At 35.1% G+C, this 72,089-nt stretch overlaps 1 protein-coding gene across 1 annotated transcript; it reads right to left on the bottom strand.

Moving 5' to 3' along the window:
• Nucleotides 1-12,082: 12,082 nt before the first annotated feature.
• PPP1R3A (protein phosphatase 1 regulatory subunit 3A) lies at nt 12,083-51,102 on the bottom strand. Its single transcript, XM_068972301.1, has 4 exons — nt 50,315-51,102; nt 16,594-16,652; nt 16,373-16,497; nt 12,083-14,461 (listed from the first exon to the last, which is right to left on the bottom strand). Exons 1-4 carry the CDS (start codon nt 51,100-51,102, stop codon nt 12,083-12,085), a joined length of 3,351 nt encoding a protein of 1,116 aa, XP_068828402.1.
• Between the last annotated feature and the right edge of the window lie 20,987 nt (nt 51,103-72,089).

The following is a 72,089-nucleotide window of genomic DNA, read 5'->3' as shown; positions in this document are numbered from 1 at the left end:
TAGGCTTACTTGTACCATTTGTCTGGATTCCACATGTAAGGTATATTGTATGATATTTGTCTTTCTCTGTCTGACTTACTTCACTCGGTATGACAATCTCTAGGTGCATCCATATCATTGCAAATGACATCATTTTGTTCTCTAATAGCTATGTTCCGTTGTGTATATGTACCACACATTCTTTTTTTTTAAATAATTTTTATGTATTTATTTGTGGCTGTGCTGGGTCTTTGTTGTTGTGTAGGCTTTTCTCTAGCTGCAGCAAGCAGGGGCTGCTCTCTGCTTGTGGTGCATGGGCTTCTCACTGTGATGCCTTCTCTGGTTGCAGAACATGAGCTCTAGGACACGTAGGCTTCAGTAGTTGCAGCACGTGGTCTCAGTAGCTGTGGCTCCTGGACTAGAGCTCAGGCTCCGTAGATGTGGCTCATGAGCTTAGTTGCTCTGCAGCACGTGGGATCTTCCCAGAGGGTTCAATCCTGCGTCTCCTGCATTTGGCAGGTGGATTCTTTACTGCTGAGCCACTAGGGAAGCCCCCACATCTTCTTTCATTCCTCTGTTGATAGACATTTAGATAGCTTCATTGTCCTAGCTATGGTAAATAGAGTTGCAATGAGCATGTATCTTTTCGAATTATGGCTTTCTTCAGATATATGCCCAGGAGTGGAATTACTGGATCAAATGGTAGCTCTGCTTTTATTTTTTAAAGGAACCTCCATACTGTTCTCTATACTGACTGTACCGATTTATATTTCCACCAACAGTGTAGGAGGGTTCCCTTTTCTGTACTCCCTCTCCAGTATTTATTGTTTGTAGATATTTTGATGATGTTTGCTGACTGGTATGAGGTAATATCTCATTGTTTTTCTGACTTGCATTTCTCTAATAATTAGCGATGCTGAGCATCTTTCAATTGTCTCAGCCATCTGTATGTCTATTTTGGAAGATGTCTATGCATACATACTGTAGTGTTAGTCACTCAGTCACATCCAACTCTTTGTGACCTCATGGACTGTTGCCTGCAAAGCTTCTCTGTCCCTGGAATTCTCCAGGCTAGAATACTAGACTGGGTTGCCATTTCCTTCTCCAAGGGATCTTCTTGACCCAGGGATCAACCCAGGCCTCCTGCACTGCAGGCAGATTGTTTACTGGCCAAGCCACTAGGAATGCTCAAATATAATGTAGTGCTATGTAAATAGTTGAAGATGGGTGGCAAATTCGAGTTTTGTTTTCTGGAATTTCATGGAATTTTTTTCAATTATTTTCCATCCTTTGGTTGAATCCATGGATATGCAGATACAAAGGGCTGACTGTATTTTCTTCTTTCCAAATATCAAATTTCTAGCAAGTAGAGAATACCATGTACAGTTTTAAATTAAAGTAAGTCACAGGTTTTTTTGGTTGTTGCTTGATTTGCTTTAACCTGTCACGTATATATAGATATCTGTTTAGATCTTCCACCCTTTTTTTTTTATTGGGTTGCTTGTATTTCTGATGTTGAGCTGCATGATCTGTTTGTATATATTGGAGATTAATCCCTTGTCAGTCACTTTCTTTGCAAATATTTTCTCTTTCTGTGGGTTGTCTTTTCATTTTGCTTATGGTTTTCTTGGCTGTGCAAAAGCATTTAATTTTAATTAAATCCTATTTGTTTATTTTTGTTTTTATTTTCATTACTCTAGGAGATGGGTCAAAAAAGATCTTGTTGCCATGTATGTCACAGTGTTCTGTTTTCCTATAAGAGTTTTATAGTGTCCCATCTTGCATTTAGGTCCTTAATCTATTTTGAGTTTATTTTTCTGTATAGTGTCAGAGAATGTTCTGATTTCATTCTTTTGCTGGTAGCTGTCCAATTTACCCAGCACCACTTATTGAAGAGACTGTCTTTTTCTTATGGTATATTCTTGCCTCCTCTGCCATAAATTAGTTGACAATAGGTGCATGAGGTATTTTCTAGACTTTGAATATATTTTGAGCAACAGATTTATGAAACATGACCTAATAAATACATAGAGAACTCTACCCAAAAAAGAGTGTGTACGTAGACTAATTACACAGTAGATCACAAAGAAAATATCACTTCAAACAATGGCTGTCAACCACGTTCTATGACAGTGGTGTAATGTAATTTGTACCAATTATAAAATATCATAAAAAATTAAATGTCTTGTTAAATAACTAAGGTGTTAAATTACACTGGAAATTATGGGAAACAGGAAATAAAGGGAATTAAAATGTTTAAATATTGCATATATGTATACACACACACATATATGTTTTTAAGATATAGGTTGTTATCTCAAAATCAACTGAACATGGTTAAAAATATTTGGTTTATATGAACTTTTTTTAAGAGAAAGGATTAAAAATAAATAGGATATGCATTTATCTCAAGAAGACAAGAAAAAGAAAATAGAAGTGAATTAAACATAACACAAACTAGTTGTACTAATGATAGAATTTGGCAAGAGGCATAACATAAAAGGACATATAAAACTCAATAGTGTTTTATGCATTGTTGCCATAATAATCAAAATATTAAACTAATAACTAGTAGAACTAGTGAGAAACTTTGGCAAAGTAGTTGAATAAGTGACAAATAAAAATCAAGCATTACAAAATATCAATAATTTCCCCAAGGAAGATATTATAGGGAAAATGGTTCATTCAAAATAATAATAAAAAAATCCATAAGGCATTTATGGAGTGTGGTGACCCTATGGACTGTAGCCCTCCAGACTTCTCTCTCCATGGGATTTTCTGGACAAGAATACTGAAATGGGTCACCATTTCTTCCTCCAAGATTTAGGAGTATATCTAATAGTAAACATGCAATGTATTTATGGAGAATATTTTGGAATCATAATTGAAGGAACAGAAATGAATAAGAAATATATTATTCTTTTGGATGGAAAAACAATATTTTAATTTAAAAAATATTTTTAATGTCAATTCTCCTCAAATTAATGTATGTGCTGTGCTTAGTTGCTCAGTCATGTCCAACTCTTTGTGACCCCATGGACTGTAGTCCACCAGGCTCCTCTGTCCCTGGGGAGTCTCCAGGCAAGAATACTGGAGTGGGTTGCTATGCCCTCCTCCAGAGGATCTTCCCAATCCAGGGTTCGAACCCAGGTATCCCACATGGTAGGCGGATTCTTTACCATCTGAGTCACCAGGGAAGCCCAAATTAATATGTACATTCAGTAAAATTCCATTAAAAATTAATCTTTTCATGAAACTTTGATAAGCTGATCCTATAATTTATGTGGAAGCACAGCAAAAGACAAGCGTTACAGAGTTTTAAAGAACAATGTGTAGGAATTTGCCTTACCTCGTATCAATATCTACTATAAATCTATAGAAATTTGGGCCATATAAATCTACAAAATGAAAAAGAGAGGCAGAAATATATCTATAAAATATAAAAATCAGCACTTTAGAAACACACATTACAAATTCCATATTCCTACCTACCCTTCAAGAACCTACAGACACTTCCCTTACAGAGTCCATCACCCTCTGCCTCCAGTTACTGGGAAACAATGGATTGCATCTAGAATGAACATCTGAATAAATTTCTCTCTTCTAGGAGTTAAGAACTGAGATCCAGGGAACTCTAACAGTTAACTTGTGGATATATATATTCAGGATGCAAGACTACCTTTGGAGAATTCTATTTTAGGGACTATGCATCTTGCTAGCTGTCTTGGTGATAAAGAATCCACCTACCAATGCAAGGGACATAGTAGATGTGGGTTCAATCCCTGGGTCAGGAAGATCCCCTGAAGGAGAAAATGACAATCCACCTCAGTATTCTTGCCTGGGAAATCTCATGAACAGAGAATGTGGTGGGCTCCAGTCCATGGGATTGCAAAGAGTTGGACACAACTTAGTGACTAAATAACAATAAGGACAACTATGCTAGCTTTTTGCCATTCATTCATTATGAATATATTTTGCAGTCTTAAATTATGATAGTTGTTCTTTGGATAAGGTTCCAATGCACACCCTTTAAGCAGAAGTGAAAGAAATGCTGATCCAATATCATTCACTATGTTAGCACAGCGCACCTGTGTGAAGTGAGGCCGAAAGTGAAGGTTATTGTAAAGGCCAAAACTAGGTGGAGTGACACTCATTCTGCCTTAAAATGTCTTTGTCTCTTATTGGTTATTTGTGATTATTTGTTTATATTTTAATTATTTTGCTGTTAAAATACTACTGTCTTGCCTCATGATTATTAAATATCAGTACAGGGAGGCCTGGCATGCTGCGATTCATGGGGTCGCAGAGTCAGACATGACTGAGCGACTGAACTGAACTGAACTGAACTGAATATGTAGTTTATGTACAAAAATTTTGTTCCTCTTACAAATTATGAACAACACATATACTCATAATAAAGTTTCCAGCAACATATGCCATTATAATTTTGAGTAACATGCAATGGCTTCCACAACTTGGGCATAAGTCTCTTTCTTCTTGTTCTACTTTTACTATACTGAATGATGGAATTATCATATTCTGAGCCGTCTCAGTAGGCTTTAGGCTATAGTATCAGATTCCAAAGTGTTGTGATTATCCAGTGTCAGTAATGTAAATGACTTCTCTCTAATGGATTTTGACCAGCACATTCTTTACAAAACATCCCTACTTTTTTTTTAAATTGCCCTCTGCAATACTGAATCTGCAGAAACGTTGTTCTTCTTTACCTAGGCTGACCAGGGAATAGTATATCTGAATTATACTATACAAACCTAAGGACAGGAATTCTGCCAGTAGGTTATAGATGACATTCATATGGGAAGTTCCCCCTTTATTCTTGGACACAGAGTGAAATACACCTATTAGCAGGATATTTTCTTGGACTTTTAGGCTGACTTTCTCATTTTTCATCCAAATCACATTGCTTTTGAAAGTGAAAGGAATGCTGGTAATAATTACACTGAGACATCAATCATAAATAAGCACTATACCAGTCACATCAACATGTATCTTCATTGTAGTTGTTATGTAGTACACCAGTTACAATGGGACATTTGGAAGGTTTTATTGTGATTTCCTTGATACCAAAAATTATAGTGGTGTAAAGATAATACATTTATGAAATACTGAATATAAGAAGCAGAGTCCGCACAGGACCAAATAGTCCTTCCTTTGTTCCACTTCTGTTCCTAGATCTTAACTCTACTGTTGAACTGGCAACAAGCTATTGCAGTTAATTATTGAACTCTATCTTCACTATATTCAAACTAGGCAAGATTTGGGACCAGCACAAAGCTTGTGGCTTGGAAGGAGGTCAGTGTGTATTTTTTTAGGTCATTTGAATAAATTGATGAGAACTGAATATTTTTAGGAACTTTACAAGAGCGTTACAAAGATATGATCATCTGTGGGAGAGATATCTCGCAGTATGTAATATACTTATATACTAGTATGGCACCATGCAGCATGGTAACATATAAGTACAGTTTCTAAGATAACTTGGTATATCTAAATTGAAGGAACAACATGGTATAATGTTCAAGAGGATCAACTCTGGGGAAAGACTGTTGGAGTCTTAATCTGTGCCAGCATATGACCTTGGGAAAACTAGCCTTTTTGCATTTATTTCTGTCTATAAAATGGAAAAGTAACAGTAACTTCTCTCATGAAGTTGTAAAACATGAATGAGTTTTTCACATAAAGAACTTAAATCAGTGGCCAATTATATTTAACACTCAAGAGGTGGCTATTATAGTGTAATAATAATAGTCATTATAACTATTACTACCTATTATCATTAAAAGTTGAACCTCACATGCATAGATCAATAAAGATACAGATATAGATGTTATACTCAAAGATTCAGGCTACAACTGATTTGTTTACTTATTCATGTAATAAAACATTAACATGCTGCACTTAAATACTAATTTCAACATGGGAGTAAGATCATGTAGGCCAAAGAATTCAAATGGGAGGAAAAAAAGCTTAAAATATGCCTGATCTCAAACACCAAAGACTATGAAATAAATATGAATGACGTTTATAATCTCTTTTTTTTAATTTTTTTTTAATTTTAAAATCTTTAATTCTTACATGTGATTATCTTATTTTTCTTTCCAATTTTCAAAGAGTAAAGATGTATTTAAAATATACCTGCCCATATCTGTGAAGATAGGAAATAAATTATCTTTTCTTTAGCTTTTATTCTCTTTCTTAGGTAGGGCTTAGAATTGTTTCATTAAACACAGAAAGTTCAGGTGCATAATGAAAAATGACAACTGAATTCCCAAAGATTTATGGATAAACTGTGAAGAATTACTTAATATGTAGTAGCAAATATCATTTGTAGACTGTATGTGTAAAAATGGTTTAGATGTATTATATATTCATAAATACTCTACGCTAAAAATTTTTATTAACTGTACATAAAAGCTACCTACATAGAATTATTAAAAGTGGGTTATGGGTTAAGTGTTTACAAAGAGAATTTCTAACCTTGTATAGTGATTTTTTTAAACCCTCTGTCTCGGTTGTTTGAAATTATGTTTTCTAGAGTGTATCTTTAGGGAATTTTAAATCTGCTTCCAATCAAAATGAAGTCAACTGATATATAATATTGATGAATTCTACAATAGACTAGACATGTATCTGGCTTTTTTTTTAAATCTTGAGCTTAAAGAATGGTCTACTGGTCTTAAACTGCTAAATGCCTTGCTACTACATTTCTAGGCCATATACTGCTTTCCTTTAGACTCTACCTGCTAAACAGGCTTAGCTTTGTGTTATTTTAATTTCATATTTAGGAACTTCCCTGATGGTCTAGTGCTAAGACTCCACACTTCAATACAAGGGGTCCAGATTCAATCCCTGGTTGGGAAACTAAGATTTTATATACTATGGCCAAAAATCAATCAATCAATCAATAAAAATTAACTTCATGTCTAAATATAATAGAATGAGCCTGTTCAAAGAAAAGATAAACCTTTTATATATTATATTATATTCACTACTATATCACTCCATATGCTATTAGTAGACTGTTTACTAGTTTACTATCATTACTGTCATTTATTAGATCTTAGAATACACGTATTTATGTGTGTGTGTGTGCATGCATATGTGTGCATGTTTGAGTTATATATAGATAATCTCATGTGCTAATCAGGCAAATATTTCCATTTATAAAAATCTACTTACTATCTTTGCTAGTTGTTCTGTTTGTGCATCCTAAAAGTTGACATGCAGAACAGGTGTGAAATTGAGAGATCAGCCATTTTTGAAGGGCATGGCAGCAGTTGGGAAGATTGAGTTTCTTACACTTTATACCTTGTGATGTCTGTTGGTTTTTAATCTACTAAGCTTCTTTATTTGAAGACATGCCTTTTTCTATTAGTTTTCATATTAGCCAGCGAGTTAAGGTATTCATTATTATTCTTTTAACAAATAATCAATATAATATTTCCCATGAAATAGAATGAAGGGAATGTTTCCTGTGCCAGGAAGAATTAATATAAAACACAATTTAATTGCGAAGAGGTATGAGAGAAAAGATTTTTTTTTCCTCTTTCCCACATCCCAAATCCACTGCACTACTCTGTCTTGTAGATGCATTTTCTTTGCCTTTTTCTATATTGTGTTTGGTAGCTTATTAATACAAAAACATTTTAGCCTTGCTAATCAGATCTCAGAATATCCTGTCTGCATTTCAGGGATAGGATAAGAAAAAGATATTGCTACAATTCTATTCTATCCACAAGTATTGACTATGGATTCCTACAAACTAGACCTTGTGAAGTGATAGGATGGAAGATTTCATGTTCCTCTCCTAAATAAACAGGCAGTCCAGTTAGGATAATTAGTCAAATTACTGGTGCCTGCACAACAGTTAGTGTCATAAGAGACCTGAAAATGAAGAGACACCACCAACTGAAATAGTAGAAGACTTCACAAGGATTAAAGTGGTCCATAGAAAAATGTACAGAGTTGGGAATGAGGAGAGGAGGAAAGGTAACGGAAATCTTCCAGACAAAGACGTGTACATGAGCAGACACAGAGGAACAGATGAACATGGCATGTTCTTGGGACAGTGTGAGCTACTTAGCTGACAGAAGACTTGAAGCAAAGAGCGATGGAAATTAGGGGTGCATGGTTCAGATGAGGTGATAAGGACAATGCACTGATTCCAACTAAGACCAGTAACTTAATTAGACATTGAAGTATGCTGCAAAATCGAGTCTTGGCGTCGTCTCAGCAAAACAAAAATGATTTCTCTGTAATCCACTTTTGACTTACCCACACTACTCTTTACTATCTTGAATAAAAGAATTGAATATATTAGGGAAAGACTTAGCTCATTTTTTCTTAAATTTTCATATAATACATTGATTCATATCTGACAAATGAAGGTAGTATGTAGGTATCTAACAAATATAGAATTGACACAAAATAAAAATACTGAACTTTTTAAAGAGTTTGTTTGCTTAATAAGGTTTTAGCACAGTATAGTAATGACATTCCTTATAAAACATGTTCAAAGCTAGTAAAAATTTGATTAGCTCTTTAAAGAGGTTTGGGTAAAATTATGGAAATATATTTTATTAGTGACTGAATCCATTTTTAAAAGATGAAAAGTAACTTACATTTCTGTGTTTTATTATGAATTATTTCTGAAATAGAAAAAAATTAAGCAAATTAAATAAATAAAAGTAACTTTTTAAGCTGTTCTCTTCATGTAGGAGTACAACTGCGTAGATGTTGGAAGAGCATGTCCTTCCCTATTCTTTTCTTACCTTGTTGCAGAATCACAGTAGATCCTATTCCTCAGTTCCACAGAATCAGCTAAGACAGAACTTAATTAGCAACCACAATCTTTATTGCCTAGTTCAATTTCTGCATTCACTCTGAAAAGTTTAAAGGTTTCAGAGTTCAGTAGATGAACTGACTCTGGGGGTGGCTGCTCTCTTGCCTGCATCTTCACTAGTTCCCCTGCTCATTTTTTGTTTTGTTTTGTTTGCTTTTTTCGCCAAAATTTATATGGAAAAATTGAGCCTAATAAAGATAGCAGGTCTGGCAATATAAAATAATATTCCACGACTAAAAAATTACTAAGAAAGTATCATGAGTGTTATCTGGGAAAAAATTTACTTATTTCTGGATATTTTTAAGTTTTCCATTTAACCAGAAGATTGGCTTATGATGACATATAAAATATGATCCTATCTCTCTTACAAAATGATGATAGTATATATATATAGCATTAAGTCAATATTCTTGAAGGTTGAGAGATGAATGTCATCTCATTGGCTCATTTATTCTTACATTGAAAAATTTGTTGAGATGTTGGTGGCTTATGTAGATGTGATTTGTAAAAGATATTTGATTGTACTACCTACACCTGCTTGACTCATCAATTAATTTTTAGAACTTTGTTTCTAATAGTCAGAAGCCCAGCAAGATAAAAGGTGATGGTTATTACATCACATTTCTTACCCACTATAGAAACAGATGTGCAATAATACACTTCTTTTTGTTTATTCTCATGCCACATCCTCTTTTGGCTCTTAACCAATACTTGAGGGGACATGATGAAGGCAGCTAAGCTTATAAAGGTGACCCTTGTTATGATGGTTCAGAGTAAAATCTTTATTAACCAGGGGCTGCCAGTTCTTCCTGAGATCCACTTTTCTTGTTCAACATAGTGATCTGACCAAAATGGGTTGCAAAAATCTACCTCCCCTCCACCTAGCAATAGTTTCATAAGTCTTATGATTTTATTTCCAATTCTTCACAAGTGGTCATTGCAAAATCAGTTAAACCACTGATTATTTCTTTTTTGCCTGCACTGAAGTACACATGACGTATTTTAAGCCCTTTGAAACTTCTTTGTAGTATTGCAAGTATGCATGAGAAGGTTTAGTAAGTTAATGTTAAAGTCAAATAAAAGAGATTAAAGTCATTACATTCTTTTATGTATAAGAAAATAGTTACAGTTCAGACACCTGTGTTCATAAGTAATATAGTGTTCTTTGCGTTAATAAGACATTGCATATTGACTGAAACTCTTAAAGGTAGAATGCAAAAACCAAGTCATTCAGAACTGAAGAATGCTAACTTTATCTTTGTTGTAATATAGACCTGTCAACAAAATTATCAAGATAGCAATTTTAGAGATAATATTCTAAGTACAGCCTACAGTATCCCACTTGTATTTAATGAAAATATGCTTTCTCAAACAATCAAATATTTGCTCTTAGTTCTACTTCAGGATGTTTGTATTTGTTCAACTAAGAAGTTAAAGTCAAGCATTCAGTTTCAGTGGGACTTGAGTCAAGCATGCAATTAAGGGATTTGGAAATAGTTGTGTACCTAATTAAGAAATTAAGAAAATTATCTTAAACCTAAGAAAATTAAGGAAATTATCTACTACCACATGAAAGTCAGTTTGAATGCTTCATTCTCATGTTGTCTTCCCATACATGCGTGTTTCTTAGGAGTATAGGATGGTATATACAAGTGTTAGTCATTGAATTTACCTTTATATGTTAATAAACAGATTACCTTTTCTCTCTGAAGATCAGTGTTACCTTCTCTATGAAAGAAGTTCCTGTTAAAAAGAAATCACTCAAATGGGCTCCCTCAGTGTGACTCTGTCCCATATTTCTAACCAAGCCAAAAGCATCAAATTATTTATTGATGCCTCCTCCCTGAGGATTAGCTGTTTGGGGTATCAAAGGAAGTGGTCTGCTGGAGAACAAAGCACAAGATTTTGCATACTTTGAAGTGAAGTCGCTCAGTCGTGTCCGACTCTTTGTGACCCCATGAACTATAGCCTACCAGCCTCCTCCCTCCATGGGATTCTCCAGGCAAGAGTCACTTAATAAATAGTTGTTGAAATTAATTGTATAGTAATATTTTCATTACACCTGTGTGACTAAAATGATTATTCCATTATTTCACATACTTAGCCATAGCTAATAGCAGCAACCAGTCACTGGTATATTGGATATTCATTTCTCTATCAGAAGATCTCCTTGTCTGCCTATTTGACTTTTTAAAATTTGAGTTATCATTTAACAACTTGGTAACTGTATAATGACTATCACCAACGATTAGTTGTTTATTCTCTTAAAGCACCTTGGGGAATAATTTATTATTTTATAGTGAGGAAAGTTAAAAATTTACTTGAAGACAAAAAAAAACCGAGTAGTTCGTTTGTAAATCTTTTTTTTAATTATTATCATTTAATGCTTTATAGGTACAAATTCATTCTGAAGCAATGCTTGTGGAACTTTTCATTTAAATTTCCAGCTCTGAATAATAGTTGACGTCAAAGTTGTTCAACTGTCTTATACAATCTTCCTTTAAAAGAGAAAAAATATTGCTTAAAGAAAGGCCATCCCCCAAATTTTGTAAAACTGAAAGATCATCTCTTAATTGCTTCGGTCTTTGTCAAATTTGGCTTACAAATGCCCTGACTTTGTAGGTATGCAGGAGATAAAACGTATATATGTGTATTGTTATTCAGGTACACAATGTGTTTCTTCAACTTAAATCTACGCTTGGATGTTGTTCTTAAAAATATGAACTTAAAGTTGAAAGATTTGATTTATCAGAATGTGCTGATAAGTGATACAGTGGTAAATGCAAATTTCATAGTCAATATTCAAAGACCAAAAAGAGTCCTCTGTCATTGTCCATGTTTTATCTATTTTTAAAAACCACAGAGGGAAAAATACGCTCAGGGAAAAAAATGAAGCTTTACTGCAAAAGAAATGAATGCAAGAAATGGCACTTTAAGTAGTGAAGAGACATGAAGCATTGAAACTTCATAGCCTGCTAAGGAGCAACAGCTGTACCTAATTTCAACTTGACGTGCTTCAGATCTCATATTCATATAGGTATTTAATGATCCAAATATAATGGTCCTATATAGAATAATTACTTATATGAAGGAGCAAACTTCATACGCATTCCTTTTTAAATGATCCTTCAAGAGAAAAACTGCACTGGCTCTTTGAACAATGAATAGTCTCTTTCACCAATCCAAATGTTTGGGGCTAAATAGCTTATCTTTTAAGAGAGAGTAATGATAGTGCTGAGGTTACTTCTTTTTGACAGACTCTTTTTGTCTTCCCCCTTCCCAGGATAGCCAGTACAATGAAAAAAGGTAGAATGCCAGGCCAATCATTAAGTCATACTGATAGATGGTTACAAGAAATATCAGAAACAAAAGGAAGTAAGGTACTTTAGAGTTGATGTATTTTGAAAGCAGAGATTCACTTTGAGATTGACTTTCCTGGGCAGGGAGACTATCAGAAGCAGGGCTGTCAGATTCCTTGTTGCCTGAAGAGTACGGTGATTGTCCAGAGTTTATTAATCCTTCATTTTCATGCCTTACCCCTTCTATGTTCTCAGAAGCTTCACTGATTAAAATCGTTGGCCCTAGAGGTTTCTCCACACTGTGTTCCCCTTGTTTGACAATCTGGCCTATACATCTTTCCTTTGTACTATCTGATGTCACTATTCCTGAACTTTTGGAAACTTCTTCCAGTGGAGATGCAGGATGAGAGTGCTTTTCAGTACCCTGGATTTCACTTGTTGGATTACAATTAAATTCTGATTTAGAAGAAATAGATTGGAGAGGCATGGTGGTAACTGCATGCTCTATAGTAGAGGCCTGTTCATGAGAGGACACTGAACTTTTAGCACGGTGATTGGAAACCTGAGAGCCATTCTGAGAAGTTCTATTAGTGTCTGAGTTTAAAGAAGAATGAATAGTGACATCTGTAATTGTTTTCTTTGATAATTCTTGGACCTGCTCGGGATCTCTATTTTCTGGAAATATTTTTTTGTCTGTTGGTAACATTCCCAAATGTAAACCTAGTTTTGAGGCTGCTTTTTGATTGTCTGTAATGACCTGTGAGGATTCTTCTACAGATGTTGTATTCCCAGTGACACATTTCTTCCTGTCATGTGTCTTCCCAGGGTTGTACATAGCTATGGTTTCTTCCTTCTCCTTTTCATCTACGTGTACATTACAAATACCTGAACATGACTCCTTTTCAAAATCGTTGTCATAGATTACACCTACTGTATCTCGTTGACAAAGGGTATCATGTGAATCATCATTTCTCCCTTCATGTGGATCAAACGCTGTTTCCTTTACTTCGATGGGCCTGTCACTTTGTGCTGTCTCTTGAGGTAGCTCAGCAATTATTGCTTTTTCTCTAGCAGACATGCATTCTAGAGTACTTTCCGATGTTGTCTTAATTATATAAGCTGTACCTGCTTCTGCTTTCTTAGTAATACCATGATCAGCTAGAGAAGACAGTTCACAGCTTGCTGTTTCTTGGCAGGTAAACAATTCTTCTGTAAGATTAGCTTTCAAGCTCCTTGTATCATCTCTTTTCCCCCACATGTCTTCACAATCTGCTTTTTCTATGGACTGGTCTGTTATAGTTGTCTTACTCCCTCTTGCTCTTTCCTGACTTTCCAGAACATTCCAACTTTGTTTATGCTGTGTGTTCTTATTCTGATCTTCAGGATTAATCCAAACTGGTTTTTCTTCTTCAGCTTGGAAAAGGTACTTATTCCTCAAAATATTTCCATTTCTTGGTGAACCAGCTTGACCAGGCATCCCTCCTAGAGTCGTGACTTTGCTAGCCAAGAGATCACAGTCTGAGGTTGCTGACACAGTTTCCTCCAGGCTTAGATTTGTCCTTGGTGAATGAAACGTATCTGCTCTGACTGACTGGTCATGAGTTGCAGTGTCTTTACTCAGCAGAGCAGTTAGGTCTCTGTTACTGGCTCCCATCCCTTCCTCACTTATTTCAGAGTGGCTCGTCTTTCTTTCTTGGTCATGTAAGACTGATTGAAAACGTTTGCTTTGTTTTTCATTAACACCTAAGGATATTCTTTGCTCCTCCTCCTCATTCTTACCATTGCCATAATCTTTCTTGGAAGATCCTTTTTCTGTCAATTTTTCTGAATGGAAATCCAAGTGAAAGTCACCTCTTAAACATTCCCAATCTTTTACTGCAGTTTCTTTAGCTTCTCCTTCAGGTTTTTTGTTAAGGTTGTCTGCCATTAGTTGGTCTGCAGAGGGACAAGACATTTGCACTCTGCCTCTCACTTTGGCTGGATTAGCATTATCATCCAGTTCTTTGCTGCCACTATATAACTGTACTACTTCATCACTGCTAGTATTTCCCAGCGACAGCTTGACTTCTCCTGTGTCTGAAGTAAATTCTTCTGAAGGTGGGTAAGTGTGCTCATTTCCTGAGAAATATTTTTCCTTGTGGTAAAAATCTCCCTTTAAGGATCTTTCTGCCGATGAACTTGAAGACAAAGGCCTTTTAAACAAGTCAGTGTACACATCATCATGGACTTGCCTCTTCTCTAATCTCTCAGCGTTATTTGGAAAATTGACTGTATTCTTTTCATCTCCAGAAGCAGAACTTCTTAGCAAGTGTTGGTTTATCTTAAGGGGTAAAAACAACAAAAATAATGATTTTTATTGTTTTTAAATTGACAAAGCAAGTTAGATAGGATTCATTAACTTGGGTAGTGATTATCTGGTAGATTTCCTCGATTCATTTCATTTGTAGATTTTGCACAAATTCTGAAAGATGAATGTTTGGGGGAGATTCTTGTAGGCTATGACTTAGGAATGAGATTAATAAGAAAAGGGGCCAAAATTAATAACTCTCCTTCCCAGCTTCCAAATATCACATTGTATTATTCAACTATTCTTGCTTGTCATTGCACTTTCTCCTCACTTAGGATATACACATTGATAGCTCCATGCTAATCAATTAGAGAGCAGCTTCCTAGATGCCCCTTGCTGCATTTACACTTGCTGTAGGTGCCCCTATTATAGTTTCTCTTATTAATATGTTTTCTGCAAAGCCTCTGCAAACTATTAATAGCAAAACGTCACTCAAAGAAAAGTGAGGGAGTTAATGTCTCTGCAAATTCTGTTTTAATGACCCTCTGCCAACTGGTACTCAAATGTATTTGAGCTCTTCAGTGATGCCAACTGTCAGGATTTAACAGTGAGATGCCTGTGTTTTTTTTTCTCCTCATAACTGACATTTGCATGATCTCAATAATTATATGCAAATCTTACGTTTTCCCCTTCTTCTCACATAAGGCTCATGTTACTTGTCAACTGCACAGCTGTCTTGTAAGCCAATGCCTGTGGGTTCCACAGATTTGGTTGTATTTCCATCTATTATAGAGCTTCATTGTTTTATGCATTAACGTCAGCATGGAGCAAATTAGCATCTAAATTACAGCTCCCTGTTCATTTATTGGACGTACAATCTCAGTAACTTCTAAACAAACTTTATATTTGTGCCTGCTCATTGTAATGAGGTGTATTGGTGAAGTATGTGATTTTTCAGAGTCCTTTCATTATATTCTGTGGTTTGAAAAAAATGGCTGTGTTAACTTTCAGCTGGTGAGAATTCACACAGTGGGTGACAACTTTGTAGTTTCTTAAAGTTGGAGCAAAGTAAATTGCATACTTTAGTGATGCAGCTTCCATATCGCTATAGAAAGGGTAGAATGTGTGGGGAAAGAGATGAGCTCTATTTCTTTTCTGTTTCAGCACTGACACTTGAAGAGGCAAATGTCATTTTAATCTTCGATGATTATGAATCCATGTATCCTAATGATATGAGCTCCAACCAAATACAGTAAAGGATAAATTGCATTATGTGACTCATTTACTCCTATTTCTTCCTTTGTGATAAAAATGCTATCTAAACCATCCCCCTAAAAGTCCCAAATAGATTGAATGTTCACAAAGTGTGAAATTTATGATAACAAATTTAATACTAAATTGTACAGTTCTAAATTTGTTTCCTGTTTTAAAATTATGACACAAGCTATTTTATCCTCATTTGGTAATTTAATACTTTCCAATGATATAAAACTTAGAGATTCTCACAAAGATGGAAGTAAGTTAAAAAAAAAGCTGCTAAATGCAAGAATCAGATTTGTAGAGCTGGACAGAACCCTAACAATCATCCAGTCCAGCCCTCTCATTTTACAGACGAGTTTATAAGTGTACACTTGTCACAAAGATTAGAAATGCACATCAGGATAGCGCTACCTCTTCTGTAATTCCTACAAACTGTTACTCAGAGCCGCTGGTAAAGAGATAAGAAATGAATGTCATTAATTTGCCACTGCAGAGACCTGAAGTAACATACTGAAATCAAATCACTAGCCTTGTTGATGAAGCCAGAGACGCAAAGACAGAATAGGCTATGCTTTCACATTTGCAAATTATATTAGTTGAAGCTGTTGAAAAGCAGACATTGCAGCGTCTTTGAAGCGTAAATGGATTCATCTTCTCTAATACCTTGGCAGCCAGAATACTTACCATCGGCTCTAATTCTTTTTCATTACGTTCATCCTGTTCCCTGTTTACATCTTTTACGTTTTGATTACTGGTTTCCAAATCTTCCTTGTCCTCATGAGAACAAACAATTGTTGGGACATAGATATCTGAAAAGTTAAGATAATTGTACCTATGTAAGATTGTTCCAGTTGTAGGCTTTAACAAAAGAAATATATTCTGTTTAAAAATTAAGGAAATATTACCTGTAACCTTTGAATTCTCAAAGTTATTCTCATCTGATGGTACCGATGATTCTTCTTTACTGTTAAATTTACAACAAAATGTTATGCTTTTTCAGGGACTATAAATGTATAGCATTTTTATTATAGGAAATTCAAATGAGTTACAAGTTAAAAAAATATTATTTAACTTTTCACGTTTTCTTGCATTACTTTGTATGTTTTTTCATTAAAACGATTTCTTAGAATGATGCGATAATGTATATTAGTTGTAGAAAAATGTAAAAATTATTTACAAAATACCATAATTCTAAATAAAATTATTTTACTCATAGTAAAACATACAGCCAAAGGAAAAATATATATAAATCTAGATTATCCCATAATTTTCACTTTGAAAGTCCAAATATTTCTCTCTTGTTTTAAATGATGAAGTTTTATGAACTGACAGTCTGTTGTGGTCATTGAAATTACTTTCTAATGTTCCAATTATTAATTTTTTGTGTTCCTTTTTACTCAAAATTCTTCCAGTTGAACTGACATAATATTAACTCTCTCTCTCCAGAAAAGGAGAAAACAAATAAATTTAATAGAAACTAAAATGCAGCTAAATTTATACACAGTTTAAAGACTTCATGTGTGTATTGCCAAAGGCCAGTTTTACAGCCAAGACTTTGGCCATTCATATGGAAGCATTTTTTTTTTCTTTAAAATAATTCAGATTATATTTGCTTTTCTCTCATATTCTGCATACTTTTTGAGAAAGCTAAATACTTTTTCCTTTCAAATGTATTCTGTTTATAGGTGTATTTGTGGAATTATAAGAATTTAGATTTCCCCACGACAATAGCAAGAAAATAGTTAGTGAAAAGCTCACTATGTATATAGTTATGTCACAAATCAGTCTGTCAGAAATGATTGGACCAATATTCACATTTTCTTGTACTGTCTCAGCTGAATTTTCTCCTACTGATTTTCTCAATGATTTTTCTGCAATGAAAGAAATCCAGAGAGTTCACAATGACTGATGAATTTGTATAATAGAACCTAGTTTTCATTGCATGGACAGTGTTGATCCAAATCCCCAGAGGGCTAATCTTGTTTTGACAAATCACAAGAAAATTACAAATTCTTCCATCTTGACCATGTAAGAAGTAATTCAGCTTTGTATACATTTATGATGCTCAATTTTAGCTTTGCCAAAACTATTTGCTACCTTGCAGTGGGCCCAGAAATGAAAATAATGTTTTTACATAGACAATTTCATTAGAAAATATTATACTACCATAAGTGATACTGTTTTAATATATAATCTATATTGTTTATCAGGCCTATAATTATACAAAGATTCATTTTTGTGAACTCCAACTGCAAGTTAACACATTTTTCTTTCTCTATGTCCAGAAAATCTATGTACTCTTAAAAATATATAACCCATTAAACAGCATTTAAGTATTCTTTCTTTATCTTTCATCTGATAACAATATTGAAAATCTCCTTTGTAGAGGAAAATATCATTAAAGTTTTATTTTTTGCCTAAACAAAACGTTATTAATCATTTTTCTTATTAAATTCTTTAGAATGCTTAAATTTTTTAAATAATTTCATCAAAAGGAAAGGAACTTGCTTTTAACTCACTGTGAGGACAAATAGGTATCAAACTGGGTATTACTATTTTGATATCTTACAAAACCATTTGATATCTTACAAAAACATTACATACAGACAGAAATATAGGAGGGAAATCTTAGATTTATAGGTTAAAAACAAGAAAAAGAATCCAAAATAGATGAAATTTAAGTATTATATCAAATATTTGTTTAAAAGACTAATAGAAAATGTGTTAAACTCCTACAGGGAAAAGAATATAATTGCATCAATAAGTATTAAAGACCTAGAAAATATTGAGAGATATACCATGTTCATAGATAGGAAAATTATGAAGATAGTATCTCCAAATTCACCTCTAATCAACATTTCAAAACATGTTTTCACAAAATTTGAAGATATGATTCTAAAGAGAAGAATAAAGGACTAAAAATAGCTGTTCTACTTCTGAGAAATAGTAGAGGAAGCACCTCTATGTAGTTTCAGTACTTCTTATGAGGATATAGTCATTAAAACAATTATATTGGCACTGAGACAGGAAAGTATTGAGAGCTTAGAAACAGATCCACACATATCTAGAACTTTGGTATTTGATAAAAGTAGCATGTCAGACATCAGTGAAATAAGGGACTTCTCAGTAAAAGGAGATAGGGAAAATGACTGCCCTCAGGGGAAAAAAGTGAAATTAGCACAACAAATATTCAATAATCAATTCCAGATGGATTAAGATTTTATATGTCAAAAACCTTGAAATTCTTAGTAGAATATATGAATATTTTTCAGACCTCAGAGTAGAAAATGTTTTCTTAAAGAAGGAAAAAAACACTATAAAAAAAAGATTATCAGTTTAGCTCTATTAAAATTTAAAACTTCTATTCATTGAAAGACCTCCTTATAACAGAAAAATATAACTAAACTGGGATAAGATCCTTACATTATACAGCATCAACACAAAATAAATGTCAAGAAATATAAAGAACTTCTACAATTCAATAAGAAACCACAAACATTTCAATAGAATCAGGGGAGAGGGGCAGACATTTCACAGGAGAGAAAATGCTCATAGTCAATAAGCATATAAAGGATGATCAGCATTATTAAAAACCAGAGAAATGCAAATCAAGACCACAAGGAGATGCTATTTTATACTTATTCAATTGATAAAACTGACCATCAATTTTATCAGTTGATAGTTGATCATCATCAACTACATAAAACTGAACCAATCCAAATGTTTATCAATGGAAGATTGGATGCAAAACTTGGTATACCACAAGAGAAATATATATAGCACTCAAAATTGATTCAAAATACACAGAGACACACAATAATATGGATAAATCTTAGCAACATATAATATTAAATGAACAGTGCTAAAACATTGCATCAGAGTAGGTTCTTTTTTATTGCGCTAAAAGCTATTGAAATAATCTAAATATATTTATTAAGGAATACATAGGATATAATTCATGTAAACAAGAAAGCTTGATTTTCAAGATTATGATTACATTAAAGTGGGGTGAGTCAGAGGAAAGGAATGAGGAAATGATAAGTTGTTTTGTTTTACAGGTGTTTATTGTATCATTTAAAATATCATTTAAATTGTTAAATTCTAGTTTCAGGTAATATATTCAGATAAATGGATTGCTCTCTGGTCTAAATTACAGGGTGTGTATAGATAAAATCCCACTCCAAAACCCAAAGTATCTGTTATATGACCAATTACATTTAAAGGGTTTAATTAAAATAACTTTAGAAAATTTGAAAATAAAGGCAAAGAACTTTATGGTTGATGATGATAGGCTCCAGAACTATATACAGTCATGGTAGAAATGAAATATGTTAGAGAAAATTTCTAGTCTCCCCTTTATATTCTGAGTCTGTTTTTAAAAAAATAATTTATTTATTTTAATTGGAGGATAATTACTTTACAATATTTTGGTGGTTTTTGCCATACATCACCTTGAATCAGCCACAGGCGTACACGTGTCCCCCTATCCTGGACACCTCTTCTACCTCCCTCCCCAGCCCATCCCTCTGGGTTGTCCCAGAGCACCGGCTTTGAGTGCCCTACTTCATGCATTGAACTTACACTGGTTTTCTGTTTTACATATGGTAACATATATGTTTTAATGCTATTCTCTCAAATTATCTCACCCTCACCTTCTCCCACATAATCCAAAAGTCTGTTCTTTAATCAGTGTCTCTTTTGCTGCCTTACATATAGGATCGTCACTACCATCTTTCTAAATTCCATATATATGCATTAATATACTATATTGATGTTTCTCTTTCTGTTTAATAGACTCCAGTTTCATCCCCCTCATTAGAACAGACTCAAAAGTGTTCCTTTTTATAGCTGGCTAATATTCCATTGTGTATATGTGCCACAACTTCCTTATCCATTTGTCTACTAATGGACATCTAGATTGCTTCCATGTCCTAGCTATTGTAAACAGTGGTGTGGTGAACACTGGGGTACATGTGTCTCTTTCAGCTCTAGTTTCTTTGGTGTATATGCCCAGCAGTGGGATTGCTGAAACATATGGCAGTTCTATTTCATTTTTTAAGGAATCTCTGCACTGTTCTCCAAGTGGCTGTACCAGATTGCATTCTGACAAACAGTGTAAGAGGGTTCCCTTTTCTGCACACCCTCTCCAGCATTTATTGTTTGTAGACTTTTTGACGGCAGCCATTCTGACCAGCGTGAGATGATACCTCATTGTGGTTTTGATTTGCACTTCTCTAATAATGAGAGGGGTTGAGCATCTTTTCATGTGTTTGTTAGCCATCTGTATGTCTTCTTTGGAGAAATGTCTTTTAGTTCTTTGACCTACTTTTGGTTGGGTTGTTCATTGAACTGCATGAGCTGCTTGTATATTTTGGAGAATTAATTCTTCGTCAGTAGTCTCATTTGCTAGTTTCCTTCATTGTGCAAGAGATTTTACATTTAATTAGGTCCCGTTTGTTTATTGTTTTCATTTTCATTACTCTGGGAAATGGGTCATAGAGGTTCTTGCTGTGATTTATGTCAGAGAGTGTTCTGCCTATGTTTTCCTACAAGAGTTTTATAGTTTCTGGTCTTACATTTAGATCTTTAATCCATTTTGAGTTTATTCTTGTGTATGGTGCTAGAAAGAGTTCTAGTTTCAATCTTTTACACATGGTGGACCAGTTTTCCCAGCACCACTTGTTAAAGAGATTTTCTTTTCCCTGAGTCCTTTTTGAGCAGGGGAGTTTCTTACTGGTCTTCCTAGTGGTTAACAGTGTCTGACATTGTGCTGAATAAATGCACAGTGTCTTTTCTACTCTTCCTTTCTGTCTACCTCTTATCAGCATTATCGTAACATTGTTCTTCTTTTCTTTCCTCATTAAAAGTTAGTGTCATAAGCAAAGCATGCATATTTTTGTGTCTTATAATGTTTGAAGTACCTCTCCCTCCAAAGTTAAAAGGCAAAGTTTTTAACTATGGGCTTAAATAATTAAAAATTTTTAAATCTAGTATAAATTTAGAAATTAAAAAGTCAAAAAGATATGTCATTTGTGGAGGGATACTTCATTGCTAGTGTACCTTAAATATATACTGTAGTCAGTCATTAGTATCATTTAATCATAAGACAAGTCATTGTTGAGAACCCACTCTATGCCCTAAGTTCTAATAAACACTGGGAAATCTATATGTCATACATTTTAATAAACACTGAGAAATCCAAGATGAATTATATATGCATATATACAATTACCTCAAGGAAGCTCTAATGTAATGATAGAAATAGATATATCAGCAAGCAATTATGATAATGTGATAAATTTTATAATAAATAATGGGATACGATATTTTCCAGAGAACAAAGAACAGAAATGAGGAGAGCACTCAGTTGGAGGAATCAGGGAATTTTTCACAAAGGAAAATTTATGTTTATGGGAAACAGGACTTCCTCAACTAGAGAAAAAAGATAAAGTCATTCCAGGCAGAAAAAATAAGAAGTGGTCAAATAATTAAAGGTAAGAAAGCACAAAAAGATGAGAACCATCCAGAAACAAAGAGATGTTCAGAGGGTTTGGGCTGTTTTGTGTTTTTTTCTTTAATGCCAAGAATAGTACTGGGGTTAGTTTAAGTCAGCTTTAAAGGACTTAGCATGCCAGGAAAAGTGGGACTGAATGTCTGAATTCTTTATTTACTTTTAAATCAATGCTTGAGAAGGGGTGGCAGTGACAAGGGGGCAATGGAGGAGTTAAATGGGGAGAGACAGGGTAGGTTTTACATTTAGGGACCAATCGCTGGAAGTACACTTAAGGATCTCTCTTTAGGAGAGCCTGAATAGGATAAGCCATAGTGAAGCAGGAAGGTAAGTCATGAGACTCCTGCAGTATTTCAGGCACAAATGATGATAAAGGTGATGGCAATTAGGAGGGTGAAGAGGAATCAAATTTGTAGCATCAGTGTGATTTGTTGATTGATTCCTTGGATATGGGGTCTCCCTGGTATCACAGAGGGTGAAAAATCTGCCTTCAGTGTGGGAGACCCATGTTCGATCCCTGAGCCAGCAGATCCCCTGGAGAAGGGAATGGCTACCCACTCCAGTATTCTTGCCTGGAGAATTCCTTGGACAGAGGAGCCTGACAGGTTACAGTTCATAGGATTGCCAAGTCGGCCACGTTAAGCAACTAATACACACATACTTGCCTGGATGTAGATTTTAAAGATGCCTTCTTTCTGCCTAACCTTGGTTGTATTCATGAGATTTAGAAATCAAGTATTGCCCTTTCCAAGATCTAAGCAAGGGAGAATTAAGCCAGTGGTCATCTGCGGCTCCTGTCCTATAAATCAGCAGTCTTGAATTAGTCTGCTGGCTGATTTCTGATGTCTTCCAGGCTGGGTAATCTGCTTCTCGAGTGCTCATGTCGACACTCTCCAGCCTTCCTTTCTACTCTCGGGTATGTGTGCCTGAACAGTGCATCAGTAGGTTATGCCTAGTCTCCTGGCTTTTATTTTAGTCAGTTCATAGCAAAAAAGAGCAGAAAGACCTGGATTCAAATCTGTCTTTCCTGTTACTTACAAGTTACTAAGTCACTTACTAGCCATGCAACCTCCAGCAAGCCTTAACCTCAACACAACACTTAACCTCTCTGTGTATCATTTTTCTCCAATTATTGCCTAGTCCTTATACACAGGGCAATTATTTAACATAATTCTCAATATGCGGAAATGTTTAATAAATGCATTATTATTATTATCACTATTGTTATTATCATTATTAGTGACATGTAGTAAATACCGTGCTGATTACTAGTTCTCCACTGCTGCAGTAACCAATTCCCGTGCTTCTCCTTTTACTTGCAATTATCTATATATTTTTTAAGGTTTACTTCATTCTCTCATGTCTTTAATCCACAAGTTACCTTTTTTCCCACAAGTTACTTTCAAGTGTAAAACTGGCAGCCCATGATAACATACTTGCTTAGTTTTTTTTAAAAAAATAGACCTTTACTATCAGAAGGCCACCCTCCAAAGAAAGATCACTAGATCATCAGTGAAAGTACCTTTCTATTTAAAAATGTCTTCACCAAATACAGTTTGCATGGGAATGCTAATTCACACTCTCTATTATTACCCAACTGATTTATTCAGTGTCAGAATCTATGCACCCTGTTAATATTCCTGCAGTTTCTAGGTATGTGGCACTTAGGCTTTTAGAGTTATGGTTAATTTTAACACTGCCAAAATGTAATAGTTTTAGTATAAGTAGTAATATCATTTTTCCTGAGTTTCTGTAATGCTATTGTGCTAAAAGCTCATATATCTCTTAAAATATGAGTGAAACCTGTTCCACACAATCTGTCTAATGTGATGGAATTACCCAGCCAGTCAGGGTAAATGTCAGGATTAGGTTGTAGTTAGTAGAAGTGTAACTCTGTTCCAAGAGGAATCAAAGAGTTGGCATAAAAAAAGGATCACTTCCAAAATGAGTCATGAATGTTGCATTTGTGTCTCTTTAACAACTCTGCTTGAAAGTACTCAGCATTGACTAAAGATAACCAACTTGGAATTCTTAGGCATCACCTCTTTTTCTGATAAGCAGATAAAAAGTCAATATTGAACTCCTCAAAAAGTATGTTAAGTCTGCCCTCTTTGTTCAAAGCTGGTGCTCTCATTTGATTTCCTTTACCTTCCTTCCCTAAAGGAAGAAAGGAAAATGAATGAATGGAGAGCTTGTGAGTTAGAAATAATATGTGCCTCATTTAAGAGTTTTTAAAAGACACTTAAGAAGAATTATTTAATATTAGAATTGGTGTTGCTAAGTAGATACTTATACTGAAAAGGCTTCCCTGAAATAAATAATTATGTATTATATGTTGTTTATTTTCATAGTCTTATTGTGATATTTCTCTAAAAATGGACTTTCTTATGTTCTAACATTTTACAGCCATTTATGATTTGGAGGAGGGAGGAGAGCAGAAACTTGTACTTAATGAGAAGTGAAGTTCATAATACATTAACCAGCTACAAGGGCTCAGTATTTAATCCTTTGGTGTTAAAACACTAGTAGTCTTCTTTTGATCAGGAATAAAACTGAAAACAGAAAAGAAATATTTGATCAAAAGAAAGACAATTAGAGCAATAAATGTCTAACTGTGAACAAAAGTACACCCGTGGTGGATTCATGTCAATGTATGGCAAAACCAATACAGTATTGTAAAGTAAAATAAAGTAAAAATAAAAAAATTTTTTTAAAAAAGCTTCTAAGGAAAAAAATTTTAAAGGCACAATGCCAGAAGGAGTTCAGGATGAAAACATGCATTAAAATTCAGTTCCAGGAACTGAGAAGGAAAACAAAATGGAAAGGAAAACAAAATGAAGACACTTCTGCATCAATAAAGGATTGAATGAAGGAAAAATAATCTCAAAGAGAAAACATAAACATTTTTAAATGACTTTGTATTTCCTTAAGATGCTGAATCTGGGGACTAATAATTAATATGCTGAAGAACATGGTTTTTGTGGGCATCACATTGCTTATCTTCAAAGTGAAAGCTCCGGATTAGATTAGGGATATCAAATACAATACTCTCACGCTGGCCTCCCTCTCTAGCATCCATGGCAAGCACTGATAACAGATCAAGGGGTTTCCTTGCTGAGTCCACATTGAGCCTGGTGACCGTTCTCTATGCAGCCTGGCAGCCACTACCTATCAACTCCTTTATTGTTCAAAATAGAAAAAATTTGCCTTTCTCAGTTTTGATATTAAATACCATGCCTTCTGCTTTAAGATTACATATTTATATAACTAATAGCATCCCATAAATATAATTTTGAAATATGATTTGGAATTTTTTTAAATGTATTGTCAAAAGACATATAAATGCTAGAAGGATCAATAGAAATAACTATTAACATTGCAATACAAAGATAAATTCTCAATTAAATCTTATAGTTAGCATTTCAAATTTAATACCTACAGAAATCCTACCACTACAATTTGTCAACTAGTCTTGTAGTACTTATAATGCAGATCATACAATAATTTGTTCCCCCATTATTTTACTATGTCCAGATAAAACTTCTCAAATAATGAAAAAACATTACCAATATCTACAAGTGATTGGGATGAGCAAATATATTGTGTAACATATATGATATAAGTTAATTTATTACTTTTAAAATATAAGCATAAGCCATTGCAAACCATAAGACCCTTGAGTAAACTCTAGTGAATTGCTTAAGTATTGGTAACTAAGTATATACTACCACATTAGTGACCAGATGGTTTTATTGAGTCACTTTCCTGTTTCCCATAAAGCTGAATTGCTATGTTCGCCTAAATCTTCTGTATTTCTTCTACTAAATTTAGCACATTGCCTATTGCTTCAGTCCCTGATCTTGAAAACATACTGACAATAATGGTGTCATGCCTTTTTGATGCAAGAAATTTCAATAGCAGAGAAAGAAGCAGCTGAAAAACATAACCTGTTGAAGAATACTTTGGTAAGTTTCTTTTCCAAAGTTGCTTTATTTCCTAATTCTGTTTTCTCCCAAGGATTGCTATTTTCAAATCTGCTTTGTCATGTCAAAGTGGTGGGTACTATTTTTTTCTTGCTCACCCCATCCCATAGGAATTAGAGTGAAAATACTATTTGGATTTAAATCTGTGATGAAATCTGGGCATCATGTGCAATTTTGTAGAGATGAGATCTCCTTAGAGTGTCTTCTAAAGGAATACAAAAATGTGAGAATCTAGTCTGTAATTAAGTCAAATCTTGGAAGTGCAGATGTGAACAACAAAAATATTGTAGGTTGCTTTGGGAGCAATATAATTACAACCAGAATCCATGAATTTTAAATGGGAAAAAACAAAAAACAAAAAACCTGGCCCGAAGGACTATTCTGCCACAATCTGCCAATTATATTCTAGCAAGAGAGAAATTTAAATGTTTTTAAGTGATGGAGGAAAAACCAGAGAATGTATATCAGAGAGATACCGGAAAAAATTCTTAAATTTATTGGGTCTAAGGTCCTTATTTTACCTCAGCTCTTAATGGAAGTAATTATCATCCACAGATGACAAAAAATTAATGATTGCCCAGCTGAGACTCTTACTACTTTAGAATTCTGACATTCTGATTTTCCCTGTTCCCCTACAAAGTGATTTCTAAGAACTTTATACTTCGTCTACCTTTCAAATATTATCAGAGAATTATTAATATCTGTTTTTTCCTAAGGATACTAATTCTCAGGCTTTATTTATTACTGATTTGTTTGTGGTTGTGTAAAATGTCATCACAGGGCCATGACTGTGAGCCAACTAATTGCAATTAAGGAACTCCTGATTAAACCTGTTTTCTCTGTGAAATCTACATATAAGTATCACTAAGATACTTGGTTTGTTCAATACTGAGCTTTGACATCCAAGCTGTACAGAACTTGTGTTACTTATTGCTTTGAAAACTGTCTTAAGAAAAAGGCAATTTAAAATGTAAATTGACATTCCCAGTGTGTATGTGGAAAGGTTGTATTTGGAAGGGCTCAGAGCAGGAAGGAAAACGAAGGAGCAGGAGACTTCCAGTGACACCTCACCTCCCAAAAGGATCTGCTGCCCAACTTAGGGTGGCAGCCACTTCCCTGAGCATCTGTGCCCTGTATTGTTTCCCAAGATAGTATAGTTTGCATGTGATTGTTCTTTTCTTTTTAATGGGGGGCAAAGTGGCAAGCTTCTACAACTCTTCCCCAAGCCTTTGTCCCATTCCTGTCTCTTGAGAGTTTCAAGCATATATCAATACTTTTCCCTTTATCTGTAGAGTAAATCAGGGGAAATGATGTGTAATTCAATATAAGTACCAATAGAGCAGTTCTACAGTATTTCATATAGGAGATTATATCTTTTATGTTTGTAAAAAAATCACCAGATATCTTAAATATAATAATTCAGTTCAGTTCAGTCACTCAGTCATGTATGACTCTTTGCGACCTCATAGACTACAGCATCCCAGTCTTCCCTGTCCATCACCAACTACCAGAGCATGCTGAAACTCATGTCCATTGAGTGGGTGATGCCATCCAACCATGTCATCTTCTTTCATCCCCTTCTCCTCCTGCCTTCAATCTTTCCCAGCATTAGGGTCTTTTCCAATGAGTCAGTTCTTCACATCAGGCCAAAGTATTGGAGCTTCAGCTTTGGTATCAATCCTTCCAATGAATATTCAGGACTGATTTCCTGTAGGATTGACTGGTTTGATCTCCTTGCAGTCCAAGGGATTTTCGAGAGTCTTCTCCAACACCACAGTTCAAAAGCATCAATTCTTCAGCACTCAGCTTTATTTATGGTCCAACTCTCGCATCCATACATGACCACCGGAAAAAACATAGCTTTCACTAGACAGACTTTTGTCAGCAAAGTAATGTCTCTGTTTTTTTAATATACTGTCTAGGTTGGTCATAGCTTTTCTTCCAAGGAGCAAGTGCCTTTTAATTTCATGGCTGCAATCACCATCTGCAGTGACTTTGGAGCCCAAGAAAGTAAATTCTGTCACTGTTTCCATTTGTTTCTCCATCTGTTTGCCATGAAGTGATGGGACCGGATGCCATGATCTTAATTTTTTGAATGTTGAGTTTTACTTTTTCACTCTCCTCTTTCACTTCATCAAGAGGCCCTTAGTTCCTCTTCACTTTCTGCCATAAGAGTGGTGTCATCTGCATGTATGAGGTTATTGATATTTCTCCTGGCAATCTTGATTCCAGCTTGTGCTTCATCCGGCCCGGCATTTCATATATAATAATATAATAATTAGGACCAACAAAAGTCAGAGCAAGCCAAATCAAGTTAGAAATATTAAAGTACTGCCTTCCTGTGATTACTTTTAACTAAATGTTAAATTTATAAGTTATGAAATTTTTTTTTAGATCCTAGGACCATTTATTTATTGTCTTGTTTTTTCTCAATTTAAAATTCATTTTTATTTTAAAATTCTATGTCTTAGCAGTTTCTTCTTTTTAGTTTTATAGTTTTAGTAAGTGTTTAGTAATCTTTATGATATGAAATCCATTGAAATTCATTTCCATTTTCAAGAAATTCAGTTTCACAAACATTTTTAAACTAGCTATTCTACTTATGCTAATCATAGCATTAATTGATATATCAGTGAAAAGAGAAATATGATAAATTAGATTGGATGGTTTCTGTTAAAATCCAAATAATAATGCTATTATCAAACTGGATTTGTATGTAATTGCTTTTGAAAAGTTTTGTAGGCAGACTCAGAAAGTCTTAAGGTATTATTTCTAAATTTAATGCTTTTGTGAACTTACATCACATTAAAATCATCTTAATGCACCTTTTTGTCAATTCTTCACAATAGATTACAAAAGGAAGGGAGAAGAAGGTACATTTAAAAAGCAAATGAAAAAGAACTCAATGGAAGTCTATGAGGCTACCTGTTGATGAGCCTGTAAGGGAGTCATTAATATGCGGATCATTGACATGATGGGCCATAATGACTCCTCCAGGGACTCTCAGTCTATTGTGTCAGAGACTAGTTAGGGATTCATTAACATGAAGACTCGTGACTTCTTAATATGCAAATTATTAACACAATGCACTGAGGCATACTCACAAATGTCCACATCTTCTGTTATAGGTTTGCTTTGCCAGTCCTTCACCCACACCTTTTGTGAACTAGTATTTTCTTTCTTTTGTCCTCTGTTGCAGATTTTTTCACAAAAGATTCTACTCTCCCGTGGAATCTACCACTTCACTTTCAAAGACCTCCTCCCCTTCAAGCCCACCTTTCTTTGATTTAAGGCAGGTTTATATAAACAAACCAGTTGCACATTTTGACTAAATCAATCAAAATTCAGCACAAAATCTGATCTGATATTTTTTTGTAATATCAAATTGGTCTTTGGCCAAAGGCAGAACAATGTGAACAAAACACTTGCTTTTAAAAAGTGAAACTCTGAAACAAATAGTGTAGCCAACAGTTGAATAATTTGCTCTAAAGGTGGATGGGGAAAGAGTAGCAGAGTAGAAACAAGAAAAAGAGAGCAGAGAAAGGCCATGAAAGAGGACACAAGAAAAACAGTGCAATTAAGTAAGCGGAGTAAGTGTTTGTGCCAATGTAACACATGAGTGAAGAAATGGATTTGAATTGCTCAGTGTCTGGCATACAGCAAGCAATCAATAAGTATTAGCTATTATTATTACATCAACACTTTACACTTTGCAAAAAAGATGAAATTAATATCTGCATTCCCTGTTGAAACAATAAGAAAAATGTTATAGAGTGAAAGCTGTTCAGTTCTTGAATTAACATACTATGAAGAAGGAAATCAAACTTATATTCCTATTCCCACAACAGAATTAGCTATAGAAGTCATGGAAAGGTATTCAAGTATCTTTTAAAGCTTATACACATACCATGTATGGGAAATACAGTTTTTCTTCTGGGACTTTATATGCTAACCTATATTCATTTTCTTCTCATTTTATTCTAGCTTTATCTAAAAAACAAAACAAGCTTTTACTACTGTTTCTCTACTAAATTTTAGAAAAAACAGACCCTTATTTCTAAACTTGTAAACCCTAAATTCTGCAGTGCAGCTTAGAAATCAAGATCTGTTTATCACAAAATATTTGTATCTCTACACAAAATTAGTAATATATTTTTTAAGGTAACAGCTTTATTGAACTAAAATCTACATATCACAAAATCTACCCATTTTAAATGTTTAATTCAGATTTGTTCAATTTACAGAATTGTGCAGTTACCACCCAAATCTAATTTTAGAACATTTCCAGAACCCCTCAAAAAGATGTGACTGTTAGAATCACTCTTTACTCCTCTCCCCAGTCCTAGGCAACCACTAATCTTATTTCTGTCTTAATATATTTGCCTGTTCTGCACTTTTCATTCTAAAGAGAATCATGCAATACGTGTTTTTTGCTTCTTCCCTGTTTTATGGAGGAAAATGTTTTTGAGGTTCATCAGTGTTGTAAGATGTATCAATACTTCATTTTTTATTGGTGAATAGAATTCCATTGTATAGATACACTGACTTTATTTATGCATTCACCAGTTGATAGGTATTTGAGTTGTTTCCACCTTTTGGCTCTTGTAGACAGTGCTTCTGTGAACAATTTACATAGTGTTTGGATGGACATGTGTCTTCATTTCCCCTGGTTAGATACCTAGAGGTGAAATGGCTGGGTTTATGGTAATCCTATAATTTCAGTTTCTCCACATTCTCACCAACACTTATTATTATCTCTTTTATTGATTGTTGTCATTATAGTGGGCATAAAGTGGCATCTCGTTATGGTTTTAATTTGCATTTCATAGTAACTGGGTTTCCCCTGTGGCTCAGCTGGTAGAATCCACCTACAATGTGGGAGACCTGGGTTTGATCCCTGGGTTGGGAAGATTCCCTGGAGAAGGGAAAGGTTACCCATTCCAGTATTCTGGCCTGGAAAATTCCATGGAGTACAGTCCATAGGGTTGCAAAGAGCTGGACATGACTGAGTGACTTTCACTTCACTTACTTCATAGTAGCTAATGATGTTGAGTTCTTCATGCTCTTTGTTATTCAATTGCTAAGTTGTGTTCAACTCTTTTGCTACCCCACAGACTGCAGCTTATTGATCATTACTGTATCTTCTCCAAAGAAATGTCTATTTAAATCCTTTGCTCATTTCAGATTAGGCTGTCTTTTATTATTGATCTGTAAGAGTTCTTCTGGGTAAGACATTTATTAGATAGATGATTTGTAAGTTTTTTCTCCCATTTTCACTGTCCTGACTGTGTCTTTTGGAGTGCAGAGTGCTTAACTTTGATAATGTCCAAGCAGTAGAATTTTTAAATTAGCTTTAAGATCGTTGCTAACTTGCTGATACACTACATAGAATCTATTTGATTAAAATTCTTTAAATAGTAAGCAATATTATTTTTAAAATAAATAGTCTCTATAAGTGTAGTTATCACATGCAATTATCTACATCTCATATTCTTATTCATGTTAATTTCAATACTGTGATGCTAGAAAACATACACTAGTTATTGGTCCTAGCTAATTTCTAGACTGGAGTAGATGTAAGCAGATTCAGAAATGATGCAAACAAATCTGCAGGTTCAAGAAAAGAAATCCAGCTGATTTAAGAGGCTTAGAGTACAAACACCATATTATTCCTCTGGTGCCTTTCACTGGAGGAGATGGAGTAGGCAGGAGGAGCTCATCTGTGCCGAGATGACTCTCTCAGCTGAAAGCTTTTGGATCCCTGATTAAGTAAAGTGATATACATTACCAGGGAATCTGAGAAGATGAAGTGTGAAGGGTTCACTAAGATAGACTATGATTAGAAGAGCAGTATGATGTTTAGGAAGGACAAGATGAGAACCAATATGAACTAAAAGACAAAGAACGGATGACTGAAGAAGTTGGGACACAGGCTGGAATTGCTGAAAGTGTCAGACACAAGAGCTAAATCCTGCAGGGATGCAATTATGCTGCCAAAGATGGGGATCTCTGCCACACTTTTCACATGATGGCACAGGGCTTTACACTTAACGTTCTGAAGAATACAGCTATCGAGTGGCTTGAAAAGGATTCTGTCCTTCTACATTATTATAAATTAGATTGGAAATCAGGCTAAGTCAGAATAATGTTGGACAAAATTTAATGTTTATCCATTCAACAAATAGTTAACTTGTGCTAGGCATCATGCTAGATCATGCTAGAAATTAAACCACTAGCACAAGCTGTGATTGAATCAACTCTGCCTTCATAGAGCTTACAGTCTGAAGAATGATAAATGAAAACTGGCCATTTAAAATCACAGCCATACCTTTCAGGATTGGGGAAATATGGAATCTATAGAATAAAATACATTTAACCATTGAACAACACAGGCTTGAACTGCATGAGTCCATTTATATGCCAATTTTTTTTTTCAATAGTAAATACTATAGTACTGCCTGAACTGCAGTTGGTTAACTCTGATGATGCAGAACTATGGATACAGAGGAACTGAGTGTATGTAAGGCCAACTATAAGTTATACTTAGATTTTTCAGCTACAAAGAGGGTCAGCACCCCTGGTATCCTCATTGTGTTAAGATCCATAACAGGGTTCATACAGGATCCATACAGGGTCAACTGTAATAAGATCCATAACTCAAACTCAGGAAGATAATAGCAACTGTGCATGTGCACGGGTTTGCAAAGAGATCAGACTGAAAGAAGATCATATCCTTTAATAAGATTACACACCATATTTAAAAGTTTGATTTTTCTGAATTGTAAAATATGTACTTTTCAAAAAGTAAATACTTTCTGAAAGCTTATTTCATTCTAAATGGAAAACTTTACCATGCTATTTAATGAGTCTTTTCTCTTTCCCAAGTCATCACGAATGATAGGACAAAATTTCTTTAATAAATGCCCTGTTTGTAAAGCTTACATTTGGTATCTTAATTCCCACAGTCCTTAATGTTGCTGTTAATGCTTAAAAATCCCTCATGCCACATTTGCAACAGAATTATTTTATTTGCTAATTTTTTCTTTGTTTAATAGTGTTATTCTTTTGATGGATATTGAGACTAAGTGATCTTCAAAAAATTTTTTAAAGTTACAGCTCAAAATATCTGTGTTTCATCTTTTGTTTATACTGTTCACAACTCATTGCATATCAGAATCAGCTGAGGAGATTTTAAAAATCTGTGCCTGCAACCCAACCCCGACCAATGAAAGTGTGGTCTTATAGGAGGATCTGGGCAAGAGTGCCTCAGTTTTCCCCTTCCGATGTGCACCCAAGCTTAAGAATCACTGCTTTACACTACTGTTCTACACTGGCTTTTACTTTATCAAAGTATGGATAGTGAGAAAATATATCCTTCAGTAACAATACTCTGCTATTAAGATGGACAGGGAGGCCTGGAGTGCTGCAGTGCATGGGATCACAAAGAGTCAGACACGACTGAGAAACAGAACTGAACTGAACTGAAGATTTTCTGTGGAGTGGGAGGAGGAAAGGGTATTCATAATCAAGTAGGTTAGCATTTATGTAAATTTTATAAAGATTTTACTTCTGCTCCTGTTAAGTCTATAAAACAATTAATTTGTATTCATCACGGATATTACCAATTCATACATCAATGAATTTAAATTTACTGATTTTTTTTAAACTGAAAGGAAATCTAGATGCTATTTAGGGTAAGAGACATTAATCTTCTCTACCTTAACAACTGTATTCTTAATTATAAAACTGATGGTGTTTATTAAGACTTAAACCTGGGATGGTAAAATGTTTTCCAATTGCACTATGTGGCAAACTGCCCCAACAATTATTGTAAATGCAAGAACAATAAACTGCATTGCCAAGGACACTAGTTGGTTAGATCCCATAAAAGAGACAATTAGGCTTGAGATGAAAATGGTAGTGATGAGTTGACAGTTATGGAAAAAAACAGAATATGCAATGTAATAACTTAAATATATCTGTGGATAATACTGATAGTTTAATGCGTTTGGAGTTTATAATATGTAAAATAATGTTTTATAAAGAAAGATCAAAACTGCCTACATTCAGGTCTTCTTTTTTCCTTATTTGCTACAAAAGTGAAGTAACCTGCAAGATTACATTTACTGTCTTTCCAAATCATCAATGTACAATGGTTTGCTTAATTTATATGTATATGGCATTGATTTTATGAAGAATATTTTCTTCTTACAGATATCAATTTACATAAACTTATTCAATATTACAATACTCATAATCTATTGTTGGGGTTCCCTGGTAGCTCAGCTGGTAAAGAATCCGCCTGCAATGCAGGAGACGCTGGTTCAGTTCTTGGGTCAGGAAGTTTCCCTGGAGAAGGGATAGCCTACCCACTCCAGTATTCTTGGGCTTCCCTGGTGGCTCAGGAGCTAAAAAATCTGCCTGCAATGTGGAAAACCTGGGTTCGATCCCTAGGTTGGGAAGATCCCCTGGAGGAGGGCATGGCAACCCACTCCAGTATTCTTGGTTAGAGAAGCCTGGAGGGCTACAGTCCGGGGGTTGCAAAGAGTTGGACATGACTGAGTGATTAAGCACAGCACAGCACAGTCAATTGTTAGGATAATTGGAACATTTTGAAAATAAAATCATGATCGATACAATAACACAACTGCACGTTCACCAAGACAAAATTGCAACTCAGTCCTTCAGTAGAAAAGATGGATCTAAAAGATAGGATACAGAGATTTGGACAGCCAGAGGACGCAGAAAAGGGACCCTAAAAGAGCTGATGCCAAAGATAAACTGCCAGTGATGTGTTTTCATCTGTACCTATGCTGTACTCCCTCCTTCTCTCAGAGACTTTGTGAGTAGTGATGGATCCTGAGGGAAATAAGCCCAAGAATGTATTGGAGACCTGAAAAGCAAGAAAACCTAATGCAAACAGAAGGGGAGATCTTGAATTTCCTTAGAATATTTGCAATGGTTGCTTTGTTCAGCATGGAGCTCTCTCCCCCCAGATTTCTTCATGACTGACTCTCATCAAATCTTTGATCACTTGTCATCTTCTCAATGAAGTAGTCTTTATTTCTTATTCTTCTTGTTCTGCTCTGCTCTTTATATTCTCAATAGCATATATCATCTTTCAAGATAATTTGCTTAATATTCATGTTTATTGCCTATTAGTTTTCCTTCCATTAGAATGTAAGCTACATGAGGACAGGGATTGTCTTTTTTTTTTTCCATTGATGTATCTCTAGTACTCAGAACAGTACCTGGCACATAGTAGGTGTTCAATAAATATTTGTTGAATGTATGAAGATCATTTATTCTAGTTACTAATCTTTTTTTACTCCCTTTTAATATGCAAGCTGAAAAGCAAAGTTAGAACTTTGCTAGTAACACTTTGATCATTTTTTTTTTTCATCTGAACCAAGATCAATACCCTCTCAATCTTGGTATTATAGAAAAATCATACTGGTGTAATTTCCATGTAGCCATCCAAGAGGATAAAGACTGAAATATCTGGACTAACATTTTTCACGAAATCAAAACATACACATTAGATTTTGAAGGGAGAATTTGGGTGAAAAAACAACTATAGCAGTAAATTTTCCCTAAGTATCACCAGAATAGTACAATAAATCAGCCAGGAAATAGTGTAGAAATGCCTAAATAAAAAATAATTAGTAGCATAATATATATATATATATATATATATATATGTTTATTTACATTAAAGATGACCTATAGCAGAATTCAATTATTGGTATTAAAAATGAGAAAGGATAAAATCTATGTTTTAAACATTCTATACATATAAAACAGTAATAAACAGTTATGAATGTAGAAAATCTATGGCCCTTCTTATGGACAGTGACCTAGTTCATGCTTTTCTCTCCACTTTTCTCTGATTTATTCTGCATGCACTTTCTGAATTGATATAGCTAAAATAATACTTTGTCCCTGAGCATAGGAACTAAATTCAAAATCCTTGGTCTAACAAGACTGTGCAGTTCTTTCTCAACATTGTTCTTCAAGTTTGACTCTCACAATTCTTGCCATTCCAGGCAGTCAAACTGACTAACAAAACCACCTACCTATCTATTTGCTGCTGTGTCCACAAGTATATTTTATTCTGTATAAACAGTCGCTTAACTCTTCTATCTACCCATTTCAAGATCAAGTTCAATTCCTCTGTGATACTGTTTCTAATCAGGGCAGCCTGCAGTATATCATTTCTCTAATGCCTATGTTCATATCTCCTATGATCTCCTCTGTTTCATTCCATTTGGCACATACGGTGTTGATAGCTAACTTCTCGTGTTCATAAATATTATCTGTTAACCAAATTAATACTTGAAAATAGAAGCTAACTAGAAGAAAACAAGGGCTCCATAATTTCTTTATGATTAATTGGCTTAATGGAGCACAGGGAATTAGAAACCTTAATCACAAAATAACTTAAATCACAAAACAACTTTTCATCTTATGTATTTCCTGAACTTGATCAAACAAATCCCTTGTTGCTTAAATTTCTTCTTATGTAAATGGAGCGGGCCTTATTGATTACAATGTATAAAAGTGTTCTAGTGGGAGATAATTTTATATCACTTAAGAAATAATAGGAGAGACATTTAAAACATGCATTCCTTAAGTTTATATAATTAGATATTTCTGAATAAAAGCACAAGCTAACATGTTAAAGTAGTAAAATACCATAAATTTAAAGCCGTTGATGGGCTACAGTCCATGAATAAGATGAGAGTCCCACTTGGTTTTGTAGACAGGTTCTAATAAATGTTATAGATGCTCAGATAAAAACTGAAAGAATGAAAGCAAATTGGTCCAAAATTACCATAAGTGGTCAAGAGATTCTCCAGAAATTGAAGAATAACACAGAAAAAAAAAGACTCATAATCACACCAACATAATTTTGAGGGTTTTTGAAAAATTAATTTCCTCAGAGGATACAATTAGTCACAGACAAGTATATTCTGTTGTACTAAGAAAGAATACCCCTCCAGACTGCTCAGTCAATAGCTAAGCTATCCCCCAGAATTCTTCAATTTAGTCTCACAAATGTCATTTTCAGTAGGAACCCATCCACACTTGCATACTGAAAGTTAATTGGACAACAAATGTAAATAATAAAACTTTAATTTTCAGCATTTCATTAAAACACTTCTTATGAGATAATGAAATATAACTACTTACAAATGCCATGCATTACCTACTTCAATAATACATTTATACTTTGGATGGAAACTTCATGTTTAATACAGTAAAGCTCTTTAGAATATTAGGAAAATTATAGTAAGACTTAGGAAAACTATGAGATGACAGTTGAGGATAGTGATGTCAGAGATTATTAATATATCATTATACATGGGGTTTATTATTATTTTGCCATATAAAATATGTAATTATTTATGCTAATTTCCTAAAAATATGTTTCCTAATTCTTACATCATAAAGAGAAAAATACTATAATTAAAAATTGAAAGCATTATAATATAGTGATAACTACTATTTCCATCTGAGTTTGTTGTTTTCACAAAAAATTTTAAATGTACTTTATATTGTGCAAAAATCAGTAATTAGCTACACATCAGAAAGTTACCATTGCTTATGGTTTTCAATGCTAAATGCTTTTACCTACAAGAATCAATGCAACTGGACTATTATATAGCTTACAAGAATATGGGATATCTTCATATTATTCCTATAACTTTTCTTCAAGTGTAAAATATATAAAGTAATTGTTTAAAGTACTCAACAGAATGTAGCAGATTCATTATTCTATCTTTAGGTAGGTTTTAAGGTTAACCATTTACATACACTGCATTATTTCTCTTTAATTGCTTTTGTTTTTATGGTTTCATACAAACAAAGACGGAGAATCTGCAGTCTCAAGACAGGGAGGACATGGTTTAAGTGTTTAGGTTTAGGTACACAGGAGGAATCTGGTAGAGGCAAAAGGCCCATTCAAAAGAAGTCATTCAGGTAAAGAAAAGGAGACAGAACAACAGCCAGATCGGAATCCACAGGTGTCAGAATCAGTGAGTGCAGCAAGCAGCAGCAGTAGAACTAACATGAATAATCAGTATTGGCCATGGTCCTGGCAAAAAGAAAGAATGAATGACTCAGTTCTGATCAGTGGACATACAGTATCTGTTTTTGGTCTTTTGTTACTCAACCTGTTGGATTTTTCTATTTTTCCACTGGTCTGGATTGTGGCATGTGTGTGTGTGTTTTAAGTTGCTTCCATCATGTCTGAGTTTTTGCAACCCTTTTGGTCTGAAGGAAGCCAAAAGCTGACCAATGGATATTTATTTGGGATATTAAGATTACATGACATTACAGAATAGTAACATTGTAGTGACTCAGTGGGCTTCCTCAATGACTCAGTGGGTAAAGAATCTGCCTGCATTGCAGGAGGCACGGGACACAGGTTTGATCCTTGGGTGGGGAAGATCCCTTAGAGGAAGGAGGGCATAGCAACCCACTCCAGCGATCATGCCTGGAGAATCCCATAAACTGAGGGTCCAGGCAGACTACAGTCTAAAGTGTCCCAAAGAAAATGAGTCAGCTCTTTAGAAGACAAGAAAGGGAAGACTGAATGATCCTTTAGTATCCGATGCTGCCTAAGAAATAATAAGTCACTTCAGTCGTGTCCGACTTTGTGCTACCCCATAGACAGCAGCCCACCAGGCTCCCCAATCCCTGGGATTCTCCAGGCAAGAATACTGGAGTGGGTTGCCATTTCCTTCTCCAATGCTAGAAAGTAGAAAGTGAAAGTGAAGTCGCTCAGTCGTGTCCAACTCTTAGCGACCCCATGGACCTCAGCCTACCAGGCTCCTCTGTCAGATTTTCCAGGCAAGAATACTGGAGTGGGGTGCCACTGACTATATTAACTTATTTTTCAATTTGATCTTTCTTTGATATCCTGGTACCTGAAAGTAAATTTAGACTGACTACAAGATGTTAATATTTGTGATATGCTCAATTCTAAATTAAATTTTGAGTCAATTTAGGCAACAAATATGCAAACATTCAGGGATAAATTACCCTCTTATCTGTTGTTTTTATATGTAACTATGGTTTTTGTATACTTTATTCTTTATTTTAAAAATAATGTTTATTTTTAATCAAATGCACAATCATCACTTCTGTGGCAATGAAATAGAATATGAGTGCAGAATTAATATGAGTTGGCAAAAGAGAAATCACGTCATCATTTCTTATGTTGACAATTCTTATTTGCATGACTGGAATGATGTTTATGATTTTAAACAAAATATAGAATAAAGAAAGAGGGACTAGGATTGAAGGGGAAATGTAACTTTGGTTTTGGACATAAGGAAGTTAATTTCCCACCTGGGTATCCAGATGGAGATGACCAGAAGGCCCCTGAGTTTTAAAGATTGTGAAACCAATAAAACCACTCTTCATTAATGTTATAATAAGCATAATTCATTCCTTAATTATTCAGAATGAATACTTTAGGATTTTACCAGACTTTATGGTTAACAGCTTTAATCAATATTTTTCTTAGAGCTTTTCTACATGACAGTCACAGTGGGGAATAATGCTTAAACTAATATATCATCACTGACCTCAAGGACCTTGCAGTCCAATCGGGAAGATGGTACACACATAAAAGTTTCTGAAACTTTTGAAAGTGCAGGGAAAGGCCACTGTTGTAAAGGTAGTATTGACAACACTGTGACTAAACATATGTAAAGGGGTATATGACAACAGTCTTCTTCCTTAAAATAAAGATATCTGATAAACAGTAAAGTTTCACTGAATGTTAATTTCTTTGCCTATAAGTTGCATCAGATGCAAACATGGCAAACATCAACCCTTTTATTTAAGGAGTTGTTTTATTTTGCATCATGGGAGTAGCTACTCTATGGGAAAATGTTGCCAGAAATGCAGGTAGTTTTAAGGAAGCTTGTCAAAGCCATGAAAGGGCAAAAGCAAGTTGCCTAACATGAATAAATTGGCCATAGGAGTAGCCCTGAACTGCATGAGTTTTATGATATTTGTAAATAAATGCCTTGAATATTTGTATAACTGCCATGGTCTCAAACTTAACTTGATTTACCAAAGTTAGCTTTGAATGAGGTATTATTACTAATACAAACAGTATAAAATACTGGAAAATTACTATCTTTGTGAAAAGTGAGAAGCTTATATGTACATATATGTGTACTTTCCACCAAAAAAAAATGCATCAAGGATGACTTGCATGCAGGTGGGCACAATTACTTATTCTTTCTCCCATGTTAGAAGTTCAGCACAGATATTGAATGTATTGACAAATATGGAGGAAGCTCAAGAATTTCATGCTGAAGTGATTATTTTTATTCATTCACTTTATGTATATATTGACATGTTTAGAATTTTTGAAACCCAGGTAGTGTTAGTGGTAAAGAATCCTCCCGCCAATGCAGGAGACATGAGAGATGTAGATTAGATCCTTGGCTCGGGAAGATCCCCTGGAGGAGGGCATGACAACCCACTCCAGTATTCTTGCCTGGAGAATCCCATGGACAGCGGAGCCTGAGGGGTTACAGTCCATAGAGTCACAAAGAGTCTGACATGACTGAAACGACTTAGCACACACATGTTTAATTTAATAAATGCATTATCAACTAGGTTGACTATACCAATACTCTGTACATATTAATTCCTTCAAACAATACCTTTTAGTTAAAATTGTGACACTCTTGGAGTGAGTAGTGTGGAAACATATACACTGCCATATGTAAAACAGGTAACCAGTGGGAATTTGCTGTATGACTCAGGGAACTCAAACTGGAGCTCTGTGACAACCTAGAGGGGTGGAATGTGGTGGGAGCTAAGAGGGAAGTTCAAGACGGAGGGGACATACGTATACCTATAGCTGATTCATGCTGATGTATGGCAGAAACCAACACAACATTGCAAAGCAATTATCCTTCAATTAAAAATCATATATGGGAAAAAATGTAAACATGCATAGACACAGAATCAATAATTTTAACATATATTCAAATGACTTCTGTTTGTAGACACAGTATTAACCTTTCTACAAAATGATACTTAAATTTAATCATTGAAATTTAAGATAGCTTAAATTTCGGTTGGTCAGTATTATATTTGATTTTTATAAATCTATTCAAAATTTATTTTCAATGTACTCATAAAATTATATTATTGAATGAAATTGTATTAAAGATTAGATTTCTAGAAAATAGTAACAATTATTCAAAATTATTCATTATTTGTCTAAGAGAGCTTCAACAAATCTAATACAGCTAACTTTATATGTAGGATTGAGGAAGAAATGTAATGATCTTCTGAAGTACTTTTAATGCTGTAATTTAGTAAGATAAAGTCTATTCCCTTCTCTGACTTCAACAGGAATTCAATAATCAGGACTCAAAGGTAAAGAAGGTAGGATTGGGAGCGCTTCTTAGCTAGCCTACGAATCCATTCAGCTTTCCCTGATAACCGTGGTTCTGGCAGAGCACAGCCCTTATAACAGTGCTATCATTCACTGCTTGGTGGTGATCTTTCTCTTCTCTGACTTTTGTGTTGAAATACTACAGACTAGCTTATTAGTTTAATAGTCAGGAACTCGAGGGGAGATCTAAGTTTATTGAGCTTATTTGACATAGCAAATAGAAATCAGTCACATAAACAGTGTAATTCTAACTTTAAGTATAAGGATAGGAATGCCAACATTTATTTCAATTGAGAATCAGCATTAAAAAGGACAAGATTAAAGACATAGAACAACAGGAATGACTACGTGAAAGATATAGAATTTCCTGATAGACTACTTTACTAAAGAATACAATCTCTCCAGGAGATGTTTAAGAAAAGAATATTATAAGCATTTGGTTTAGGTAGTTTTCAGAGTAATTTTGTCTGAAAGCAAAGGATAGAATTAGATGGCCTCTCCTACAATACAATTCAAGGAAGACTGTTCAGATCAAGTGCATTGGAAAAAACGATTATAATTTCATTTACACTAAAACACAATAGTCTTATATACATACTCAAGATTACATCTGAGGATCTTTTTTTTTTTTTTCTGCTTGTGCCTGAATGTAATTTTAAAATTTGGTGAGATTTTTCTATTGGTAAAATACTCAGGATATTTAAGTAGTAATAATATATTATTTTAAGATTAATCACCAGGAGGAGACTTATTAAAATGAAAAAATACTGCTTTATTTCCTATATGGTTTATGAAGCTGAAAGTTACCCAAGCAGTTTTATGTACTTTGTAATTGTGTGAAGACACCTATAATAATGTTTAAAAGTGAAAACCAGTTTGGGGTTTTTCTTATAATTTCATCATCAATAGGATAGCTTTGTATCATGGTTTAATTCTGTAAAATAAGCGGAGTACCATCAGTGTTAAACGGGCTATAAAATCTGTTTCACATAATTAGTAAAAGCATCTACAGTTTGGCATGCTTTATAGATTTAAACCTTGGGGGTATTTTGATCTTTTTTACTTCACAAATTTCAAAAGGGGTGAATGAAATTCAAATCCACAGCTGCACACAGGACAAATCATTGTCTTAGGATGTTTGAATCCCATTTCTAGTTGTAATTTGAATAGCACTGGTATGCAACACAGACAGACAGTTTTCAGAGTAACTATAAGGGGAGGGAACAATGAAATTTCCTAGGACAGGTTTTTTTAGTGAACAGTTGGTCTCTGTTACAGTGCTGTGTAACAGTCCAGTCGGCAATTTATTTCTATTTGTCATAAAATCTTTAAACAGCAGGATGGTCTGATTAAGGTTTCAAAACCAGTTATTATTTATATGAGAGTGAAAGTGTTAGTTGCTCAGTCATGTCTGACTCTTTGTGACCCCATAAACCATAGCCTTTCAGACCCCTCCATTCATGGAATTCTCCAGGGAAGAATACTGGAGTGGGTGGCCATGTCCTTCTCCACGGGATCTTCCCAACCCAGGGATTGAACCTGAGTTTCCCAATTGCAGGCAGGCTCTTAACTGTCTGAGCCACCAGGGAAGCCCAGAAGGTTTCCACTGCTTTCCCATTGGGGAATTGAACCCTGGTCTCCAGAGTGACAGGTGGGGATACTCACCACTATACTAACAGGAAATTGCAGTATTATTTAAATAATAGACAATAATACTACCGTGCCAGTTACCCAAGAAAAGTTACTAGAGAAGCAGAATAAAAACCTCAAAAGATTTGAGAGTTATGTCCTGAGGACCCTTTTCTTTTTATACAGTGGTGGGGTACAGAAAATGCTTTAAAAGCAGAGGAATGATTAAAATTCAAAGGGGCATAATATATCTTCTTAAAGGAAAAAATGATATCAAATTAAATTTCACTCTCTATTCATGTATTTATACAGAGATGATAAGATGAAACTGTGTATAGCCGACTCAGTTTTTAGTCCAAAAGAACCATCTTAAGAACTACCTTAAGGAAAACACATGTTGTATTTCATTTAAAAAAATACCTAGTTTCTGACTGATGTTCCAAAAATTTTTTGTAGCCCAGAAGTTTCTGGAATTTGAGAATCATTCTCCCCCCCATAGTAGCAATGTTATAAAATATTAGTTTCCCTAGTTAGTGCCCCCAAACTTACTGAAAAATCTATAATTCTAAAACATGTGTGTGTGTTAGTCACTCTGTCGTGCCTGACGCTTGTGACCCCATGAACTGTAGCCCACCAGGCTCCTCTGTCGGTGAGGTCCTCCTGGCAAGATTACTGGAATGGGTAGCCATTTCCTTCTCCAGGGGAACTTTCCCACCGAGGGACTGAACCTGAGTCTCCTGCATTGCAGGCAGATTCTTTACCAACTGAGCTACAAAACTATGGATTTGTACTAACCTGGGTCTAGGTAGCAGAAATGATATTGAAGGAAAGAACATTTCTCCATTAATTTTGGTCATAGGGCTAGCCATATACAAGATTTTAAAATATGGAATATATCACCAACGCCATTTTGAGTATCTACAAAGTGTCAGCAACTGGGATAAATGTTTATATATGTTAGCTAATGAATTTCTCATAGCAACTCTGCCAAGTACAAATTATATCCCTATTTTACATCTAAATAAAATGGATACAAAGTGTAATTTATCCAAGTTCATACAGCTACTAATTAGTAAGAATGAAAGCCCAAATGTGCCCTACTTTACTGCTTACACTGTTTCCAGTATGCCTTATTGTTTTTGGAATCCTCCTTCCCTCCCAAATATAAACACATACTCCAGATCTCCTGGGCCCTCCTGCTTCTGTACAGCTCTTAAGACAACTCTGTACTCAAATCTGCCTTGTAGCCCATAGTGCTCTCTGCTCTAAAATTATCCATTTCCGTTGTCTCAATCCAAACTCAAAGCCCATTTGTGCAGTTGACTTTCATTGGGTATAAGGTAGATATAGTCCCTTCCATCCTGGAGGTGTCTGCATTTAAGAAGAGGAGTTTTGTGTGTGTGTATTGTGTAAATGTGTGCATACGCATATAAACACACATATACCTATATCTGTATGATCTTTTAAGTCTGACAACATAGTGGGCAATCAGGCCCACTTCAGGTGTCTGCCCTGGAGGTAACTTCCCTTACACTATTCCTGTTGGCCTGTTGGGGTGAAACCTTGGAACAAGGACAGGAGTCACAGTCAGCAGAACTGGAAGAAGGTGAAAAACTTGTGTCCCACTTCACAATCATCTTTTGCCTGGAGCTTTATTGGCTCCATGTCCTCGGCCCCCGCTCCATTTTTACAGGCTGCAGATGGGCTTCAGGTGGGAAATCAGGCTCGTAGAGATCCCAGAGGACCCATTTGAGGCCTGGCATCTATAGTGATTCCCTTCATCTAGGGCTTGAGAGAAACTATTGAGTGATGAGACCCTCTTCTTCTCTCAGAAAAGGTTCAAAACTACTCTAGGGAAAGTCAAGGCTTATAGGAGTATGGATTTCCCACAAGACCAGGAAGCCACAAAGCCCTGGTAGATCTCCAAGGAAACTCTAAGCTAGTTGGCTCCTTGTTGTCAACCAGCCGGCAGTTTCCAAACAGTCCTCTTGACGGGTCCTGTGCAGCTGTGTTTTATGTTTCCATGTGGCCTTGCCAGAGGTCCCTCCCTTAAACAGACCAGGCTTCCACAATTAGTTAGTACTCAAAACAGGTTAGTTATGGAATATATTAAGTCCTAAAGGCTTCATGGGGCTATTTACACTTCTTTGGACTATTTCCAGCACTCCAGATTATACTGTAAGTGTAAATTAAGGAAGTCTCACAATGCTATAGCTCTGACTGGAACAGGCAATGTGAGCATATATTAGGCACCATTTTCCAATGTTTTTCTTGGCCTCATTTTAACAATTTACCACCCTGAAAGATAAACTCTCTGTAATCTTCAAGTCATACTTTAGAAAGCCTCTCTCTCATTCCCATTCTTGAATGTGCCTGTTTCTATTATTCCTCAGGTACAGAAACTGAAGAGTAATCTTTTTTTTTCCTTTGGCATTGAAATCTTTCAGGAATTTATTTGCATTCACCTGGCCAAGTTATAAATACCATCCAACACCTATATCATGCCATTTCATTACTTAAAATAATGAATTGGTTTCACTTAATAAAATACAAGACCATATGAAGTCAGTCTGTGTACCCAACAGTTGGGAACATTTAGCAGCTGTTGGTAGGGAAAAGGATATGCTGAAAAGGTCAGTCCCCTGGCCAGTACTCAAGATCAGTTATTGATCACAGATTTGAGAAAACTCAAAATGTAACGTAAGTGGTTCTTATTTTTCATCTGTGGCTTCCCTTGTTTACCTGAAGAATCTGAGCTTGGCTTTAATGTTCTCTCCCCTCACCCCCTCCGCTCTCAGCCCTCACTTTCCTTGGGGCCTCTGGTCTTCACTGAGTCATGTTTCCAACCTTGTGCCTAACAACACAGTACCTGACACACAGGCCCTTAATAAACACTTATGGAATAAAACCCTAACAAGAAGACTATGATGTCAGAAGAAATAACACAAGTCCAAGAACCAAGAAATTAGCTGAACACAGTTTGATAATAATGGTGGCAATTATATTTGAGTTTTGATGGCTATATATGTGCCCAACACTTTACTAGAAGCTTTAAAAATATAATCTCATTTTATGTTAACTTAATCATCACAAGACTGGACAAGCACCATTGCCCCTATTTTACATATAAATAAATAGCAGCCTAGAGAAGTAAAATAATATGTCCGTAGCCACATAGTTATTAAGTGAATATCAACTGGGATAAATATGCATTGTGAATATTATAAATATTTATTATGAATTATGAATATTATAAATATGAATATGAACTAGGATAAATAATATCTGTTCAATGCCACAGTCAAGCCTTTTTTAACCCTTTTGATCTAGTCCTTAATTTTTTAATTTATTAAGCATGAAAATTTTAATAGTCCTTAAGATCTTTTCCAACTTTAAGATGTTCCATATATCAGGTAACACACATCTTAAGAAAACTGACAATTCAGTGGGTTTCCCTTGTTGATTAAAATCCTGAAAAAAAACAAAGAAAATTGCTCTCCAAAACAGAAATTTCAGAAACTCTGAAAAGAAAGAAAAGAGAAACTTTTGGATAGTTTGGGCCTCTCTAAGGTTTTTCAGATCCACCTAAAGCTAGAGTTGGCTTTGGCTTTTTACAGGAGTTATTATTTTCTGATAACTTACTATGTGCCATACACTAGGCCAAAACTTTGTATGTATTATTTTATGGAAATCTCTAGCAATCTCTATGAGATTGTACCATTGTTGTTCACAATTAACAGAAGGGATATTGAGTTTAACTTGCAGAAGGTCACACAGCTAGCATGTGGTGCAGCTTAGACTCAAACCCAGATATGTTTATCTCTGAAACCCAAATTTTAACTTTGAAGGTGTATTGCTTCTGCATGTTATTTTTAGTTTATTTATCTAATATACCTAATATTACTTATGTCAATGTTATTTAATTCTTTTGGTCACTTATTTTGAAGTGATGTCCATGGGACGTAGATCAGCAGTCTGCTTAGTTTGTTTGCTAACACATAGTTCAGTACTACATATGCGGTAACACTTATCAAGTATCTCATGATGCATGCCTTTCAGTGCAATTAAATACCTCTGGGTCACTCTCGGTCACATGCCTATGAGTTACAATTCTCTTTTCCTCCCCCACTAGATATTTCTTTCTATCCAAAGGGGATAGATTAATAAGATTGAAGAAAAACCATAAACAAAAAAATCAGACAACCACATCAATGTGGAGGTTTGCAAACTCTGACCTGAAAAAATCTTCCATAGAGAAAACATCATGCCTAGGGTGACTGACATAACAGAAATCCTACCTCACTAAATGTGTTCTCACAGTTCATTCTGTACCTGTTTAGAAGGGATTCTTGACGCTTTTAGAAGATACACTCTCTGAGACTCTGATAGCAAATTAACTTTGGAATCAAGAGGAATTCACGTTAGTTGCTACTCTCTACGTTAAGACAGACTTATTTTCAGTCTAACTCTGACTTATATTACATACTATTATTAATCTACCTTGCATATATGAAGTAAAAATTGACATATATTTCTCTTCAGCATTTATCTTCTCAAATAACTGACCACTAAATTAAATTACAAATTAAATTACAAAATTCTGTAACTTTTGAAGGGAGGAAGATATTTTAGAAGCTGTAACTTTTTTGATCAAATAAGTGTTAGTGAATTTTTGCTTTAGCCGAGTACACATTTCATAAAGGAACACTAATAAGATGTGCTATTTTTCCTTAACCAAATTCTTCACAATGAAATCCAACTGCAATATTCATTTAGAAATTCGATAATGCTCTCTTGTGTGAGTTTTAGGAATATTTGAAACCCCATTGCATATAAATTATATCATGGAAAAGCTGTATAAATATTCTATTATGGCACATGCTGTTCTAAGGATCTGTCAGGATTTCCTTTATACACTCCATTTTGAGTGGTATATAAATCAGATGTAAAAATTCATGTTGGACTGAAACTTAGCACAAAAGGCCTTCTCCAGAGGCAAATGCATTTTTTTTTCAAAATGTGGTTTGAATTATGTTGGTCATTTTTAAGTTATAGAAGTGCAGAAAATGTATTTGTGGTTTTGAAGGAGAGAGATTTTTTCCATTTTTATAACTCATTAGGAAACTTTACAGGCCTTTAGACCATTTTGTGGTTTAGTTCTTCTCAAGTTTTTCCCCAAAGCAATATTAAAACTTGAATGGTGTCCGCTATGAACCTAACAATTACTGTTCTGAATATAAATGTGGGTATGGATATATCTCCAGTTACACATATCTTAAACTAGGAGAAGTTTCAATAATATCAAGACTGGGGTAGATTAGGCCTAGCAGTTATCCATTTTTGTTCTTATTCTCAAGTCAAGTTTGGTCTATCAAAGAAATCCTCTATCTTTACCATAGTTCAGCTTGTAATGCTTATAATTTTAAACTGCATTTCTAACTTGCAGAAAAATCCAGAGGTAAACATTCCTTCTTTTATGAGATCTTTGACAATACGGGTGTGCCTTTTTAAAATTTCCCTTTTCTCTAATATATAGACCAAGTTGCAGCCTGTACATTATTCACTGATGATGATCTTATTTGTAAAGTATTTAATATGTGTATGTTTATATATACAAATTAGTTTATTAATAGTGTTGAACATATTTTGTCTACATAACTAACATGTTGCTGAGTAATCTCATAAACATAAATTATTTTAGCACACAGATTATGATTTTATTATTTCTCAATAGCATCAGTTAAAACCTAAGAAAGTTTATTTGGACTAAGAAAGACAGCATAACTCACAAAGTCAGGTAAACCAATCTTTAAATTACTTTAAAGAATAATGAAAACAGAAATATTTTCTATGATTGAATTGTTTCACTTACATTATATTTAGTTCATTAATGCATTAGAATAGCACATTTAGTGGTTATTATCAGATCATAGATCAAGGCATTAGAGCATGAGAGATTGAAAATTTTCCAATGTAATTCTTTATGTTTTTATTTAATTTTATTTAATTCCACTTAGAATCTGGATGTCTTGATTCCTAATACAGTTCCCTTTTTGTCATATTACACTATTTCTGGTGCAGTTACTAGAATCTTTGCGTCTAATGACAGTTAGGATGGACCATCCAGAAAATAATCAAGCTTTTGCCTGTGGCTGGTACAGCAATGTGATTTTCCTCTGGGACACTCTGAGGAGCAGAAGACATCCATCTCCTCCTGGATGTTTTATCTACTCACCTACCATCATGGAAATGAGCCAACTCTACAATAGAGAGAACTGAATACCTATCTATTTTTATTTTATTTTATTTTATTTTTTTACATTAAGAGGAGAGCAAGGTTACTAATGAAGGGTCATATCCCAAATCTCTAATCTATAAAGCTAATATCCTTATTTATACTTGGGTCATTTTTTTATTCTACTCCATTTACTTTTACTAAATTATACTACTTTGTGTTCTATAATGTTACATTTGGTTATAATGATAAATTTTTATAGATAATTCACATACCACTCATATACTACTTTCTTTGAGCTTATCACTAAAGTCATCATAGCTCTTGAAATGTAACTAAATATGTGTCACTCCAGACATCCCTATACAACTAAATGTCATTGAAAAGTTTGAGGGGAAGTCTATGAATTTCTGAGCACTAGGTACATATTGAAACACAGTTTTATGCTCATCAGAAATGTTTTTAAGTATAGCAAAAGTATTTAAAATATTAAGCATAAATATACTTTAAATGGCAAAATAAAGTTTTACATGTTAAGAATCTAGATTCCATGGTTTGAATTTAAGCAATTTATAGCTCATTAGGTAGGAAATATACGGATTGCACTCCCCATGCTATCTGTTACATTATACCCATATTTTCCTTACATCTGGAGGAGAGATGACATGGTGCTATTATTCAAATATCACTGACCTTGTTAAAGCCTAGCACCATTGCTTTATACATGACAAGACTAAATTTTTAAACAGCATGGCTATTTCTTAGTAGTGAAATAAAGAATGACTTTTAAAAACTTTCAAATTATGAAAAGTAATGATGTAAGATATATCCTCACCTTGATTTTACCTTTAAGCAGCCTTTTATTTGTCTATTAGGAACGTCTTCCTGTAGTTTTTCAGGCTCTGGCTCTTGTTCTTTCTTTTGACAAACCAATACATAATTTGTGCCATTATTATTTGACCAAAATGTACCAACAGAAGTTTCATAACGTATACAAAACTCAACTTTACTGCCATCTTTTTGATAAGGAGGAACCAATGATATCTTAAAGGAGAACTGGTCAGTTTCACCATCACATGAATTTGGGATATAGTCTGCTAATATATCATAATATGACTGCCAGTCATCTAAGGACATTCTCACATATACTAACTTCTCAAAAGAAATATTCAAAACTCGAATAATGCCCTTCATACTTGTAGATCCAGGAGGATACTCGGTTGATTCCAGTATCGCTTTCTGTACTTGAAGTTGTTGCATAAGATCTTCTTTTGAAGAAGGCAAGCCAAATTGTGGAGATAAAACATATTCTTCTGTGTGGAAAACGTCCTTCCTTAAGTCAAAATCAGTTGAACCACTCGGTAATTCCCAGGAATCAAATTCTTTAACAGACACAAGATTGAATCCAAAGGTGTCAGCAAATGAAACTCTTCTTGCACCTGATGGTGGAGAGTCCAGGTAAATGTCTTCAGATGAATCAGAACCTCGTCTGCTAGGTTGTGGGGAGAATCCAGGTCTGAAGGTAGCTTTAACTTCTTCATCTTCAGAAAGAGAATCAGATAAACTAGGAACTTCTAAAAAGTTATCTTTGCTAATCTGACTAGGTTCTTCAGAAGGCTCCATTGGGCTCTCTGATATCAAATAAGGGAGAACTGTACAACTAGTAGAGGCTGATATTTGAGACACTGAGGCTTAAAATAAGTATAAGGTTACAGTTGACATTACAAAAAGGAGTCAGCTCTATAAATAGGTCCGATGGCGTGTAAACTATGCTTGCTTGCCTCCAAAGGCCTTTAATATGATAGCATCCACATTAACTCTCAGCAGCATGTTTCAGATTTAACTCTTAATTTTTAAAATTGAGTGTGTTTATGAGTTCTAAAGAGACATCTTAAATAATTTTCTTCTGTGTTTGAAAATCTGCAACTTTAAATAAAAATATTACTTTAACCTGTTGATATTAAAAATTAAAAATTGAACCATTTATTTTAAAAAAGAATAAAAATAGTATCACAATACTAAATATGTAGTTTGAGTTTGATCCATCCATTGAAGAAGGCAAAGGAAGGCAGGAGAGAATAAGAACATATATAGAACTGGAAAGATCCAGTATTTAATAATAATGATAGCCACCATTGATCATGGACTTATATATAATGTAACTCTAAATGGTTAAAGAAGATGCTGGGAGTTCTGAGGAAAGAAACAAGATTTAGATGGAGAAGGTATCATTTGAAAGAAATCATGAAAGGTAGATAAGACATAGACATGTAGGGTTAGAATGAGGTAGATTTTCCAGGTGGAAGAAATCGTGTAAGTTAAGGTGTAAGACAAATAATTAGTAAAATCTGTTATTTCAAACACTAGCAAGTTTCTTTTAATTAAGTCACAGAAAAATATAAACAAGTAATATGTTAATGACTTGAAATATAAGTAGACAATGATAAACCTGGAATAAAATATTTATGTAGAATAAAATGTTTGGCAAAATGCCATTTTATGCTCACAAAGCAGAAGTTAATACCATGACATGTTGGGTTCTATGTGAATTTTAGAGTGTGAGCAACCTGTTTAGACTCTCATATTTTTGTATTAACGTAAAATCTATTTTGTAGGTCACAATTGGGAAATACCTATAAAAATGTAAACATACATATGCTTTGACCTAGAAAATGCTCCAGCTGCAAATCTGCCCTATCAGTAAGGGATAAGTCTGCAAAGATGAATGTAAATATATGTTCATAATAGGACTGATTATTTTAGAAGCTATCTGAATATCCATCAACAATGTTACACCCATTCAATAGAATATTTTACAGTCGTTAAAAAGGATAAAGTACCAATTTATGTGTTGATGTGGAAAGACAACCAAAATAACTTCTAAGTGAAGAAAAGAAAGTATACGCAGATATGTACATAGAAAATTCCTGGAAATACACAAAAGAAACTACTGTAGCAGTAATCTCTAACCACAGAGGTTGAAGATTTTAAGTGAAAAGGACTCATTCATTTCACTTTGTGGTCTCTGTACTATTTTAAATATTAGCCTTGACCAAGGTTTTCTTTCAATGTATTTTCAACTCAAATAAATTGTGAGAGGTGATTATTTTTTAAGAGAACTCAATAGCATACTTTCTTAAATTTAAGCTTTATAAATAATTATAACTTACCGAATAACTTGAATTGTGTACAATAATGAATTAAGGAATTATTTTGCAAGATTAAAAATAAGTATTATCTATCTAGGATAAGGAAATGAAAACTACTTTAGGCTTTATCACATAGCTAGAATGGATGATGACCACATGGATTGTTCAAGAATGGAGAATTGTTGTGGAAATTATATAATAGTGTACTGAAGTAGTTTAACTATTCAGGGATGATAAGCAGAGACATGGTGATAAAGACCCCTGGGTTTGTACTCTGGCTGTGATACTTACTAGCTGGGTAACCTTCAGAACATTGCTTAAATTTTCTTACCCTAAGTTTCTCTGATTGCTAAAATGTAATGTTAACAATTAAATGAGATGCTTACTAAATAAATATTTATTTAATATATTGCTAAATAAATAGCTATATGTATGTTTGTGAAAGGTTGATTTCTGAGAGACACCAATATTTAGATCAGCTAGTTAGGTGGATAGGATAGATACAAATAGATTGTACAGAATCTACATATATAATAATAAGTAATGGTTTGTAATTTGCTTCATTTTTGTCTTTTTCAAAGGCTATATTATAGAACACTTAGCTTTAGAAGACATAAAATAGCTCTGCATTAGGAAATGGTCCTGTTTTTTGAGTTAAAATCTCCTTTTCTTAATTTATCTTTCTGCAGAGCCCTACACCCTAGATTTGTAGTAATCACTGCCTATCTTTTGGAGTTTATAACCTTCACATAATTATAGATGTTCCCCCTTAGTCACTGCTTAGCTAAAGCAGAGTGATTTCCTCTTTTTAATCTCTTCTTATAGGTCAGTCCTTCAGCACTTTTTATCATTTTGTTACTCTTCTATGAATCTTTCCAGCTTGCCTATATTATTCCGGTAATGAGCTGCCCCTAGATGAATGTAGTAGCACAGATCAGGTGTCTCTGGGGCATGGAGAAAGCTCTGTCAGTTTCAGCCTTGTGACTTGGTGTTTGTATCAGTTAAAATTCACATCTCCTTACTTTTTTTCCATATCAGGCCAACGTCTCATTTTCTTATATTCACTGCTACCTCAATTTTAATAATATAAATTTTATATTTTTCCTCAATTACTTAAGTATACTGTTTTTATCAGTTATGACTATTTATTTATTTAATCAAATTGCAGTTCAAGTTTCCATGCATTTACTTCTTTTGTCTTAATCAAAGATTTTCAAAGGCACCTTTAACATAAAAAACTGTTTCAATCAGGATCCCTGTAAATAGGAAATATAGACGTCATGCACAAAATTTGATAATTCCAGGAGGGCTTATTTACAAGCATCTATTTAAAAGTGTAAATGCAGAAAATCCACAGGAGTTTGTGCAGTACACTGGGGCCAATTGCATCAGAACTGCTACAGTTTTTCAAGGAATGAGGAAAGGGGCCAAGTATCAAAACTTCAAAGCACAGAATGTCATAAACTATTCACCAGGCTGAAGGGGATCAGTGATCTTTAGTCAAGGGACACAGTCAGCTGAAGATGAGCAGGAGTGATCCGTGGGCAAAAACACTGATTTCACTCTTATCCTTTCATACAGTATCCTACTGGTTACCCGTTGGCCAAAGGCTATGGGTACTATCACAATTCATTCAGGTCAGTCTCCCAGAGCACAGAGCAGGATGGAAAAGGGTGAAAAAAAGTGGTGCATGAATTTGGAAGAGCAAACAAAAGATAATGGAGATTAAAAGTTTTGTATTTATGTATCTTTATGAGCTTATGTACTATGTTTAAGCATATGTGTGTGTATATATTTTCTGAATATTCCGTCTCAATGCCAACTGAGTTTCTATTACTTGATCTTCTATTATCACAGCAAAAAAATAAGTTCAAGTATCTAAGATCTGTAAGCTCTGATACAGTGCAAGTCACATAAGAAATATTGATCTTATCCACAGATGACTAAAAAAGAAATAGTCTTTTTTGAGATTAATTATAATGTTGCATTTGTTTCCCTTGTTAGCCTAAGTCTTTGTCTGCAACTTAAATTCAAGTAACATTTTGTCAAAAGAGAATCTGGAACAATGAATATTCACAAGTGAAAGTAAAGGTCGCTCAGTCATTTCCAACTCTTTGCGACCCCATGGACTATACAGTCCATGGAATTCTCCAGGCCAGAATACTGCAGTGGGTAGCATTTCCCTTCTCCAGGCGATCTTCCTGACCCAGGAATCAAACCCAGGTCTTGTGCATTGCAGGTGGATTCTTTACCAGCTGAACCACAAGGGAAGCCAACTGATACATAACAAAAATCACTGAGTGAGATGCTCAAACTACATAGGCTCAGGTGCACTGAGAGATCTACTGAATGATAGCTTCCAGGTTGCTGGTGCCCCACAAGTGGTTCTGGTTTGCAGAATGGTTATAATGCATAATCTACTAGTCTGTTGGCCTTAGGGTCAAGGACTTAGGTTCTAGTTAGAGATGTAGCTATTATCCCTCAATTATCACATCTTTTTTTTTTTTTTTTCCTTATGCGAAGGCTACAAAATACTTTTACAAAAAAAAAAAAAGTTTAGGCGAGTTATAGAGAAGCAGAACGCTAAGGCACTTAACAGTCTTCTGGGCTATCCCTTCATTTTCACATAAGAAAACTGAAATCAAGAACAATGAAGGACCCCAACATTTGGTAACAGTGCTGGGACTTAAACTCAGATGTCTCTGCTTTCAGTGCAGTATTCTCCATAGTATACCATCCATACACCAACTTTTAGTTTTATAATGCGTAATGAACAAGGTAATCATTCTTTGAAAGATAGTCATTAAAATTCATTTGTTCTAGATTTAGTTTACTTTTATAATCAATTAACTTTTGTGAACTTTCTTTTTTCCATTTGATGAACGATCTCCCAAGATGTCCAAATAATTTTTCTTTATGACAGAGTCTCTCAACCTTTTTTAACCCATGCTCCTTTGGTAACTATAATATCTTACACTGTTTTATTTCTCTCCCTCAGACTTTGTTATACTCCTATTTGGGAATTATTGGTCTCAGTTATTAAAAATGAATCATATAATCTCTTTAGATCTAATATGGATATTTATTATTTTAAAGGACTGTTAAAGGGTCCTACTTCAAGCATGCTTTAAGGATTAAGCCATGCCCTCCTCCAGGGGATCTTCCTGACCCAGGAATCAAATCTGCATCTCTTATGTCTCCTGCATTGGCAGGTGGGTTCTTCACCACTAGCACCAGCTGGGAAGCCTAGTGACAAGTCTTTATAAAGAATAAAAATTGTATATATTATTATTGTTATTCTTGGTGATGATAATATTGCAGTATTGTTGATCATATTAACATACCTCTATTTGACAGATAATAGAACTGTGGGATTTGAGAACAGTGTCTAGAAACACACTGTATATGCTTATATCCTGCTTCTGTTTATTAGCTGAGGGGCTTTAGGTAATTACTTAACCTTTCTGTGCTTTAATTTCTGTAGCTGTACAGTAGCAATACTAATAGTTCCTACCTCCAAGGTTGTTACAAGGATCAAATGAGTTAATAAATGGGAAGCTTATGAAGAAATAAAAACATACAATTATGGTGGTTTTAAAATTCACAAGGAAAAAAATCACTTGAAATTTCATCATCTAAATTATGTGACGGGGGCTTCCCTGATAGCTCAGTAGATAGCTCCTGCAGTGCAGGAGACCTGGGTTCGATCCCTGGGTCAGAAAAATCCCTTGGAGAAGGAAATGGCAACCCACTCCAGTATTCTTGCCTGGAAAATCCTATGGACAGAGGAGCCTAGTGGGCTACAGTCCATGGGATCGCAAGAGTTGGACATGACTTAGCGACTAAACCACCACCACCAAATTATAATCATATTTCAAAATATAAATTTATGAATTCAAGATGTTGTACACTTTAAACTGGAACAGTTATCTAATAATCTTAAGGGTGCCTGCAGTCACTCCACTGGGTTCGACTATTTGTGATCCCATGGACTGCAGCCCGCCTGGCTCCTCTGTACATGGAATATCTCAGGCAAGAATATTGGAGGGGCTTACCATTTCCTTCTCCAGGGGATCTTCCGAATCCAGGGATCAAACCACATCTCCTGAGTCTCCTGCATTTATAGGTGAATTCTTTACCACTGAGTCATCTGGAAAGCCCCAAACTAGTATTATATGTCAATTATATTGCACTAATTTTTTTAATCCAATCATCTAGTATAGTCACTGTGCAATTTTCTTCATGAAAGAATAATTCTTCATGAGAAGAATTATTCATCTTGTGTACCACTATATTTCCATATATCCCATATTATACAAAATGGGTGTGTGCATGGATAGAAAGATAGATGGATAGATGGGTAGATGGGTGGATGAGTGGTAAGCAGAATGAAGGACTTCAACATAAGCCATCATCTTCCTGGAATTCAAATATCCTTTTTATTGTTAATTCTGTACTTCTGCAATATAGTAAAGTCAATATTTCTAATGTAAAATCCTGAAGTAACTTTTAAATTATTAAAAAAATTATTATTCATATGTGGAATATGTGGCAATTCTCCATCTGCCAAAATAATTTGTTAAGCAGAATACTCTATTCTTTGTTCAGGCTAAATATTTTCCATAGTAAAGAAAATGTAAAGACCAATGCATGCAGTTGGGAAAACATAAGAAAGAATTCTATTAGTTTCAGATTCACTTCCTAGTTCATTATTTTAGAGGCGTAAATATATTTTCTTTGCACTGAGTCACCATAGGTTCAGACCACTAGAAGACTTTTGCCTTCTCCTCCACTTCATACTAGTCCTGCCTTATTGTTACAGAATTAAATTAATTAATTAAGATAGAATGAAACAATGTAAGACGTGGAAGGATATAAAATTCAATTTTGGAAAATTAAAGAGTTTCTGAGATTTTACCATGAGATCCTACATAATTATATAAGCATGCAGGTACTACAGTTTTTTCAATCTACTTACAGGGTACAATTGTAATATATGTGACTTACTTTTTTTATGTCATGTCATTTGGGTTACTATAGGCAAAAATTCAGGATTAACTATGGGTTTCTCTCAAAGTTTCAAAGACAGGTATATACTTTATGCAATGTTTGACACAATTTTGGGTGATGATAAATACTTAATGCTTCTACAACAACTTAAAGAATCTCAGACTGAATGTGTCATGCAGAGTAGGATGCCTACTATTGTTTAATACTGTAACAAAGCCAACAACACTGCCAGTATTTGTCTCAAATATACATTATTTTACTTAACCAGGCCAGGACCTATGATATATGTTACACTGCTGGATATGTAGGTGGAAGGCAAAGGATCTGAAAATTCTCTAAAATTATATGTTAAATATATTCATGTCTAAATTTTACTGTGTTGACTATACACAATTTTTATTGCAAGTCCTGAAACAAAAAATTTAAGAATTTTTGATATCTGAAAATAATCATTTGACAACCAAGAGGAGTTGGTCCTATGAATTAAAAGTAGAATAATTGAAAGTCTCTTTCTCATGCACCTGAAATTCATCCAAAACTGAATCAAAATCCTTTATAAGAGATCTCTTTGTTATGGAATATGAAAAATACATGATGATGTTTATATCAAAACATACACACATTATGTGTATCTCATCTGACTATTTAGGCGAGCAATAAACAGAACTTGCTTAATTTTTCATAAGGCATTCTTGGTACAGTGAATATAGTTGACATCATTCTAAATTTTCCCATGGCAAATCATCTTTTACCAATAGAGTAGTCAACTGTCACTGGATTATTTTAGGTTTTTCTTAAAATATATTTAAAAAGATCTAGGCATAATCTATGGTTTAACTCAGTATCTTAATAGCATATATATACATATATATTAAATTATATAACAAAATATTGTTAAACTTATAGGAAGTGAGAAATATATTTTTTAAGTGGAGTCAGCTTGATAGTTTAAATGATTTTCTCACTGATTAACAGTTGTTTGGCAAATTGTCTGGTATTACACACTTGGAAGGTTGTGTTTCTTCACTGTAAGATTGACATTATTTTGTCTTAGAATTGGAAAGCTCCTTGGAGATCATTTCATCCAAAGCCCACCCTTAAACAGGAATGCTTCTGTCTTTACATTGTATAAATCCAGTGACAGCAAACTCACTGCTTTGTGAGGCATCACATTCCACTTGAAACAATTAATAAAAGCTCTATTATTTTGTGCTGTAGTTTAATTTACATTCGTTTTTGTGTTTTATTTTTATTGTTGTCTCAGAAGCAGCATTTTATATCCTTATAAGAACTTACTGCCTTAACCACAGTCTTTTGTATCAACTGAAGCAAAACTTTTAAACTATTACATTTATACTAAAATTTCACAAATCATTAATGCACAGCTCACTGAATTTTTCCCAAAGTGATCTTAGCCATTTAACCAACTACTTTGAAAAATGGATTACCAACTCCAGCAAGAAATCCTCACACCCACTCTCAAAAGCTGTATTTAAAGGTAACCACTATCTTGACTTCCATCACCAGTGATTAGTTTTTCTTCTTTTTAAGCTTAATTTTTCTAAAACCAAACTCTGGTCTAGTTTCTTTGGCTTAATATAATATTTGTGAGATTCATCCATTCTCTTTGAGGTGTCCTCTTCTATTTTAAAAAAAGGTCATAACTTACTATTCATTCTACTGTTGAAAGACCTTTGGTTTGTTAATATATGAACCCTAAAGACAGTTTAAGAACATATATTCTAAACTGTATATGTATATTCTAAACATTTATTGGGCTTCCCTGGTGGCTCAGAGGTTAAAACGTCTGCCTGGAATGAGGGAGACCCGAATTCGATCCATGGGTCAGGAAGATCCCCTGGAGAAGGAAAATGGCAACCCACTCCAGAGAATGCCTGGAGAATTGTATGGAGGAAAGCTACTCAGTTCAGTTCAGTTCAGTTCAGTCGCTCAGTTGTGTCTGACTCTTTGCGAACCCATGAATCGCAGCACGCCAGGCCTCCCTGTCCATCACCATCTCCCGGAGTGCACTCAAACTCACGTCCATGGAGCCAGTGATGCCATCCAACCATCTCATCCTCGGTCGTCCCCTTCTCCTCCTGCCCCCAATCCCTCCCAGCATCAGAGTCTTTTCCAATGAGTCAACTCTTCGCATGAGGTGGCCAAAGTACTGGAGTTTCAGCTTTAGCATCATTCCTTCCAAAGAAATCCCAGGGCTGATCTCCTTCAGAATGCAGTTTATCAAAGTGGTGGGACAAATATACACTCCAAACAGCAATGTATGAGGATCTGAGTTACTATGAGTTCTTGCAGGCCCACGGTATTGTCAATAGTTTTATTTGTCACACTGGTCATTATGAAATGGTATCTTACCTTTGTTTCTTGATATCTAATAAAGTTAAGCATCTTCTCACTTTTTGAACATATGCATGTCTTGTTCTGTGAAGTGACTGTTGAAGTCAGATAAATCCATCAATAAATTGATATATAGATATTAATATTTTTCCCAGAAATACATGTATGCATGTCTATATGTATATTATTTCTCCCATTATGTGACCTGTCCTGTTACTCTTAATAGTGTCTTTCAATGAATGGAATTTAAGAAGTAGAATTCGTTTGTTAGTCCTTCAGGTAGATTCTTTATGATTTATCTTTCACATTTAAATCTACAGTCTATCTGGCATTGATTTATGGATATAATATGAGGTAGGATAATCAAGATTTATTTTACATAAAAATATCCAATGTGTATTGCATAAATTATGGAAAGATTGCTCTTTCTCTCTATATGTGCTTAGTTGCTCCATGGTGTCCAACTCTTTGCAACCCCATTTAAACTTTAGAATAAGTTTATCAGTTTCTACAAAAAACAAATTCTGCTAGGATTTTATTTGGCATGCATTGAGCTGATAGATTATTTGAATAGATTTTAAAGAGAAATGCCATTTTTACAATACTGAGATTTCCAGTCTGCAAACATGGTATGACCTATGGTTTTAGCTCTTTTAAAGTTTCTCTCAATGATACTTTGTAGTTTTCAGTGAGGAGCTCTGTCATATGTGTTACTAGATCCATTTGTTTATATTTAATTTTGTTTATATTTGTTTATATTTAATTTTGTTTATATTTAATTGTTTATATTATATTTGTTTATATTTAATTTTCTGTGCTATTGTTTATACTATCATTCTAAATGTTTCATTTTCCATTTTTTCATTTTTATTTTCTAATTCCTTTTGTTGGTATATAGAAATGCAATTGACTTTGATAAGCTGACCTTGTAACTGGTGACCTTACTAAATTCATTTATTAATTGTAGTAATTAATTTAGGTTATTTTGTGCTTTTTGTGTACAGTATCATGTTACCTGTGAATAGTGGGAGTTTATTTCTTGGTTTCTCATCTTTTTATCTTTTGCTTTCTTGATTTATTGCACTAGCAAAAAAAAAAAATCTCATACAATGTTCAGTAGTAGTGGCTGTAACGAGCATTCTTAATCCTTATCTATGTGGTAAAGATTGCAATATTTCACCATCAAGTGAACTTTAATCTTGGTCAAACTGGATATCCACATGCAGAAGAATTAAGCTGGACCCTGGCTCCCAATAAACAAAAATTAATTCAGAAACTAAGCCAAGACTTACATTTTTAAGAGTTTAGACTGGAAAACTTTTGCACAAAAGCTTAGGCATAAATCTTAGTGAGCTTGGATTAGACAATAGTTTCTTAGCATGACACCAAAAGCACAAATGACAAAAGAAAAAAATGAATTGGACATCATAAAATTAAAAACTTTTTTGCTCCAAAAGACACTTTCAAGAAAATACAAAGACTGACTATGGAATAAGAGAAAATATTTGCATAAACGTATAAAGAACGCATATGCAAAATACACAAAGAGCCTTTACAACTTAGTAAAAAGACAGATAACCCCATTCAAAAATCAGCAAAGGATTTGAATAGGCATTTCTCCAAAGAAAATCTATTAATAGCTAATAAGTACATGAAAATATGCTCAGCCTCATTAGTAATTAAGGAAATATGAATCAAAACCACAATGCGGTACCACTTCATACCCACAATAATCAAAAAGCAGACAATAACAAGTGTTGTTGAGGATTTGGAGAAATACATATTCTCATGCATTTCTGGTGGGAATGTAAAATGTTATGGCCACTTCGGAAAGCAGCTTGGCAGTTTTTCAAATGGCTAAGTATGAGTTGCCATATTAACCAGCAATTTTACTCCTAGGTATATACCCAAGAGAAATGAAAACATCTATCTACACAAAAGCTTATACATAATAACCCAAAATTGAAAAGGAAAATGTTTATCAGCAGATGAAAGGCTAAACAAACTATGATATTTTAGTGAAATGTGGTATATACAATGAAATGCCATTCAACAATAGAAAAAGTGAAGTACATATTATAGTACAGATGAACCTTGAAAACATCATGCTAAGTGGAAAAAAAGACCACGTATAGAATGATTCTATTTTTATGAAATGCTCAGAGTAGGCAAGTCCATTGAGAGAGAAAATAGATTAGTGGTTGTCAGAGGCTGAGGGTAAGAGAATTAGGAAGTGATTGCCCATCAGTTCAGTTCAGTCGCTCAGTCGTGCCCGACTCTTTGTGACCCCATGAATTGCAGCACACCAGGCCTCCCTGTCCATCACCATCTCCCGGAGTTCACTCAGACTCACGTCCATCGAGTCCGTGATGCCATCCAGCCATCTCATCCTGGGTCGTCCCCTTCTCCTCCTGCCCCCAATCCCTCCCAGCATCAAAGTCTTTTCCAGTGAGTCAACTCTTCACATGAGGTGGCCAAAGTACTGGAGCTTCAGCTTTAGCATCATTCTTTCCAAAGAAATCCCAGGGCTGATCTCCTTCAGAATGGACTGGTTGGATCTCCTTGCAGTCCAAGGGACTCTCAAGAGTCTTCTCCAACACCACAGTTCAAACGTGTCAGTTCTTCAGGTAATGGATTTCTTTTAGCAATGATGAAAATATTATGTAATGATGATGTTGTGCATATCTGTGAAAATACTAAAAACTGTATCATATCTTTGAAAAGTGAATGTTAAGATGTGTGAATTTTATCTCAGTTTTTAAGATCAAATTCTCTGGTAAAATTTTCCATCTTGCATTATTTTCACAGCAATTTTTAAATCCATGTCTGATATCCATTTTTCTTTCTCTTAGGCCTTGGCAGAATAATTAGTGTGCCATAAATATGGCATCATAACAAAAAAGGAAGTTAATTTTACCGTCTTTCAAATATATCAATTCTCCCTTGATGTGTTATTTTGTGAAAATAAAAATAGGGTAATTTATTGCTTTAAATTTGTGTAAAATATTACATTTTTAAAGTACAATATTTATTAGATATTATCATTTTATTTTATTCTATTCCTGTTTGTGTGACTTTCCTTTAAAGACAGTAACTTGTAAGGCTCAGCTTGTACATAAGAACCATCGCAGATGAAGAGTTGTAATTATCATATCTTGTTTCTTTAATGTTAACTCTCAGTCTTCCTGTTTCCCAGCCCCAAATCCCATCAGTTCATCTAAAAAACACACACCAACATATACCCTCAAACCACACTGAAATAGCCCAACAGAACACAAGAAGTTCCTACGGCCCTAAAGTATAAAGGGGTACGGATGGGAAGGATCTGATACTACCCTTTTTACACTTCTGGAATTTAAACTTATTTTAATTTATTAATTCCCTCAGAAAGGTTAAATATAAATTATTTCTCATCCTCAGCTTCCATGGAATGAGAATGTGATTCCTAGTTATATTCTCTCATTAAAACAAAATTTCACTATCATAAAACAATTAGTTGATCTCCAAGGTACTTTTTAATTTTCTGTTTCTGACTCTATGCCCCATGAAGTTTATTGCAGTGTGCTTAAATTTGTATATTGAATTTTGACTATTTGTTCATTGTATGTTTACATGCATGTGCTGGGACAGGCACTATTGACTGACCCTCCTAAAACTTCTATTTCATAAGATTCACTTCAGTAAATATTTATCGATACTCTGTGCTTAGTCCCTCAGTCATGTCTGACCCTGTGACTCCATGGACTCTCGCCTGCCAGGCTTCTCTGTCCATGGGATTCTCCAGGCAAGAACACTGGAATAGGTTACCACGCCCTCCTCCAGGAGATCTTCCCAACCCCGGGATCAAACCCAGGCCTCCCACATTGCAGGCAGATTTTTTTACCATCTGAGCCACCAGGGAAGCCCATCGATAGTCTAACCTTATGAAAGCATGAATAAGAATGTTCCCTTGCCTTCAGGGGGACCAAAATTTATCACAGAAAATGTAGCTTAACTTCTCCATTGTGAATTTAGACAAGCATTTTGTATGCAGTGATTAGAGTTCATCCTTTTAATTCTTTAAAAGTTTATCAGCCTGTGACTTCCTTCTAATTGTTAAAATCTTAGTCCATAGCTTTCAGCACATTATTTAGGTAAATCGCCTACATCAAATATGGATCAGGTTGAAGTACACTGGATTGCTGTGGTGAATGGTGTTTCACTCTTATCAGGAAATCTGCATGCCCAAGAAACAGACCATGAAGATAATATCATAGTTGTTACTAGGTTCAGATCAGACAGTATTATGAGCTCGTTTCCTTTACTTGCATAGTAGACTCAGACAGTAAAGCATCTACCTGCAATGCGGGAGACCCGAGTTTGATTCCTGGGTCGGGAAGATCCCCTGGAGAAGGAAATGGCAATCCACTCCAGCAATCTTGCCTGGAAAATCCCGTGGATGGAGGAGCCTGATAGGCTACAGTCCATGGGGTCACAAAGAGTCGGACACGACTGAGCAACTTCACTTTCATTTTCCTTTCCTATTATAGGATTGGCTCAAAATTTCAGTTTAATTGTCTCAGTCATTTTCACGTATGATGGAGTGAGAGCTAGCTATTGAAGGGCTAGAAAAGCATTTATATGTTATCACATCTCCCACAGCTCTAAGTACACAGGCTTCCCAGAAGATGTTTGTGTACTAGAACATGATTAAATTGGAAGTGATTCTAGAGACATTTTGATCCTCTGCTTCAATTTATTGTGAAAAGAAGCAGATCTATAGGAAAGAGGGGTTTCCCCCCTCCTTTTATGAGGGCGCTAGCAGCTTAGGCAAAGCCAGCACTTGGTTGGCTGGCTCACAAATCAGCGGTCTTTCTCCTCAAACTTGCTAAGTAGATCTAGTTTAAGAGAATTGCTTGAAATGGGTCTCTCTGCCTTTCCTGAAGGTATTTCCTGATCAGTAGCAGCTGAACCCTTCTTTTCTAGACATTTTTACTGTATCTATACATAAGACAGGAATGTTCTATAAAATGCAACTCTGAGAATCAATCAAGTCCCCTTATGGAAGTGGTATCTATCCTCTTAATCAAAGGAAACCACACTGGGATAATTAGCATATTCCATGGCAATAGGAAAATCCAAAGATGATTCCACAATTGATAAAGGTTTTCAACAACAGTGATATGTCATTTTTCTGCTTATCCCCACTTGGAGGTGACTTTTCCACTGCCTATCTGGAGTCTAAAAGAGACTGCTTTTTATCTTTCTGAAAAAAACCCTTTAAAAAGAGTCAGCAATAAACATATATTAAAATATTAATCCCGCTGGAAAAGGAAATGTCAACCTACTCCAGTATTCTTGCCTGGAAAATTACATGGACAGAGGAGCCTGGCCAGCTACAGTTCATGGGGTCTCGAAGAGTCAGACATGGCTGAGTGACTGAGCACACAAGGTACTAATCAGTCATTATAGACAGTCTCATATATATGAAGCTGTTCACCATACTTAGTTCTTCCTTGTATTCTTGCCACCTCTTCTTAATATCTTCTGCTTCTGTTAGGTCCATGCCATTTCTGTCCTTTATCGAGCCCATCATCTTTGCATGAAATGTTCCTTTGGTATCTCTAATTTTCTTGAAGAGATCTCTAGTCTTTCCCATTCTGTTGTTTTCCTCTATTTCTTTGCATTGATTGCTGAGGAAGGCTTTCTTATCTCTTCTTGCTATTCTTTGGAACTCTGCATTCAGGTGCTTATATCTTCCTTTTTTCCTTTGCTTTTTGCTTCTCTTCTTTTCTCAGCTATTTCTAAGGCCTCCTCAGACAGCCATTTTGTTTTGTTGCATTTCTTTTCCATGGGGATGGTCTTGATCCCTGTCTCCTGTACAATGTCACGAACCTCCATCCATAGTTCATCAGGCACTCTATCTATCAGATCTAGTCCCTTAAATCTATTTCTCACTTTCACTGGATAATCATTAGGGATTTGATGTAGGTCATAACTGAATGGTCTAGTGATTTTCCCTACTTTCTTCAATTTAAGTCTGATTCTGGCAATAAGGAGTTCATGATCTGAGCCACAGTCAGTTCCCAGTCTTGTTTTTGCTGACTGTATAGAGCTTCTCCATCTTTGGCTGCAAAGAATATAATCAATCTGATTTCGGTGTTTACCATCTGGTAATGTCCACGTATAGAGTCTTCCCTTGTGTTGTTGGAAGAGGGTGTTTGCTATGACCAGTGCGTTCTCTTGGCAAAACTCTATTAGCTTTTACCTTGCTTCATTCCATATTCCAAGGCCAAATTTGTCTGTTCCAAGGCCAAATTTGTCTGTTACTTCTTGCCTTCCTACTTTTGCATTCCAGTCCCCTATAATGAAAAGGACATCTTTTTTTTGGTGTTAGATCTAGAAGGTCTTGTTGGTCTTCATAAAACCATTCAACTTCAGCTTCTTCAGCATTACTGGTTGGGACATAGACTTGGATTACTGTGATATCCAATGGTTTGCCTTGGAAACAAACAGAGATCATTCTGTCATTTTTGAGATTGCATCCACCACTGCATTTCGGACTCTTTTGTTGACCATGATGGCTACTCCATTTCTTCTAAGGGATTCCAACCCACAGTAGTAGATATAATAGTCATCTGAGTTAAATTCACCCATTCCAGTCCATTTTAGTTCACTGATTCTTAGAATGTCGACGTTTACTCTTACCATCTCCTGTTTGACCACTTCCAATTTGCCTTGATTCATGGACCTAACATTTCAGGTTCCTATGCAATATCGCTCTTTGCAGCATCAGACCTTGCTTCTATCACCAGTCACATCCACAGCTGGGTATTGTTTTTGCTTTGGCTCCATACCTTCATTCTTTCTGGAGTTTTTTTCTCTACTGATCGCCAGTAGCATATTGGGCACCTACTGACCTGGGGAGTTCCTTTTTCAGTATCCTATCATTTTGCCTTTTCATACTGTTCGTGGGGTTCTCAAGGCAAGAATACTAAAGTGGTTTTAGAGCCAGGCATCCTGGAATGTGAACTCAAGTGGGCTTTAGAAGGCATCACTACAAACAAAGCTAGTGGAGGTGATGGAATTTTAGTTGAGCTATTTCAAATCCTGAAAGATGATGCTGTGAAAGTACTGCACTCAGTATGACAGCAAATTTGGAAAACTCGGCAGTGGCCACAGGACTGGAAAAGGTCAGTTTTCATTCCAATCCCAAAGAAAGGCAATGCCAAAAAATGCTCAAACTACTGCACAATTGCACTCATCTCACATGCTAGTAAAGTAATGCTCAAAATTCTCCAAGCCAGGCTTCAGCAATATGTGAACCATGAACTTCCAGACATTCAAGCTGATTTTTAAAAAGGCAGAGGAAACAGAGATCAAATTGTCAGCGTCTGCTGGATCATTGAAAAAGTAAGAGAGTTCCAGAAAAACATCTATTTCTGCTTTATTGACTGTGCCGAAGCCTTTGACTGTGTGGATCACAATAAACTGTGGAAAATGCTGAAAGAGATGGGAATACCAGACCACCTGACCTGCCTCTTGAGAAACCTATGTGCAGGTCAGGAAGCAACAGTTAGAACTGGACGTAGAACAACAGACTGGTTCCAAATAGGAAAAGGAGTATGTCAAGGTTGCTTATTTATTGTCACCCTGCTTATTTAACTTATATGCAGAGTACATCATGAGAAATGCTGGGCTGGAAGAAGCACAAGCTGGAATCAAGATTGCCGGGAGAAATATCAATCACCTCAGATATGCAGATGACACCACCCTTATGGTAGAAAGTGAAGAGGAACTAAAGAGCCTCTTGATGAAAGTGAAAGAGGAGAGTGAAAAAGTTGGCTTAAAGCTCAACATTCAGAAAACGAAGATCATGGCGTCTGGTCCCATCACTTCATGGGAAATAGATGGAGAAACAGTGGAAACAGTGTCAGACTTTATTTTTGGGGGGTCCAAAATCACTGCAGATGGTGATTGCAACCATGAAATTAAAAGACGCTTACTCCTTGGAAGGAAAGTTATGACCAACCTAGATAGCATATTGAACAACAGAGACATTACTTTGCCAACTAAGGTCCATATAGTCAAGGCTATGGTTTTTCCAGTAGTCATGTATGGATGTGAGAGTTGGATTGTGAAGAAAGCTGAGCACCAAAGAATTGATGCCTTTGAACTGTGGTGTTGGAGAAGACTTGAGAGTCCCTTGGACTGCAAGGAGATCCAACCAGTCCATTCTGAAGGAGATCAGCCCTGGGATTTCTTTGGAAGGAATGATGCTAAAGCTGAATCCAGTATTTTGGCCACCTCATGAGAAGAGTTGACTCACTGGAAAAGACTCTGATGCTGGGAGGGATTGGGCAGGAGGAGAAGGGGATGACAGAGGATGAGATGGCTGGATGGCATCACTGACTCGATGGATGTGAGTTTGAGTGCACTCTGGGAGTTGGTGATGGACAGGGAGGACTGGTGTGCTGCAATTCATGGGTTTGCAAAGAGTCAGACATGACTGAGTGACTGAACTGAACTGAACTGACTTGTGTAAGAGGCCCTAAGGGATAAATTTGCATCATATATTTCATAGATTTCTCAAAAGAAAAAAAGGAATATTTTTTTTTACTTATATTTTCTTTTTTTAATTTTTATTTTTACTTTATTTTGCTTTACAATACTGTATTGGTTTTGCCATACATAGACATGAATCAGCCATGGGTGTACATGAGTTCCCAATCCTGAACCCCCCTCCCACCTCCCACTCCATATCATCTCTCTGGATCATCCCCGTGCACCAGCCCTAAGCATCCTGTGAATGAGTGAAGTCGCTCAGTCGTGTCCAACTCTTTGCGACCCCATGGACTGTAGCCTATCAGGCTCCTCTGTCCATGGGATTTTCCAGGTAAGAGTGCTGGAGTGGATTGCCATTTCCTTCTCCAGGGGATCTTCCCAACCCAGGAATCGAACCTGGGTCTCCCACATTGCAGGCAGACGCTTTACCCTCTGAGCCAGCATCCTGTATCTTGTATCAAACATAGACTGGCGATTCGTTTCTTACCTGATAGTATACGTGTTTCAATGCCATTCTCCCAAATCATCCCACCCTCTCCCTCTCCCACAGAGTCTAAAAGTCCGTTCTGTACATCTGTGTCTCTTTTGCTGTCTCGCATAGAGGGTTATCATTACCGTCTTTCTAAATTCCATATATGTGTGTTAGTATACTGTATTGGTGTTTTTCTTTCTGGCTTACTTCACTCTGGATAATAGGCTCCAGTTTCATCCACCTCAATAGAACTAATTCAAATGTATTCTTTTTATGGCTGAGTAATACTCCATTGTGTATATGTACCACCGCTTTCTTATCCATTCATCTGCTGATGGACATCTAGGTTGTTTCCATGTCCTGGCTATTATAAACAGTGCTGCGATGAACATTGGGGTACATGTGTCTCTTTCAATTCTGGTTTCCTCAGTGTGTATGCCCAGCAGTGGGATTGCTGGGTCATAAGGTAGTTCTATTTGCAATTTTTTAAGGAATCTCCACACTGTTCTCCATAGTGGCTGTACTAGTTTTCTTTCCCACCAACAGTGTCAGAGGGTTCCCTTTCCTCCACACCCTCTCCAGCATTTATTGCTTGTAGACTTTTGGATCACTGCCATTCTGACTGGCGTGAAATGGTACCTCATTGTGGTTTTGATTTGCATTTCTCTGATAATGAGTGATGTTGAGCATCTTTTCATGTGTTGGTTAGCCATCCATATGTCTTCTTTGGAGAAATGTCTATTTAGTTCTTTGGCCCATTTTTTGATTGGGTCATTTATTTTTCTGGACTTGAGCTGCATAAGTTGCCTGTGTATTTTTGAGATTAGTTGTTTGTCAGTTGCTTCATTTGCTATTATTTTCTCCCATCCAGAAGGCTGTCTTTTCACCTTGCTTATAGTTTCCTTTGTTGTGCAGAAGCTTTTAAATTTAATTAGATCCCATTTGTTTATTTTTGCTTTTATTTCCAGTATTCTGGGAGGTGGATCATAGAGGATCCTGCTGTGATTTATGTCAGAGAGTGTTTTGCCTATGTTCTCCTCTAGGAGTTTTATAGTTTCTGGTCTTAACGTTTAGATCTTTAATCCATTTTGAGTTTATTTTTGTGTATGGTGTTAGAAAATTTAAAGAAATTTTAAAGAACAGTAGAGTACAAAAAAAAACCGTTATGAATCCATGGACAAGTATACTAACATTAGATCATTTTCAAGTATAATTTTAAACATAATTTAAAGGCAGAAGGGGCTTCCCTGATAGCTCAGTTGGTAAAGAATATGCCTGCAATGCAGGAGACATGGGTTCTATCCCTGGGTTGGGACAATCCTCTAGAGAAGGGAAAGGTGATGACTCCAGTATTCTGCCCTAAAAGAATTCCATGAACTATATAGTCCGTAGAGTCACAGAGAGTTGGATACTCCTGAGCGACTTTCACTTTTCCCTTTCATAAAGGCATAAGGGAAATGATCCATTAAAAATTGATATTATAGAGTTCAAATTGTTAGAAGAGATGTGATAAATACATACTGCCCCTACTTCCACCTGGTTGTAAAAATTTTAAATTTAGGGCTAGCCTATTTCCTTTCTCCAGGAGACTAGTCAAAATTTAAATAGGGGGTTGGAGGTTTACAAGTTTCTGATCCAGATCTTTCCTATACATGAAGAGAAGTGTGAATAAAAATGTCCTAGTCTGCTTGGAAGGTAATATTTTCTTCCACCCTTAAACAACTGAAATTATAATCACTATGCAAAGAATAAGGTCTAACCATCTTATATTGTAGCATTATAGGTTTAAGTCTTCTTAATATAGGTGAAGTGAAAATAGCATATAAATAAAGTTCATTTGCCCAGTCTAAAATTCAGAGGTGGCATAGCAATCTCTATTTCCAAGGCTCAAATTACTACAATCAGCATACATGGCCTGTGGCCTGACACTGTAAATTCCAAAAAGGAAATCAAAATACAGGGTCATTTTAATCCACTCTATGTGTCTGCGTGTCACTCACTCACCCTCTACTGAAAGTTGAGGAGTTTGGAAGCCAGGCAGGTGAATACACTTTCCATACCATCCCTATGAGCTTTTGTCTAAATTATCTGGCTACACAAAAGATCAGCTTGAAACTTATTGCTCACCTCTTATCTATTCAGTGATTTGATGGAACAGCAAGGAATATCGTTAAAGACAATGAGGCATCAACTCCTTTAATTATTCTCTCTTAAGAATCTGCCATTTCAGACCATCTATTTCAGATTTGGAATCGTGACATTTTAACCTCTTCTTGATTAAAGGTTTCTATCTCCATCTCAAAGAATGCTTACTTATATGTGGTTTCTCACAAATGGCTTAACCTTTCTGCATCTCAGTTTCATCCGTTATAAAATAGAGATAATTACAGTGGGTTCTATTTGCCCAGCATGTGGAAGGCATGCTTCATGCCAGGACTCCCTGTAAGGTCTTCTTACAGAGTTTGAAATATGTCCTAAGAACAAAGACAGAACTGAAAATAGGATGGGGACTAAAAACATGGCAGGGCTCAAGGCAGAGGACAGTTTAATGTTGATATTCTAGAGTCCTTAGGTAACTTTCTTCCATTTGCACCTTTAATTCATTTACCTAAAAAAATTATAAAAATATCTTGTGCAACTTTACAGCTAGTATAGATTAAATTTTTCATAAAGCTTACAAGGCATATAGCACTTTTGTTTTTAGCAGTTATAAAAACACAAAGTTGAGAACTGATGTGATTTTAGTTTTCAAAGTTATTTTTTGCAAGGGAGATAAAAGATATGGGATACTGATATTTTAATAAAAAAGTGAATTATTATCCCATGATTTCTCCTTTAAGAATGAAAACAACCTCCACTTGCAGAAGTGTTTGTATTAATTTTTTCAGTAATTTTAAATTTGAATGTCATGTATGCTTCCATTTTTTAATTATGGATTTTTTTGTCTTGTCATTGAAAAATGCTTTTAGGTAATCAGCTCCATAAATAGTAATTAATGATTTTAGTCTATATTGGTGAGTATTTTTGAACTATTTCTCACATAATATAGATAATAACTGCTAATAAATTCAATAACTATG

The sequence above is a fragment of the Capricornis sumatraensis genome, chromosome 5, assembly GCF_032405125.1.
Source record: "Capricornis sumatraensis isolate serow.1 chromosome 5, serow.2, whole genome shotgun sequence".
Classification (NCBI taxonomy): Eukaryota; Metazoa; Chordata; class Mammalia; order Artiodactyla; family Bovidae; genus Capricornis; species Capricornis sumatraensis.
This window is presented reverse-complemented; position numbering and strand designations above follow the sequence as displayed.

Excerpts from the sequence above, each read along its gene's own strand:
- PPP1R3A (XM_068972301.1), bottom strand. The coding sequence starts at position 51,102 with ATGGAGCCTTCTGAAGAACCTAGTCAGATTAGCAAAGATAACTTTTTA. Across the intron at positions 16,653-50,314 it reads TGCTTAAAGGTAAAATCAAG|TAAAGAAGAATCATCGGTAC; the intron begins GTGAGGATATAT and ends TAAATTTAACAG. Across the intron at positions 16,498-16,593 it reads TGAGAATTCAAAGGTTACAG|ATATCTATGTCCCAACAATT; the intron begins GTAATATTTCCT and ends TTAACTTTTCAG.